The 72089-nt window shown below is 44.7% G+C and overlaps 3 protein-coding genes across 4 annotated transcripts in view; all 3 read right to left on the reverse strand.

Annotated features, from left to right (window-relative positions):
• Positions 1-1789: 1789 nt before the first annotated feature.
• Positions 1790-34380, reverse strand: LOC306764126 (extracellular matrix organizing protein FRAS1-like; the record flags this gene model as incomplete). The annotated part of the gene is made up of 19 exons (XM_079251167.1): positions 1790-3547; positions 4017-4163; positions 4845-5050; positions 5134-5300; positions 5391-5507; positions 9697-9856; positions 10021-10128; positions 16410-16560; positions 16969-17183; positions 21654-21814; positions 21910-22142; positions 22412-22687; positions 25879-26066; positions 26444-26644; positions 26834-26990; positions 27887-28092; positions 28193-28340; positions 29691-29851; positions 34179-34380. 19 exons carry the CDS (start codon positions 34378-34380, stop codon positions 2972-2974), a joined length of 3780 nt encoding a protein of 1259 aa, XP_079107293.1. The 3' UTR covers positions 1790-2971.
• Positions 34381-53837: 19457 nt separating this feature from the next.
• LOC306764012 (uncharacterized protein) lies at positions 53838-54719 on the reverse strand. 2 transcript variants are annotated; one of them, XM_079251007.1, is made up of 3 exons: positions 54606-54719; positions 54349-54471; positions 53838-54273 (listed from the first exon to the last, which is right to left on the reverse strand). In XM_079251007.1, exons 2-3 carry the CDS (start codon positions 54438-54440, stop codon positions 53913-53915), a joined length of 453 nt encoding a protein of 150 aa, XP_079107133.1. In that variant the 5' UTR covers positions 54441-54471; positions 54606-54719; the 3' UTR covers positions 53838-53912. The 2 variants fall into 2 exon arrangements, with proteins under 2 accessions (XP_079107133.1, XP_079107134.1); XM_079251008.1 differs by lacking the exon at positions 54349-54471.
• A 4979-nt stretch (positions 54720-59698) lies between these two features.
• The window catches only part of LOC306764127 (extracellular matrix organizing protein FRAS1-like), a gene marked incomplete at its 5' end in the record, with an annotated part of 32591 nt that continues 20200 nt past the window's right edge, over positions 59699-72089 (reverse strand). Inside the window, 7 exons of the mRNA XM_079251168.1 lie at positions 59699-61456; positions 61926-62072; positions 62754-62959; positions 63043-63209; positions 63300-63416; positions 67606-67765; positions 67930-68037. Coding sequence (XP_079107294.1) covers positions 60881-61456; positions 61926-62072; positions 62754-62959; positions 63043-63209; positions 63300-63416; positions 67606-67765; positions 67930-68037 — 1481 coding nt within the window. The 3' untranslated portion in view covers positions 59699-60880. The remainder of the gene's footprint in view (positions 61457-61925; positions 62073-62753; positions 62960-63042; positions 63210-63299; positions 63417-67605; positions 67766-67929; positions 68038-72089) is intronic.

Genomic DNA, 72089 nt, shown 5'->3' on the forward strand with positions numbered 1-72089 from the left:
CTTAGAGCATTGCCAAAATCCATTGGACCCATCCCAAAACTCCTTTCCGGTCCTGTGATACAGCCCTTCAAATGGTCCATCGTTCGCACCTTTGGCGCCCCCTAGCACAGAGGCCGTGGGTCAGGGGACTGCAATTTTGCAGAGGCCCAATCAACTCACAGGCCTCTACCGGGATCTACAGGCCAAAGTCAAATTCGAAGAAAAAAACTGCGCGAAAATCACAACTCCCTTGCCAAAGCTGCCCTTGACTCCAGATTCTCATCTAAGCCGTCAAAAACACGGTCTCTGTCGCCCCCTGCTGGTACGTGAAAATTCCAATTCTGGAATTCATAACCCCGTCTAATAGATGAAAATGTGGGCCCCAAGTCAGATTCTTATATACACGGGCAGCTCCTAACCCTAACCCCCCGAATTGAGACAGCACTTGGCGCCACTATGACGCATGAGGCCGATGAATCCACATTTGGAAGCGTGCAGAACCTGAATTAAGAAACACCCCATGTCTACTGTCTGGGTTACCAAGCGGACGTGATGTCACAATCAGTGCCGTATTCTTTGACATCTTAAAAACAAATGATCAATTGGTTCTCCAAGATTTGAGCACATACAGAAATAAATATGGACAACATCAGACCATTATTGTCAGAGACCAGACAGAACGAGGACCACACAGGCGACACGTTTAAACAGTTTATTGAATGTTAGGTGGAAAAGGGTGAGGGTCCAGAGGACTGAGCAGTGTAGCGGATGAAGCTAAGTTGTACAGGAGTTCCCTGGTCCAGGAACCGAGGACAGTAGGACTGGAACGGAAAAGTACAGAGCAGCAGTACAGGCAAGGGTAAGGCAGTAGACAGTGTAGTTCAACAGAAGGCAGGTCGGGGGGTCTCATTACCAGGGCAGGCGATCAGAACAGGTCCGGGTTCACAGGCAGGAGTTGTAGGTGTAGGTAGACAGTCAGGATACAGGAGCTGGCTTGCAGACAAGCTGACAAAGTGGGGTCTGAAAGGCAGGGCTTAAATACAGAGGCAGGTAATCATGAAATGCTGTGCAGCTGGCAGGTAACGAAACACAGGTGGGGCTAATCAGAGAGCAGGGACGGGAGGGGCACAGAGAAGAGCTCATGTCAATTTTACTGCATTTTTTAATATTCAAAAGTTATATTATTTAGTAAGTCCATTCTACCTACTCACATACAAAAAAGTTAACCCACAATGTGAACGAAGTTTGAGCGACTTTTTTGTACAAACTCATTTGTAACAATTTTGCCTTTAAATAAATTGTTAAGATCCTGAGAAAAAGGCTTGACCAATACTCGTATCAACCAGAATGTGTTCACCAACACCTTCAGCTTCCTTAGAAACTATGAGAATATTTTACCTGAAGACAGCTGGTCACTCCCATTTTACGGTCAGGTGATGCATTCAGGAACAACTTAAACATTTTAGATATCACAAACAAAAATAACTTTGAAGCCATTGCAGCTGTGATACTGGTTACTAGATAGGCACATATTGTGAGCTCTAGGGTTAGGAAGAAAGACAGTCACAAATTGTGCCAGACACACTAATGACTTGATTACCCTATTTTCTGCTTAATCTGACACAATATCATTAGACACCATGAAAAACTTACAAAACTAGCTGAACAAGCTAGCTGGCACCAAGCAGCAATCTCCAGTGGTAAAAAGTGAAGCCTAAATGGAAGAATAAAAACGCAACAAAGATGATGTATTTCCTTTTTCACATTTGTTTTTATTACTTAAAACAGAGGCACCAAATACAGGCATTACACTAATAGCATTGTTTCTAGTTAAGTTTTTTTTTTTTTGCCTCGTTATAGCACCAAAAATATAATTATATATCCCACAATACATCATTGTCTTGTTTAATAGGCACACAGTGGAGAAGAATAGAAGGTGGGATTAGAAAAGATACACATCAACATCTCATATGAGTACAAAGTTTTTACTTTTGCACTACTCTCCAGCCAGTGTTGGACATAAAAATACAGTGACTGTGTTATCATCAGTAGCTGTCTTGTAATATAATACGTTATAAGAAGGCAACATTATGCATAGATGAACCCAAAACAATGTAAGATGTGAAATGAGGAGACTGCATTTGTTTGGACAGAACAAAGGCAGGCAGACGTAAAATACATAATTTCTGTTTTCATTAGAAATATAATAAGGTCAAAAATGAGCCAAGGGGATGGGACCTTTTGTGTCTCATGTTTTTCAACTGCATGGAGATTTACACTATGAACCCTTCCACACTATAACAGTTACTTTGGATGAATTGCTTTGAATTGCATGAAAAATAAAAACACTGCATGGCACTCAATATTGGCAACTTTCAGAATAGAGCAAAAAAAAAACTGACCTCTGTTCAACATGAGTAAAAATGTCTTAAATACATAAAAAAAAAACCAATGGAGCTCCAGATCATAGTGGAGGGACTACTGATTTGTGGCATAATTGCACTTGATGTATCGTTCATTTTTGTTATTTACACTCAGCACACTGTTAGTGCTTAATACTTTCAACAAGAGTTAGAAGCAGCAGTAGCTGATGCAGAAGTGGCTAGAAGTTCTTCCTGCTTTAATTCTGAAGTGGTATTGCAGAAAACACCTCAACATGAGCTACCACTCCACACAGTATTAACATTTAAAGCAGTGAAATGACCTGATACAGCAGAGAAAAGTATGTTTTGTTCCAACAATCACCACTGTCTGAGCTAACTTTAATCATTTTTGGTGCTAAAAGTTCCAAGAATGTCAAGTAAAACTGAAATTGGTGTTGGGACGGTTAAATGCAGATGATTTGGTTGTTAAACCCAGTTGTTCCTGAGGTTGTCCACTTCCCTTTTTATCTTGTTAATGTGTTATAAGAATACATTTTCTAACATTAAGAACAAACTTTGTTTTAGAAAAATACCTGTTTATCTTATTAAACTTCCTCATTTTCAGGGTTTCAGACCTCGGTGCCATCGTTGAGGTTGTTCTGGAGTTTCACCTCCAGGTTGACTTGCTTTACTTTGGTCTTGTTGGTGGGCTCATGGTTGCGGTTGATGTTGATGTTTCTTACTGTGCAGTGCCCAGTGCCGAAATTCTTCTCCACACACTTGTCCATGCACACCTCCACCTTGGTGTTGAGCGGATACTCATAGCTTTTCACAGAGCTCTTGCTCTTTGTCGTGAAGGCACGCTGGCAGCGACGGAACAGGAAACAAGAGACCAGCAGGACCAAGACCAACAGCATGATGGCACCCACTCCGCCGCCGACAGAACTGCCCACGTGGGCATTAAATGTGGCAGAGGGGCTGACTTCAAGGCGAAGCGGTTTCATGTTGGTGCCATTCTTCACCTGATCATCCTCATTGTCGTAGATGAGCGACTCATCAAGTGTCAGCTGACCACTGTGATCCACAAGGTCGCGTTTGGAGCGGCTCAGCTGATAGACCACTGAGCGCTGGACCCTGGGGTTGGAGCGCGATTCTGGGCTGATCACATAGATTACCTGCAGGTACCACTGATGCCCTGCCTCCACCTGTCAATACCAGAAAGAAAAATTAGAAAGAAAATATTAGTTGTAGCTAAATGAGCTACTAAAAACTAATTATTATGGCCCAATTAAACATTTTATGTGATTAACCCTTAAAATTCCAAACCTATATATATATATATATATATATATATATATATATATACCGTATATCGTAGTGATGGTAATGAAGATGTGATAGATAATGGCATTATCATGGATCATTGTGGATTTACCATCTAGAGTCTGAATAAACACTACATGTTGTGTCTGAATTGTAAACCTCCTGAATGAGATATAAATGTCCAGAAAAGGTCTATTGAACATCTAAAAGGTCATATGTCTAGAGTTATACACGACTGTTTCCCGAAAAAGTGATGACATCAGCGATAGTGTTCTGGGCGCTGGAGATTTATTGGCGTCTTAAATGTTAAAGTCCAAAACAGTAACTGAGGTATTTTGTGATTCCACAGACCTTGTAGAGCGCATCGACCTTCATTGTGAAGCCATCCACACCTGGCATGGTCGTCATGGACTGCAGCTCTGGGATGTCTGAGGCAAAATCAGCTTCAAAGGGAACATCATGGAAAAACCTGTCACAAATATCTGGCTGTTTACGATCCTGCAGATGAAACACAGGTAGACAATAATCAGAACCATAGCAAATGGAAATCAGAAAAATGAGGATTTCTCCCAGCTGCATTGAAGACAGAGGCTACGAAAATGAGTTTAACAGCATCATCTACTTTATCACTCAACTGTAGCTGCAAGACAGATGCAATGACAAGTAAACCATTTTGAAATCAGTGATTCTGTGTAAAAGACCTGACTAGCTGAGCTGGTATGGACAGTACATACACAAGAGTTATAAAAAAAAAAATGTCTCAAGTACGCCTAATTACATTAAAATAATAACTTTAAACATTAGCTTGTGTTTTCCTGCTGTGAGGACTGGATATCTAACTGGCTGCAGCACTGTTGTCTTAATGCAGAAAACTAAATAACTTTTACAACTGGAATATAGTGTAGTATTAAGTTTTGTAAAATATTTTTCACCTTTTTCCTGATTGTTCTCTGATTTCTATCATGAAATAACACTTGCCCAAACAACATAGCATCTAACCATTTTGTGCGACTGACAACTATTAGTGTGAAAACACTGAGGAAAAAAAGGATAATCTGCCTCATTTTCTCATTGAGCTATGTGAATAACTGTTTCAGCCCTGGGTGTGCTATGTGTTTGGGTTTTGCAAACATTAAAGCAGATCCAAGTTAGATACATTACATATATCTATAAACATACCAGCAGCAGGAAGCGATGTTGGAGGTGTTTGTTGGGTTGAATGCAGCCATACTGTGGCCCCTCATTGTACAAAGTCCCTGTGGGATCAAAGAAGGGCACGTAGCCATCTCTTCCAGTGCACAGGTAAACCTTCTCCAGTTGCAGTCTGTAGGCTGCGTTCAGGTTTTGCTCCGGGTTCCACAACACTTTGCCATATAAAGTCTGACCTGCAGGGGTGTCAAAGGGACGGACTGACAAATATTTTCTAGTTCTACACCATTGTCCTCATTTTTTCAATGCATTTTCCTACCCATGGAGAATGCTCCTTTGTAGTCCATCTCAGCCATGGAGATGTCAGCGGCAGATGGGTCCATCAGAAACACCATCTCATTGTTGCACAGCTGGAACTCTGTGTTGAGAGAGTAAACCACCGGAACAGGCCTGTTGGTCTGCTGAAAGGCGATTGGCACCAGAAACCTGTTGAAAGGCGACAACATGGTTCTGAACTGAAATGTCTGCTACTACAATCCACTCAAGTTATGTCTAAACTATGAATGCAAGTCATACTTCTCTGGAGCGTGAGCCGTACAGGACAGAGGTTTGTCACTGGGGTCGACCCAGGGTTGAGTGGGCTGCACGGTACAGGGGATCAAGAAGACGGTGTATTCTCCAGAATAGTCCTTTCTTTTCAAGAAAATACAAAACCCAAATGTACACACAATGACACAATGTACACTGCTAAAAGAAATAAAGGGAACATTAAAGTACCACGTTGTAGATCTGAATGAATGAAATATTTTATTAAATACTTTGTTCTTTCCATAGCTGAATGTTCTGACAACAAAATAAAAAAATTATCAATGAAAATCAAACATATCAACCCATGGAGGTCTGGATTTGGAGTTCTACTCCAAATGAAAGTGGAAAAACAGACTACAGGCTGATCCAACTTTGATGTAATGTCCTTTAAACAAGTCAGAATGAGGCTCAGTAGTGTGTGTGGCCTCCGCGTGCCTGTATGACCTCCCTACAATGCCTGGGCATGCTCCTGATGAGGCGGTGGATGTTCTCCTGAGGGATCTCCTCCCAGACCTGGACTAAAGCATCCGCCAACTCCTGGACAGTCTGTGGTGCAACTTGGCGTTGGTGGATGGAGCGAGACATGATGTCCCAGATGTGCTCAGCTGGATTCAGGTCTGGGGAACGGGCAGGCCAGTCCATAACATCAATGCCTTGGTGTTGCAGGAACTGCTGACACACTCCAGACACATGAGGTCTGGCATTGTCTTGCATTAGGAGGAACCCAGGGCCAACCGCACCAGCATACACCAGCATATAGATTCCACTGTCTGTTGGCAGCAAATTGGAGTAGCTCTGACTTGCTATTTGGATTTTTTTAAAAGTAGAAACTCTCACATAGAACCTCAAATTAGGTATTTTTTTCTGAGGATTTCATGCTGGTTTGGAGGGTGTGCTTCAAGGAAGATTTTTCTGCATACTTTTGTCTCTTTCAAGACTTGTTATGAGTCTCCATGGCAACGAAAGACTTGTTTACAATCAGGATCAACTGATTAAACTCTCATAAATCAGGATTATCAGCGAAACAACACATCAAATCCCGATGGAGTTGAAAAGAAAGAGAAGAGGATGCAGAGCGGGAGTCAGACAGAGGAAAAAGCGATGGAGATTTAAATCATTTCTCCCGACTGTCGTCATGGGTAATGTGAGATTGCTAGCTAACAAAACGGATGAACTCGAGATGCTAACAAGGTGTCAGAAAGAATACAGAGAGTGCAGTATTATGTACTTCACCGAGACATGGCTGCATGAACACATCCCTGACTGTAATGTGTCTGTACCGGGCTTTAAAACGGTCCGTGCAGACCGCAGTAGACAACACAGCGGAAAGCTAAAGGGTGGTGGAATTGCAGTGCTGGTTAACCAGCGTTGGTGTCATCCTGGACATGTTACTGTCAAGGAGAAGATATGCACAAGGGACATGGAACTGTTAGCTGTGAGCTTCCGTCCATATTATTTACCCAGAGAGTTTACCTGTGTTATTCTGGTAGTGGTTTATATAATACCTGGTACCGCACCAGACACAGCCTGTGATGTCATCAGCTCCGTCGTTGCTCGGCTACAAACACAGCATCCAAACTCATTCATGGCGTTCTCCGGAGACTTCAACAACGTCTCCCTCTCTGCAACTCTCCCAACATTCCAGCAGTTTGTCAGCTGCTCCACCAGAGAAAATAAGATCTTGGACTTATTTTATGCAAATATGAATAATGGATCCAGTTGTTCTGCCCTGCCTCCTTTAGGAAGATCTGACCATAATCTGGTTCTTCTCACCTCCACCTACAAGCCCATCGTTCAGCAGCAACCAGTCATCACAAAGACTATCAAAATCTGGTCTGCTGAAGCTGAAGATGCTCTTAGAGGAGGCTTTGAGGCTACAGACTGGAACGTCCTCTGTGAACCTCATGGAGACGACATCAACGCCATGACTGAGTGTGTGACAGATTACATCAACTTCTGTGTGGACAGCATCGTCCCAACAAGAACAGTGAGGTGCTTCCCCAATAACAAACCCTGGATCACCAGTGACCTGAAAAAGCTGCTGAACATCAAAAAGAAAGCCTTCAGGGATGGAGACAGGGAGTTATTGAGGGCAACACAAAAACAACTTAAAACACAAACTAAGAAGTGCAAGGAGGACTACAGGAAGAAGTTAGAAAGTCAGCTCCAGCAGAATAACCTGAGGGATGTGTGGTCTGGAATGAAGAAGATCACCGGCTTCAAGTTAAAGGGGGACCAGCCTGATGGAGGTCTGGACAGAGCTAATGAGCTGAACATATTCTTCAACAGGTTCAGTTCACCCCCTACCTCCAGCCAACAGACCACACACCCTCCATAAGCCCACTGCTTTCCTGTCACGCCTCCAATCTGTCACCCTGCAGCTCAGTCATGGACCAGAACACAGCTTCATCTCCCTCCACATCAGGACATCCTGAGATCTCCACCTTGTTTGTCTCCTGCAATCAGGTTATGAAGCAACTTGAGAAACTGAACCAGAACAAGGCTGCAGGTCCAGATGGTGTCAGTCCCAGAGTTCTCAAGACCTGCTCAAAACAACTATGTCCGATTCTGCAGCACCTTTTCAACACCAGTCTGAGACAAAATAGAGTCCCAGTGCTGTGGAAAACCTCCTGCCTTGTTCCAGTGCCTAAAAAAACACAACCAGCTGAACCAAGTGACTACAGACCAGTTGCCCTGACATCTCACATCATGAAAGTCCTGGAGAGACTCTTACTGGCTCACCTCAACAAGCAAGTAAACACCTTTCAGGACCCATTCCAGTTTGCATATCGCAATGGACTTGGGGTTGAAGATGCCATCATATATCTATATACCTATCTTCTATAAGTCTGTTGTGGAGAGTGCAGTCAGCTTTGCAGCATCTGCTGGGGTAGTAGCATCAGAACCAGAGACTTGAAGAGAATCAACAAACTGATCCAGAAAGCTGCTTCTGTGCTTGGAGTAACTCTGGAGCCGCTGGAGCTGATTGTCCAAAGAAGAATGCTGCACAAGCTGATGAAGATGATGGAGGATTCTTCACACCCTCTCCACAACACAGTGATGAAACAACAAAGTGTGTTCAGTGAGAGGCTTCTTCAGGTCCGATGTAAGACTGAAAGATACAGAAGATCATTCCTGCCAGCAGCCATCAGCCTCCGGAACAAGACCTCCTCTAGTTATTATTATTATATACTACAATATTTCCCTTTGGGGATTAATAAAGTATTTTTCATTTTCATTTTCCTTTCATATTGTCCCACAAGGGGTCTGAGGATCTCATCTCGGTACCTAATGGCAGTCAGGCTACCTCTGGCGAGCACATGGAGGGCTGTTCTGCCCTCCAAAGAAATGCCCCCCCACACCATTACTGACCCACTGCCAAACCGGTCCTGCTGGAGGATGTTGCAGGCAGCAGAACGTTCTCCACGGCGTCTCCAGACTCTGTCACGTCTGTCACATGTGCTCAGTGTGAACCTGCTTCCATCTGTGAAGAGCTCAGGGCGCCAGTGGAGAATTTGCCAATCTTGGTGTTCTCTGGCAAACGCCAAACGTCCTGCACGGTGTTGGGCTGGAAGCACAACCCCCACCTGTGGACGTCGGGCCCTCATACCACCCTCATGGAGTCTGTTTCTGACTGTTGGAGCAGACACATCCACATATGTGTCCTGCTGGAGCTCATTCTGCAGGGCTCTGGCAGTGCTCCTCCTGTTCCTCCTTGCACAAAGAAGGAGGTAGCGGTCCTGCTGCTGGGTTGTTGCCCTCCCACGGCCTCCTCCACGTCTCCTGATGTACTGGCCTGTCTCCTGGTAGCGCCTCCATGCTCTGGACACCACGCTGACAGACACAGCAAACCTTCTTGCCACAGCTGGCATTGATGTGCCATCCTGGATGAGCTGCACTATCTGAGCCACTTGTGTGGGTTGTAGACTCCGTCTCATGCTACCACTAGAGTGAAAGCACCGCCAGCATTCAGACCAAAACATCAGGCAGAAAGCATCGGAACTGAGAAGTGGTCTGTGGTCTCCACCTGCAGAACCACTCCTTTATTGGGTGTGTCTTGCCAGTTGCCTGTAATTTCCACCTGTTGTCTGTTCCATCTGCACAACAGCAGGTGGAACTGATTGTCAATCAGTGTTGCTTCCTAAGTGGACAGTTCCATTTCACAGAAGTCTGGTTGACTTGGAGTTACATCGTGTTGTTTAGGTGTTCGCTTTATTTTTTGAGCTGTGTGGAATTACAGGGCTGAAAGCTACAACCACAAATGTTTTAGGTTTCTTGTTTTTGATTCTCTTACCTGCTGTAGGAGCTTGTAGCCCTCCACAGCTGGTATGGGGAGTCAAAGGTCTGAGCACTCCACAGAAGCAGCATATCAAACTCAATGCCACCCAGGTGGTCAGGAGCCATCAGGCGTGACATGTGGCCAGGTAGAGTGTGATGCTCCAGGACAAACTGTCCTGGAAGGATAAACATGCAGAGAAATGTATTTTGTTTGATGGAAAAGACAAATGTTGGAGAGTGGTGCTTCTTATATTTACTACTCTTTATCTAAAAGTCCATCAGCTGGGATTTATAAAGAGTTCTTCTCACACAACACTGATTGTATCGGAGTAAAACTAACCTCTGAACTTTGCATGAGTTTTAAACTCAATCACCAACCGTCCATCCTCTCTAATGAAGATCCTGATGATCTGGAGCCTGGCAGAGAGGACGCTGTCAGTCTGAATGCCTGCAGACACCAAACACCTCAAGACATAAATTGAGGAAAAGTGCAATTCTGTTTAGAATTACGACTCTGTAGATATTCGAGAAGACCAGGGGTTCTTAAATGTTTATGTTACATACCACATCCTACATATCAACTCAACTTTATTTATAATGCACTTTCACAAAACACCAGGTGCAACAAAGTGCTGAACATTAAAGACATGCAGTGAGACTATAACAATAGAAGTTAAAGTGGAACTATTATGTGCATTTCAGGCTAATCTATTTTTATTTCTTGTTAACGAGTAGAAGGTAACCAATCACCGAACCTTGTGCCCCAGGACATCACAAGGATTTCCAAGTAGAAAAAACTCTCTAAAACGACGCGTTTTTCATCGCCATGGAAACCGAATGGTGAGCATGCTGGAACTCAAACTCAAACATGCGTTTAGGTGATAAAAAAACAGTGTTGTTCACATGTCTGATGAGGATTCAACACTGTAACACTGTAGAAAGCTCAGAACACTCAAAATACCATAATAGCACCCCTTTAAAGGAATAAAAGATAAAACAATAAACACAATCAAAAGTAAAAGACATTATAACATTAAAACAAAAAACAATGAAGCAGTACAGAGAGAATAAAAAGCAGAATCTCAAACTGGATAAAATGCAAGATCAAAAAATAGGTCTTTAGACGTGTTTTAAAAGTTGGCAGCAATGTGACTTCTCTAATTTGTAGCAGCAGAGAATTCCACAGTTTTGGAGCAGAAACTGCAAATGCTCTGTCCACTCGGACCTCGGGACTTCTAGAAGGAGCTGATCAGCAGATCTGAGGCACCGGGCTGGTAAGTATGGGGTAAGCAGCTCACAGAGGTACAGAAGGGCCAGGCCATGTATGGACTTAAAAACAAGTAAAAGAACTTTAAAATGAACTCTAAAATATACAGGGAGCCAGTGAAGTGATGCTAAAGTTGGTGTAATCAGTTCCCTTTTACGTGCTCCAACCAAGAGACGAGCGGCGGCATTTTGGACCAGTTGGAGACAAGAGAGACGACTGGTGAACCCTCAGATAAACTTCCAGCTTTGAAGTGATAAAGGCATGAACTACTGTCTCAAATTGTGGGGTGGTTATGAATGACTTTTTTTTGTGAGTTGATGAAGGTTAAAAAAGCTTGACTTTAACACTAATTTAAATTGCCCATGCAGTTTAAAATTACTGTCCAATTTAAAACCAAGGTTTGTTACAGCACGTTTTAAGAAGCTGGACAAGGGAACCATATCAACTGGGGAGGGGCCACAGAAGCCATTTGGCCCAAACACTACAACCTATGTCTTTTTCTCATTAAAATTTAAGGCCATCTACTCCTTGATGTCATGGAGGCATGTAAATAGCAGTGTGAGAAAGTAGGCATCTTTCTTTTTTGGGGGTAGATATATCTGGCTGTCATCAGCATATAGGTGGAAAGAGATGCCATGTCATTGCATGGCATCTCTTTACCTACCATTAGATGGACCCTAATGGCAGCAAATACAGTGAAAACAGGAGAGGCCCTAAAACTGATCCTTGTGGAACCCCGTAAGACACCGGAGCAGTTACAAATTCAAAGCCACCGATGCTCACACACATGATTCTATCCACCAAGTATGACCTGAACCAGTCTAATGCCGTACTCTGAATCCCTACCGGGTTCAAGCTCTCCAAGTGCCTGTTTTATAACTGACATTAAATCATTAAATAGAATAAAAGTGAAAAATACAGTCAAGGTTAAATATAAAATTAAACAAAAATTAAAAAACAAATATCACATAAATAAAAAGAAATTTCTTCAAATCATGTTGCCTGACTTGAACTTGTGCGTTCTGAGAACTTCCTTGTTCAGACTTTCCCTTTGGTAAAAGAACTCTTCAGTATTCTATTCAATCTACAATTAGGTCCTCCTTCCATGCAGTTATGACCAAAACTGGTCAAGTAAAGATGAAAAAACTGTTCTGATGAGTCTCCATTTCAGCTTTTCATTTTTTACATGGTAAGTTTACAATCTGCTGGAAACATCATGAGAGGATGAGGAGGAGAGGTGTGTGTGTGTGTGTGTGTGTGTGTGTGGGTGGTGGGAGGGTGGGGGTTCTGATCTCATATCGGACCCCTTGGCGCCAACATGGATTTGTTTAACCACCAGAGCCTATCTGAGTATATCTGCTGACCATGGTCATCCCTTTAAGAGCACAGTGAATCATCTTCTGATAGAAGATTCTCATGATGATGAGGTGGAACGGGAGATTCTCATGGTGATGAGGTGGAACGGGAGATTCTCATGGTGAAGTGGTGGAACGGGAGATTCTCATGGTGATGAGGTGGAAAGGGAGATTCTCATGGTGAAGTGGTGGAAGGGGAGATTCTCATGGTGAAGTGGTGGAACGGGAAATTCTCATGGTGATGAAGTGGAACGGGAGATTCTCATGGTGATGAAGTGGAACGGGAGATTCTCATGGTGATGAGGTGGAAGGGGACATTCTCATGGTTATGAGGTGGAACGGGAGATTCTCATGGTGATGAGGTGGAACGGGAGATTCTCATGGTGATGAGGTGGAACGGGAGATTCTCATGGTGATGAGGTGGAACGGGAGATTCTCATCATGATGAGGTGGAACGGGAGATTCTCATGGTGATGAGGTGGAACGGGAGATTCTCATCATGATGAGGTGGAACGGGAGATTCTCATGGTGATGAGGTGGAACGGGAGATTCTCATCATGATGTGGTGGAAAGGGAGATTCTCATGGTGATGCGGTGGAACGGGAGATTCTCATCATGATGAGGTGGAACGGGAGATTCTCATGATGATGAGGTGGAACGGGAGATTCTCATGGTGATGAGGTGGAACGGGAGATTCTCATCATGATGTGGTGGAATGGGAGATTCTCATAATGATGTGGTGGAACGGGAGATTCTCATGGTGAAGTGGTGGAACGGGAGATTCTCATGGTGATGAGGTGGAACGGGAGATTCTCATCATGATGAGGTGGAACGGGAGATTCTCATGGTGATGAGGTGAAACGGGAGATTCTCTTGGTGATGAGGTGGAACGGGAGATTCTCATGGTGATGAGGTGGAACGGGAGATTCTCATGGTGATGAGGTGGAACAGGAGATTCTCATGGTGATGAGGTGGAACGGGAGATTCTCATCATGATGAGGTGAAACAGGAGATTCTCATGGTGATGAGGTGTAACGGGAGATTCTTATCATGATGAGGTGGAACGGGAGATTCTCATCATGATGTGGTGGAACAGGAGATTCTCATAATGATGAGGTGGAACGGGAGATTCTCATGGTGATGAGGTGGAACGGGAGATTCTCATGATGTGGTGGAACGGGAGATTCTCATGGTGATGCGGTGGAACGGGAGATTCTCATCATGATGTGGTGGAACAGGAGATTCTCATGGTGATGAGGTGGAACGGGAGATTCTCATCATGATGTGGTGGAACAGGAGATTCTCATAATGATGTGGTGGAACGGGAGATTCTCATGGTGAAGTGGTGGAACGGGAGATTCTCATCATGATGAGGTGGAACGGGAGATTCTCATGGTGATGAGGTGGAACGGGAGATTCTCATGGTGATGAGGTGGAACGAGAGATTCTCATCTTGATGAGGTGGAACGGGAGATTCTCATCATGATGAGGTGGAACGGGAGATTCTCATGGTGATAAGGTGGAACGGGAGATTCTCATCATGATGAGGTGGAACGGGAGATTCTCATGGTGATGTGGTGGAACAGGAGATTCTCATCATGATGAGGTGGAACGGGAGATTCTCATGGTGATGTGGTGGAACGGGAGATTCTCATCATGATGAGGTGGAACGGGAGATTCTCATGGTGATGAGGTGGAACGGGAGATTCTCATGGTGATGAGGTGGAACGAGAGATTCTCATCTTGATGAGGTGGAACGGGAGATTCTCATCATGATGAGGTGGAACGGGAGATTCTCATGGTGATGAGGTGGAACTGGAGATTCTCATCATGATGAGGTGGAACGGGAGATTCTCATGGTGATGTGGTGGAACAGGAGATTCTCATGATGATGAGGTGGAACGGGAGATTCTCATCATGATGAGGTTTAACGGGAGATTCTCATGGTGATGAGGTGGAACGGGAGATTCTCATCATGATGAGGTGGAACAGCAGATTCTCATGGTGATGAGGTGGAACGGGAGATTCTCATGGTGATGAGGTGGAACGAGAGATTCTCATCTTGATGAGGTGGAACGGGAGATTCTCATCATGATGAGGTGGAACGGGAGATTCTCATGGTGATGAGGTGGAACGGGAGATTCTCATCATGATGAGGTGGAACGGGAGATTCTCATGGTGATGAGGTGGAACGGGAGATTCTCATCATGATGAGGTGGAACGGGAGATTCTCATGGTGATGAGGTGGAACGGGAGATTCTCATCATGATGTGGTGGAAAGGGAGATTCTCATGGTGATGCGGTGGAACGGGAGATTCTCATGGTGATGAGGTGGAACGGGAGATTCTCATGATGATGAGGTGGAACGGGAGATTCTCATGGTGGTGAGGTGGAACGGGAGATTCTCATCATGATGTGGTGGAATGGGAGATTCTCATAATGATGTGGTGGAACGGGAGATTCTCATGGTGAAGTGGTGGAACGGGAGATTCTCATGGTGATGAGGTGGAACGGGAGATTCTCATGGTGATGAGGTGGAACGGGAGATTCTCATCATGATGAGGTGGAACGGGAGATTCTCATGGTGATGTGGTGGAACAGGAGATTCTCATCATGATGAGGTGGAACGGGAGATTCTCATGGTGATGAGGTGGAACGGGAGATTCTCATCATGATGAGGTGGAACGGGAGATTCTCATGGTGATGTGGTGGAACAGGAGATTCTCATGATGATGAGGTGGAACGGGAGATTCTCATCATGATGAGGTTTAACGGGAGATTCTCATGGTGATCAGGTGGAACGGGAGATTCTCATCATGATGAGGTGGAACAGCAGATTCTCATGGTGATGAGGTGGAACGGGAGATTCTCATGGTGATGAGGTGGAACGAGAGATTCTCATCTTGATGAGGTGGAACGGGAGATTCTCATCATGATGAGGTGGAACGGGAGATTCTCATGGTGATGAGGTGGAACGGGAGATTCTCATCATGATGAGGTGGAACAGGAGATTCTCATCATGATGAGGTGGAACGGGAGATTCTCATCATGATGAGGTGGAACTGGAGATTCCCATGGTGATGAGGTGGAACGGGAGATTCTCATCATGATGAGGTGGAACGGGAGATTCTCATGGTGATGATGTGGAACAGGAGATTCTCATGGTGATGAGGTGGAATGGGAGATTCTCATCTTTATGAGGTGGAACGGGAGATTCTCATGGTGATGAGGTGGAACGGGAGATTCTCATCATGATGAGGTGGAACGGGAGATTCTCATGGTGATGAGGTGAAACGGGAGATTCTCATGGTGATGAGGTGGAACGGGAGATTCTCATGGTGATGAGGTGGAACGGGAGATTCTCATCATGATGAGGTGGAACGGGAGATTCTCATGGTGATGAGGTGAAACGGGAGATTCTCATGGTGATGAGGTGGAACGGGAGATTCTCATGGTGATGAGGTGGAACAAGAGATTCTCATGGTGATGAGGTGGAACGGGAGATTCTCATGGTGATGAGGTGGAACGGGAGATTCACATGATGATGAGGTGGAACAAGAGATTCTCATGGTGATGAGGTGGAACAAGAGATTCTCATGGTGATGAGGTGGAACAAGAGATTCTCATGGTGATGAGGTGGAACAGGAGATTCTCATGGTGATGAGGTGGAACGGGAGATTCTCATGGTGATGAGGTGGAACGGGAGATTCTCATCATGATGAGGTGAAACGGGAGATTCTCATGATGATGAGGTGAAACGGGAGATTCTCATCATGATGAGATGGAACGGGAGATTGAAATAATGGATCTGCTGTAACTGTGACACTTTATGTCAGTACAGAAGAAGATCTTCTAAGAATGTTTCCAACACTTGGAAATATTCTTAAATTGAATCTAACATGCTAAGACTTAATGAAGTTTTGAAAGAGGGACAAACCTCTTCTGCATTCACTTATTTTGGTAGAAAATCCTAGTTCATACAGGGTGACAGGGTGACTAAACAGAGTACCCCACATGATTGAGTCATTCCATGAAGAAAGAATCATACATGTATTCCTGTAAGCCAATGTAAGATAATCCTGTCATTTATGTTAATGAGCATCTGACCTGTCCTCCACAGCATTGTGTCATAGAAGAAGGAAAATTCCATCTCAGTGTGATGCTCCAGAGAGGCCCAGCCTCTCGGGGCCGTCACGTAGATGTAGGACACGTACAGAGGAACCTGTACAGTCAGGAAGGACTGAGCCGAGTCTCGAACCTAGAAACACCAGAGCAAGATTCAATGTTTTGACCAATTAGAGGTTTTCTTGGGAATATTAGCAAACACTGAGACCTGTAGCCATCGTGATCATTGGACATGGATAAAAAATACATTCAACATTTTCAGCTACTGATGCCTCTATCAGTCACATTACATCCAGATTTTGTTATTCTTCTGTCAGCACTACCTAGGAAACTGCTGAAAGTTGGGACTTTAAATAACAGATCAAACTTGACATGTGATTCTAAACCCAATGTAAAGCTGCTGATGAAACCATGTCAGTCAGCTTATTCAATAACTGTAGCTTTAAGCTCTTTTTATCTGCTAAACCAATAGGAATGTCTTGAAATAATGTAAAGTTTTATTAAATATGTGAAAGAAGGGGCTTTCAATGGTAATAAACACCTGAAAGTCGGCTGTGACAGTGCCTCCGCAGACGTCAATTAGCTCCGTCATGTCGTAGTAGGCGTCAAAGGTCCAGATGCAGCTTTTGAGATTCAGATGCTTGTAGAACTGTATGGTTTTGGCTTCACGAACATTGGGGTTAAACTGGTATGGGCGGTCATAACCCGGTCCCAGAGAGATGCTGTCATAAGATACATCATCGAGGAATCCGGACTCTGTGGAACAATATTGTATTTACTAGAAAAAGATAAACTCACTTGAATTATTACAGCAAAACTTCAGAAGGAGGAGCCTGGAAATTGCGCACAAATACAACCTGAATGACCCACCCTTTTCCTCTCTGTGGTGCTATAGCTCTGCCTTCACAATTTATGGTATCTTCACTCTCAGACTGCAGGTTTACTGGTGGTTCCCAGAGTCTCAAAGAGTACTATGGGAGGAAGGGCCTTTAGCTATCAGGCTCCTCTCTTATGGAACCAGCTCCCACCATGGGTTCGGGAGGCAGACTCCCTCCACACTTTTAAGATGGAGCTGAAAACCTTCCTTTTCCATGATTCTTATAGTTAGGATATGAGCATCTCCTGAGTTGGAGTCTGCATGTACGGGACCCAACTGTCCAGGCTCTGCTCATTGCTCTTATAGTTATGGGTAGTCTAGCCATCCATTACTTATGTAGCAATGGGGATGTTACCTGATGCACTGAGAAGTACCTCGCTCTATTTCTCTAATATATTAATGTATAAATATATGCCAATATGGCCGTCTCTAACTTATTTCTCCTTTTTTCTGCAGGTCTTCCTGAATAAGTGCAGTTGTACATGTTGATCTGTCTTTCCTGTCCTCTCCCCCCCAACCAGTCGAGGCAGATGGCTGCCCTCCCTGAGCCGGGTTCTGCCGGAGGTTTTCTTCCTGTTAAAGGGGAGTTTTTTCCTTCCCACTGTTGCCTCGTGCAGCTCAGGATGGGGGATTGGATCCAAGTCATGACTCGATGCAATCAGCTGGTTTCTATTATAGGAAATGTATGAATTGGCTTGAAATTATGTGTATGTTGATTCGTGTATGTAAAGTGCCCTGTGACAATTCAATGAAATTTAATTCAACTTTATTTAAATTGTGTCAAATCACGGCAATGCCATCTCAAGACGCTTTACAGACAGAGGGGAAAACATAATGAAGGCCAATTCATAACAGCCTATATAAGGAAACCAACAGATTGAGTTGAGTCCAACTCAATCTCCCATCCTGAGCAAGCACACTGGCGACAGTGGGAAGGGAAAAAACTCCCTTTTAACAGGAAGGAAACCTCCGGCAGAACCCGGCTCAGGACAGGCAGCCATCTGCCTCTGCTGTGTGGGAGGAAGAGGACAGAAAGACAACAGACAACAGGAACTGCTACTCCCGGCCAGGGAGACCTGCTGAGACAGGAGACATACATGTTAATGATGCAACACTGTTGTGGGGGGAGGGGGGGGTACTCTGCTTGGTATATAAGGAACTATGAGGTCTTTGATATATAGTGGTGCCTGGTTGTGGAGGGCTTTATATGTAAGGAGAAGGATTTTAAATTCTATTCTAGATTCAACAGGCAGCCAATGAAGAGAGGCTAAAACTGGAGAAATATGATCTCTCATGCTGGTTCTGGTCAGGACTCTGGCTGCAGAATTCTGGATCAGCTGAAGGCTTTTCAGGGCATATTTAGGACAGTCCAGTAGTAGAGAGTTACAGTAATCTAGTCTCGAAGTAACAAAAGCGTGAACCAGTTTTTCTGCATCACTCTGAGACAGAATGTCCCTAATTTTGGCTATATTACGTAAATGAAAGAAGGCTGTTTTAGTAACCTGCTTAATATGTGGACCAAAGGACAGGTCAGGGTCAAATATTACTCCAAGGTTTCTCACTGTAGCACTGGAAGCTAAAGTAATGCCATCCAGGTTCATTACAAAACCGGAAAATTTAGCTCTGAGTTTTTCAGATCCAAAGAGAATTACTTCAGTCTTATCTGAGTTTAAGAGGAGAAAATTTCTAGACATCCAAGTCTTTATGTCTATGAGACAATTTTGTAGCCTATTGGGCTGATTTGTTTCATCTGGTTTAAAGGATAAGTATATCTGAGTATCATCTGCATAACAATGAAAGTTTATTCCATGCTGTCTAATAATTTTGCCTAAAGGGAGCATATATAGCGTGAAGAGTATTGGTCCAAGTACAGAACCTTGAGGAACTCCATGACTTACTGTAGTTTGGGAGGAGGACCTGTCATTTGCATGAACAAACTGAAGTCTATCAGATAAGTATGATTTAAACCAGCTTAACGCTGTACCTGTAATTCCAATCACCTGTTCTAGTCTGTAACAGAATGTTATGATCGACTGTATCAAATGCAGCACTAAGATCAAGCAAGATAAGTACGGACACAAGTCCTTTGTCTGAGGCCATAAGAAGGTCATTAGTAACTTTCACCAATGCTGTCGCAGTGCTATGATGAGCTCTAAATCCTGACTGAAACTCCTCGCATAAATTATTTCTGCTCAGGTGGGCATGTAGCTGAGCTGAAACTATTTTCTCCAGAATTTTGGACATAAACGGGAGGTTAGATATAGGTCTATAATTTGCTATCACCTCTGGATCCAGAGTAAAGGCTTGATTCCAGCAGTTTTAAATGATTGTGGTACATATCCTGTCACTAAAGACATATTGATAAGATTTAGTAGTGATGTATTAATTAAAGGGAAAATGTCCTTAAAGAGGCTCGTTGGGAGAGGGTCTAAGATACAGGTGGATGGTTTAGATGAAGCTATTATTTTAGTTAATTCAGAGGGTTGGACAGGACAGAAACTATTTAGACACAAGTCAGATCCTGGTTCTAAGGATGCTTCGGAGACCACAACAGGCTCAACATTATAGGTAGAAGGAAGAATATTGTGGATTTGATCTCTAATAGTATCAATTTTATTCCTGAAAAAATACATGAAATCATCACAGCTAAGTGAGAAAGGAATACATGGCTCCACAGCGCTCCGGCTCCTAGTAAGCCTGGCTACAGTGCTGAAAAGAAACCGAGGGTTGTTTTTGTTTTCCTCTATCAATGATGAATTATAAGCTGTTCTTGCCGTACGTAAGGCTTTTTTGTATACGATTAAACTTTCTTTCCAGGTTAAGTGAGACTCCTCTAGTCCTGATGAACGCCATCTGTTTTCCAAACGCCTTGACAACATTGTTGTGAAATGGCATGATAGAAAAAAAGTTGAATTGAACAAATAAAGTTGAACATAACATTTTTTTATGATCTGGGATGTATAAATGTACAAATAATTGGGCCTGGCAAAAATAGTCCTAAAAGTTTTTTCCAAATTAATGACATTTTGTCATTTCACATAGGAAAAATTGGACTATAATAGGAGAAAAAGTCAAGAACCACTGTTTGTGCAGTGGCTACTAGACTAAGAGCACATTCGCATCAGCTTTTCTGATCCCAATCTGAGTCCATTTGCTTGGAAAGTCCGCTTTTGTTGGGGAAATGTGAATGCACCAAACAAATTCTGATTCAGACTAAAAAAGCGAACTCTGTCTGCCTACAAATGCAGGCCTCAGTCCATTTCAAGTGGACCAAATAATGGAAGTGGACTATAAAACAGTCACTGCATTTGGTGTAGCATTGCATTGTGGGTAAATTCATAGTGACGGCGTTAAGGGTCCTCTGCCTCTTCTGTTGTTCACACTGTGTCTATTTTTACCTCTGCCAAGGAGGTTATGTTTTACTCGGCGTTTATCTGTTTGTGTGTTAGTGTTTAAGATAACTCAAAAAGTTATGGATGGATTTTTATGAAATTTTCAGTTTTTGGGAATGTGAAAAGAAAGAAAGAAGTGATTTTATTTTGGTGGTGATCCGGATCACCGTTTGGATCCAGGAACTTTTTAAAGTCCTTGGTGGAGGTTTGTGCTCTTTGAGTGTTTTCCTAGTTGCAGTGTATTTCTGCAGTGTTCTTGGATAAGACACAATTAAAACCCAAAACAGCCATAGTTTTGTCTCCATGTTTAACTTGCAGGTGGAGGTGGAGTTTTCTTTTTCAAGTGAGTCTTGTCCTCTCTTTTGCTAAGTACTAGTGCAGCACCATCTCTGGTGGTAATGGCGATATATTATTCTAATGGTTTGGCTGGTTTGACCAAAGGGCAACGTGAACACGATCTTGGCCCGCATGCATACACCCCCCTACAACTGGATCCAGTCCCCAATCGGACCGAGTCTCGCAAACTTTCCTGATGGGAATGCACCCTAATTTTCCCATAACTGTTGATGTTAAGTGTGTAAAACATTTTTTTAATCATAAGTTAATTCAATGGACAAAGATTCAGTGTATGCTTTTATTCCAGATTCTGTCATAATATGATTAGGTTCCGTGGCCACTGATTGATATTAGATGATTCTACATGCTAATTTGCCTTGTTTTGCTGAGATGTGTGATACTACCTGAGGAAGGGGAATTATGATCTATCTCTTAGAGGAAAGTAGATATGATCTAACTCATTTCCAGGTGGTTGCCATGGAGCTGCAAGCTGAGAAATTCAGTTTTATTTGGTTGTGATGATAAGGTATCTTACCAATCAATAATGTATTGATGGCTACTTAGTGAATTGTTGTATTAGTATTTTGTTACAGCCCTAGTTGATATGTGGTGATGTCCCACCAGAGACTCCTTTCAGTTCTTTGAGGGTGACCAAGTTGGAGCAAACATGCTGTTGCCTGTAGATGGACTCTGACAGCAAGAAGTGCAGGTTGTGCAGCGGCATGGTGGACACCAGGGGGAGCATACCATCCTGATGGGGGATCTGCACCGATATGTGGATCCTAGTGGGGCAGGCAAAGCAAGAGAGGATATTTGGTTTAAAAAATCCTCAAAAGTTTTGTTGATATCTTGCTACCATTCATCTGGAACCACTGACCGGTTGGGGTGCTCTTTGTGCTTGACGTCCAGGTATTTTAGAGTGGCGATGAAAGACTGGGCCTGAAAGCCTCTGGCGGTTCCCGTAGTAACAGGTGTATGGCAGATGGAGCCATCGGTGCCAATGGTGATAATGTTACTCCTAAGTGGAGTTCCAAGATGGCCTGCTTTATCACGGGCTTGAGCAACGCAGCGGACATGGAAGCGTCGGCTGAAATAAATACTATCCAGAACCTGAGGAAGAAAAAAATGACAAATTCCTTTCTTCAATAACTTATGTGTTGATTTTTGTTGCTCCTGGTCAACGGCTTTTACATTGATAAAAGGATGGTGGGGTCTGTGTTTGTAAACTGATAATTTGTCATTTTTAAGACGATAAGCAGCAAAATCCACAACTTAAAGAATGAAGAAATTTGACAGAAAATCAGCCACCATATTTAATCTTACTGACATTTGACTGCTATGTATGACAATTAGACTTAAATTTCCTTTGGAGAACTCACCATACGAGTGACACTGGTATATGGGGTGGTGTCAGTCACTGTCTCAAATGGAGACCTGGCACCGCTGGGGTCCGTCGGGGCTGCCACCTCCCATGAGAAGTGGATTTGGGTCTGGTTGATTCCCGCCTCCTCACATCGCTCCTTCATCACAGAGTACTTGGGGTAATGAGGGTCACAGGGAGTGACGCATACCAAAGGGTAACCCGGAGATGGGGTTTTCTTACTGCCCTCTTTGGTCACCTCCTGGACATGATCATAATCCACCAGAGAGACCACCTGAAAAGATGGGAAGTAATAGTAAGAATATACAAATTTAACTCTAAGCCATTTTTTGTTAATTTAGATCTGCCTGATTTTTTTTTTTTTTTTTTTTTTTTTTACTGGACAACTTCAGTTGTCAAATTATGAGGCAAAAAAAAAAGTAATATAAGTGGATCAATATACACTGCTCATAAAAATAAAGGTTCTAGTCTCATAACATTCTGTTACAGAGACTAGAACAGGTGGTTGGAATTACAGGTACAGCGTTAAGCTGGTTTAAATCATATTTATCTGATCGACTTCAGTTTGTTCATGCAAATGACAAGTCCTCCTCACAAACTACAGTAAGTCATGGAGTTCCTCAAGGTTCTGTACTTGGACCAATACTCTTCACGCTATATATGCTCCCTTTAGGCAAAATTATTAGACAGCATGGAATAAACTTTCATTGTTATGCAGATGATACTCAAATATACTTATCCTTTAAACCAGATGAAACAAATCAGCCTGATAGGCTACAAAATTGTCTCATAGACATAAAGACTTGGATGTCTAGAAATTTTCTCCTCTTAAACTCAGATAAGACTGAAGTAATTCTCTTTGGATCTGAAAAACTCAGAGCTAAATTTTCCGGTTTTGTAATGAACCTGGATGGCATTACTTTAGCTTCCAGTGCTACAGTGAGAAGCCTTGGAGTAATATTTGACCCTGACCTGTCCTTTGGCCCACATATTAAGCAGGTTACTAAAACAGCCTTCTTTCATTTACGTAATATAGCCAAAATTAGGGACATTCTGTCTCAGAGTGAGACAGAAAAACTGCTTCACACTTTTGTTACTTCGAGACTAGATTACTGTAACTCTCTACTACTGGGCTGTCCTAAATATGTCCTCAAAGAGCCGAGCAGGAGGCAGAGCCTTTGGTTGTCAGACCCCTCTCTTATGGAATAAGCTCCCAGTTAGTGTTAGGGAAGCAGATACCCTCCCCACCTTTAAGACTAGGCAGAAGACTTATCTTTTTGATAAGTCCTATAGCTAGGGATGGTTAGCATCCCTTAGTTATGCTGCTATAGGTTTAGACTGCTGAGGGACATTTCCTGATACACTGAGCTTCTTTCCTTTTCTCTTTATCGCTCTCTTTTATCCCCCCCATTCATTCATTTTCTAAACCGCTTAATCCAATTCAGGGTCGCGGGGAAGCCGGAGTCTATCCCAGCTGGCTTTGGGTGACAGGCAGGGTACACCCTGGACAGCTCGCCAGTCCATTGCAGGGCCACACAGAGAGACGAACAACCACTCATGCTCACACTCACTCCCAGGGGCAATTTAGAGTAACCAATTAACCTATCATGCATGTCTTTGGATGGTTGGAGGAAGCCGGAGTACCCGGAGAGAACCCACGCATACACGAGGAGAACATGCAAACTCCACACAGAAAGGCCACTGTGCTAACCACTGTGCCACCATGCAGCCATTGATTTACATCTTTTTAGTTAATTTGATTTATTTATTTTATATATTGATTTACATATTAGTATAGATTTTATTATTTTATTATTTTTTGTTTCGTTATCACTCTAGCTCTCTCCTCATTAGGGTCCTCTTCATCAAGGGCTGCCCCTGCTCTGACTGCATGGGTGTTGCAGTGGGGGCTGTCCCTTACAGTTGTGGCGTGGGTCCTGTCTGCCCGGACCCGGGTGGCCCCCATGGTGATGGCCTGGGTGCTCTTGGTTGGGGGCAGCCCTTTGTGTATAGAATCCCTGAGAATATTGTTTCCTTATCTGGTGCACATCTGGTACAAATGCACCTGGACATTCATCTTCTTTTAACTGTTATAGGGCTGATAGGGCATAGGTGGGGGTGGTTGTGGGTGGGTGAAAGGGGATGTGTATGTGTGTTGGTGTTTTATCTATTTTGATGTAAATTGTTTTATAATGTAAAGTACTTTGTATTGTTTTTAAGCACAAAAAGTGCTATGAACCTAAAGTTTGATTTGATTTGTTGGAGCAGACACATGCACATTTGTGTCCTGCTGGAGCTCATTCTGCAGGGCTCTGGCAGTGCTCCTCCTGTTCCTCCTTGCACAAAGAAGGAGGTAGCGGTCCTGCTGCTGGGTTGTTGTCCTCCCACGGCCTCCTCCACGTCTCCTGATGTACTGGCCTGTCTCCTGGTAGCGCCTCCATGCTCTGGACACTACGCTGACAGACACAGCAAACCTTCTTGCCACAGCTGGCATTGATGTGCCATCCTGGATGAGCTGCACTACCTGAGCCACTTGTGTGGGTTGTAGACTCCGTCTCATGCTACCACTAGAGTGAAAGCACCACCAGCATTCAGACCAAAACATCAGCCAGAAAGCATCGGAACTGAGAAGTGGTCTGTGGTCTCCACCTGCAGAACCACTCCTTTATTGTCTTGCCAGTTGCCTATAATTTCCACCAAATCAACAAATTGATTGTCAACCAGTGTTGCTTTCTAGGTGGACAATTTGATTTCACAGAAGTCTGGTTGACTTGCAGTTACATTGTGTTGTTTAAGTGTTCCCTTTATTTTTTGAGCAGTGTATATTTGGCTGCTCCTGAACGGACATTACCATCCATTTCAGCTATATGAATATCTGACTTATGGCTTCTCTAGAATTTCAAGCGGACATAGAGGTCTCTGTAGTCCATATTCTATTCTATAGTCATTTAGCAGATGCTTTTATCCAAAGCAACTTACATACATACTCGACAGGCACATCGGATGGCAAATTAGGTTTCAGTGTCTTGCCCAAGGACACTTCGGCACATAGCCAGGAGAAGCCTGGAATTGAACTCCCAACATTCCACTTGCAAGCCAACTGCTCTTCTTCCTGAGCTACAGCCACCCGTAGTGATGGTGATGAAGATGTGCTAAATAATGGTGTTATCATGGATCATTGTGGATCTACCTCATAGTCTCTGAATAAACACTACATGTGGCTGAATTGCAACCCTCCTGGATGAGATATAAAATCTGGAAAACTTCCATAGATCACAAAAAGGATAAGATCTGTATCACAATTTACCCTACACAGTACTATTCCTGAGAAATTGACCATCTTAACAAAAGTGTTAGGGGGTGCCAGAGATCTACTGGAGTTTTATAGGATAAGGGAGTCTGCAGTGAAAAATGCAGGAGAAAAGAATCTTGTTTCTAAGATTAATTTAGGTTAAATTTTCTTACAATAGGTGGAGCAGGGAGGATGAGACTGCCTGCAGCCTCTTGGTCCAGAATAGTTACTGTTGCCATGGTAATGTCGCCTAGCACCGCCTCCACAGGGTCATCGGGGCCAAGAACCAATGAAAAGGATTCATGCCACTCCCTGTCCTCATTGGACAAAATCTCCACTTTGAACAAGATGTGATCCATTCCTTTGAAATAAAGAAAAAAAGAAGAAATATTTACTCTCGGTGAAGTTGCCCCAGATCTACAATGCTCCATGGAGAAGTTTAACTACACTGCAAAAACTGAAATCTCAGTCAGATTAAAAATCCTAAATTGAGGACAGATATGCTTATTTTTTTTAAAGGTAAGATAATTCTTAGTTTTTATGCCAGAGAATTCCTCTTATTTTAAGAGTATTTTTACTTGTTTTGGGAAGTCTTGACAAGCAAAATTGTCTTGTTCTGTTGGCAGATCATTTATCTTCATTTCATCATCATTTATCTTATTTTAAGCAACATTTACCTCATTTTTGTATATTTTTTTTCTAATTTTTTTTAAGGCTGAGTTTTTGCAGTGTACCGACCTGGTGTGAACTTGAGCACTCGACTCTTGGGGTTGTAATCAACTCCGGACTGGGCTGATCCATCCTGGGTGCTGCAACGGATCTTGGATGTTCGATCCAGATCACCCTGGCGGATGACCTTGATGTTGAGCACCTCCACGCTGTCTGGACCAGGAGGTTCTCTGACCTGGTAGGAAACCTGCTCAAACTCGATGGTGGGAGCTGGAGAAAGAGGATATAAAGCAAGTCAGCCTAGTTAATGTCATCTGGGGTTAAAACCAGATTTACCAAACATCTCAAATAAATGCCAATGAAGACATGCGATTTAAAACAAGCAATGACTCTGAAACTCCATGGCCCATAAACAACTATCCCTGTCCTGAATCATAAGGGTAATGAGCGCCAACACACCATCTTCATCATTGGTGATGGTGATGGTAACAATGTCTCTTGTGCCCACCATGGCACCACTCCAGTGGTCCCCGAGGGGCACCCCAAGATGCACCTGAAATTCCTCCTCAGGTTCAAAAACAGAATCGTCGATGATGTGGACAGTGCAGTTCTTCACCTGGAAAACAATGTCAGTTAACCTGGTAAGCTGGTTCAAAGCAAGACTTCCATCACAAATCCACACCCACAGCCCTTTACACCTCTGATCTGATGATTGCATTTGCCTGTTTGCTCTTCCTCCTTATTCACTCTCACTTATTCTTTTATTCTTCCTCATCCATTGTTTGTCCATTTATCCCTCACCACCCTACCTCATCCCTTGGTTCATCTCCCTAATCCCTTAGCGCCCCTTCATTAAAACTTTCCTACTTTATCCATCTGTCCTTACTCCTCCTCCCTTCCTTCCTTAAGCCAGTCCATCATCCCGTCTTAACCCTTTTCCCTCCTTCTCTGTCATCATTCATTGTCCTCATTTTCTCCTCCATCCTTCCATCATTTTCTTAATCTCTCATCCTTTATGCCATCTTGACTCATCCTTCTTTTTTTTTTCTTTTTTTTCCCCCCGGAACCATTTAAAGAGCCTTCAGTCAGTTTGGATGAATGACACATCTACACTGAATCCACAGACTGAGTCTCCTGCTCCCAGCGTTGAGTCACGTGTTACTCCAGGTCATCGTCAACCAGAAACTTTCAACTCATAACAGTTCAAGAGTCAAAGCATTCATTGTCATATGCACAGTAAGGAAACAGGCTGTCCTGTACAATGAAATTCTTGCTTTGCCGTCCATAGTGAATGCCATAAATATTTTAAGTATGGAGAAAATAGTAATTTAGGAGGAAGAGCATGGAAAAAGGGTAAACAAACTATAAGTAATCGATGTACATAAACGTGCAATGTGCTACATAAACTCCCTCCATACTTTGATTGAACTTACACAATCAGTCAACACATACACAAAAACACTCAGAGGTGTGGATTCAAAATTTTAAGCACACTTTAGATGAACATTTTACCTTCTCTCCTTTCAGGAAAGTGATGCGTGACTCATCTGTGTTTCTTCTCTCCTCAAAGTCATCCATGACCATAGCGGACATGGTTCGCGTGAAACACCGCACAGATGACTTGAAGGACAAGTCACCAGTCCGGATAACGGGGATGTGGAGTACACTGTCTTTCTCCTTCACAGCATAAGTACTCTTCTCAAACTGCATGCTGGGAACTAAAAGAGGGAAAATGACATCAGAGGCTGGTTTTAGAATGTTTACTTCTGTTTATTTAAAGTAAAATAATATGTCCTAATATTTTTTTTGTGTACGCACTGTCCTGGAAGGTGTCAGTTATGACTACATTGGCTTCATGAGGTTCCTGAAGGACGGCACCCTGAGGAGAACTAAGGAACACCACAAAAGACTCTGATCCCTCGATGGATGGATTCTGGATGTCGTCCAAAATGGTCAAACTACAAGTCTGAAATATGGAGGTTTGAGCATTAACAAGGTTTGTCAAGATTTTAATCGTGAAGAATTGTTCAAGTTTACAATTTTCAGCAATGTTATGCGTTTTGGTTTTTTTTTTCTTTGTTTGTTTGGGGTTTTTTTTGTATTTTTAAATCTCACAGCAGGACAACAAGATTCAGATTGCTTGAAGAACTATGTTAGCATAAATTATGACAATGAAGTGGTTTAGGTCTTCTTTCTATCAAGAGCTTTCCTATCAGCTAGGGTAATATCATTTCTAATTCAGCTGCTCTTTCTTGTGGAGTGCCCCAGGCTTTAAACTTGAGCCACTGTTATTTCCCTCCCAATATACTCAATTGTCTTTACTTTCTTAGGAAATATAGCGCCTAAAGCCTGTTCCATCCTCCACGAGACGCAAGAACTGAGTTCTTGTTCTTGAGGCTGCAAGAACAAGAAAAAACGTCTTGTTCATCAGGTCCATCCATCCTCCAGGAGAAGCAGGTCTGCAGCGGGGAGGGATCACTGCGGGGGGCAGATGTCTGCTTTATGTGCAATGAACCCGGTTGTTACCTCCGCCGAGGCGTCTTTTTGCTTAAGATAACTTAAAAGGTTACGGAGGGCTTTTATAAATATTTCAAGAGTTGTTGCAAATGTAAAAATGAAGAAGTGATTAAATTCTGGTGGTGATCCGGATCACCGTTTGGATCCAGGAATGTTTAAAAGGATTCTTTAACATTGTGCTTGGTGGAGGTTTCCGCTCTCCGAGTTTCTAGTTTCATATTTAACGAGCAGCTTCGTCCGCGGCTGGGCGGGTCGTGCACGCGGCTGGGTCCGAGTGTTTTATTGCCACATGTAAAAATGTTCGTACTTTCTCACCACCTCGATCAGCTGTTTTATCAAAACAATCCGTTTTGCCGGCAACAGCAAACACACAGAAGCAGCAATTCCGCTTCCTGCTTTCTCTGTGTTAACCACGCCCACCTCACATGTCCGACCAATCACACGATACTTCTCGCAGCCCCGCAAGAAAAAAGTTCTGCCAGCCTGGTGTGTCAAGAACTGTCCTCAAACACGTCCGCGAGAACAAAATGACGTCATTTTCTTCTCAGAGCCTCGAGAACAAGAAGAAAGTTCTGGCTTCTCGTGGAGGATGTGACAGGCTTTAATCCACAGTTGTGCAGAAAACACTCACCATCATCACTTTATCTACCAATGAAACATAATAGTTTTTTTTTTCATTATGATGCTGTCATTGCTTCTAAAGGTGCAATTCTTTGGTGAACAAGCACTTTCAAATCTGCTTTTTAAATAATTATGACTTTGTTTAGTTTAAATAAATAAACTAAAGTGGAAAAAGTACCTCCTCAGTTTTTCCAGGTTTGAACTCCACTTTCTTAGAGCTGGGGATATAATCAATTCCTGGGCTGGCTGAGGGAGGATCTGAAGGTCTGGTGGCACACCAAACTGATGTCAGAGAGGACAGGTCGCTGCCATGACGCAGCACTAGTATTTCAATTGTACCTGAATGGGAGAGATAAAAAAAAAGTATTTAAAAATGTTAGTTAAAGAAATATGGAAAGGAAGGTTTGTCTGATTTTAAAACACTTTTGTATCTCAAGGTGTTTTACACACTCAAAAAAATAAAATAAAATAAAAATAATAATAATAATAATAATAACCTCTATCACAAAATTAAATCAATTGTAAGAAATAAAGAGTTTTTGGGACCATCCTCTACAAATACCACCATCTTATTTTACTCCATGTTGAGAATTTGACAAGCTGTTCACAAACTACCTGGAGAAAACATTAAAAGAATGCACTACCACTATTAGACTTAGGTACAAAGTGTGTGTTGCTGGAAGTATTTATGCTAATGGAGCACAAATATGTGAAGCATATAGAGTCAATTATTGTCAACAAAAAGCTTTGTATGAGACCAATTTAAAACCTTTAGCAGGTAACACAAGCATATCATATAGCTATAGCATAAGTCCATCCACTTAACACAAGCCATGCAGACATGGACACAAGTGTTCAACTAAAAACCTTATCAGAATAAAAACCTTCAGTTAACAAAACTGAACTATGTTCAGCTTTTAAAAACCATAGAGGATGATCTCACACGCTGGAGCTCTCTACCCGTTTCTCTCATGGGCAGAGTTGCCACGATTAAAATGACGGTATTACCAAAAATCAATTACCTCTTCTCTATGATAACCTTTAAACTATCCCCTAAGTGGTTTAAGTCACTGGACTCTCACATTTCTAAATTTCTCTGGAAGAACAAACCACCACGTATTAGCTTAAAAACGCTAAACAAAATGAGAAGATCTGGGGGTTTGGACCGGCCCAGTTTCCATTACTACTACTTAGTCAACAGGTTACAGTACATCTCACAGTGGTACAAGTCTCTCCCATTAGATGAGCCATGGTTAGATCTTGAAGAAGCATTCTGTGGAAATCTACAAATCAAACTAATATAAAAAATGTACACATTGGTGTGCGAAGTGGATGAGACACTCTCTCTGCCAACCTTAAAATGGGAATTTATCCATTAACCTTAGTCAGACCTTCTGGTCACAGATATGTTTAAACACCTTTACAATGATTAAACATCCAAACTTACAACTTATACAATATAAAATTCTTCACAGAACACATTACAGAGGAGAGAGAATGTTCCAGATGGGTCTTGCATCATCTAACCTGTGTTCACAGTGCACAGATAACAGACCAGATGACTACATGCTGTATGGTCCTGTTCACCAGGACTTCTGCAGATAACAGACCAGATGACTACATGCTGTATGGTCCTGTTCACCAGGACTTCTGCAGATAACAGACCAGATGACTACATGCTGTATGGTCCTGTTCACCAGGACTTCTGCAGATAACAGACCAGATGACTACATGCTGTATGGTCCTGTTCACCAGGACTTCTGCAGATAACAGACCAGATGACTACATGCTGTATGGTCCTGTTCACCAGGACTTCTGCAGATAACAGACCAGATGACTACATGCTGTATGGTCCTGTTCACCAGGACTTCTGCAGATAACAGACCAGATGACCACATGCTGTATGATCCTGTTCACCAGGACTTCTGCAGATAACAGACCAGATGACCACATGCTGTATGGTCCTGTTCACCAGGACTTCTGCAGATAACAGACCAGATGACTACATGCTGTATGGTCCTGTTCACCAGGACTTCTGCAGATAACAGACCAGATGACCACATGCTGTATGATCCTGTTCACCAGGACTTCTGCAGATAACAGACCAGATGACTACATGCTGTATGGTCCTGTTCACCAGGACTTCTGCAGATAACAGACCAGATGACTACATGCTGTATGGTCCTGTTCACCAGGACTTCTGCAGATAACAGACCAGATGACCACATGCTGTATGGTCCTGTTCACCAGGACTTCTGCAGATAACAGACCAGATGACCACATGCTGTATGGTCCTGTTCACCAGGACTTCTGCAGATAACAGACCAGATGACCACATGCTGTATGATCCTGTTCACCAGGACTTCTGCAGATAACAGACCAGATGACCACATGCTGTATGGTCCTGTTCACCAGGACTTCTGCAGATAACAGACCAGATGACCACATGCTGTATGGTCCTGTTCACCAGGACTTCTGCAGATAACAGACCAGATGACTACATGCTGTATGGTCCTGTTCACCAGGACTTCTGCAGATAACAGACCAGATGACCACATGCTGTATGATCCTGTTCACCAGGACTTCTGCAGATAACAGACCAGATGACCACATGCTGTATGGTCCTGTTCACCAGGACTTCTGCAGATAACAGACCAGATGACTACATGCTGTATGGTCCTGTTCACCAGGACTTCTGCAGATAACAGACCAGATGACTACATGCTGTATGGTCCTGTTCACCAGGACTTCTGCAGATAACAGACCAGATGACTACATGCTGTATGGTCCTGTTCACCAGGACTTCTGCAGATAACAGACCAGATGACTACATGCTGTATGGTCCTGTTCACCAGGACTTCTGCAGATAACAGACCAGATGACTACATGCTGTATGATCCTGTTCACCAGGACTTCTGCAGATAACAGACCAGGTGACTATATGCTGTATGGTCCTGTTCACCAGGACTTCTGCAGATAACAGACCAGGTGACTATATGCTGTATGGTCCTGTTCACCAGGACTTCTGCAGATAACAGACCAGATGACTACATGCTGTATGGTCCTGTTCACCAGGACTTCTGCAGATAACAGACCAGATGACCACATGCTGTATGGTCCTGTTCACCAGGACTTCTGCAGATAACAGACCAGATGACTACATGCTGTATGGTCCTGTTCACCAGGACTTCTGCAGATAACAGACCAGATGACCACATGCTGTATGGTCCTGTTCACCAGGACTTCTGCAGATAACAGACCAGATGACCACATGCTGTATGGTCCTGTTCACCAGGACTTCTGCAGATAACAGACCAGATGACTACATGCTGTATGGTCCTGTTCACCAGGACTTCTGCAGATAACAGACCAGATGACCACATGCTGTATGATCCTGTTCACCAGGACTTCTGCAGATAACAGACCAGATGACCACATGCTGTATGGTCCTGTTCACCAGGACTTCTGCAGATAACAGACCAGATGACTACATGCTGTATGGTCCTGTTCACCAGGACTTCTGCAGATAACAGACCAGATGACTACATGCTGTATGGTCCTGTTCACCAGGACTTCTGCAGATAACAGACCAGATGACCACATGCTGTATGGTCCTGTTCACCAGGACTTCTGCAGATAACAGACCAGATGACTACATGCTGTATGGTCCTGTTCACCAGGACTTCTGCAGATAACAGACCAGATGACTACATGCTGTATGGTCCTGTTCACCAGGACTTCTGCAGATAACAGACCAGATGACTACATGCTGTATGGTCCTGTTCACCAGGACTTCTGCAGATAACAGACCAGATGACTACATGCTGTATGGTCCTGTTCACCAGGACTTCTGCAGATAACAGACCAGATGACTACATGCTGTATGGTCCTGTTCACCAGGACTTCTGCAGATAACAGACCAGATGACTACATGCTGTATGGTCCTGTTCACCAGTGCAGAACTTCTGGCTTGAGGTGTGCAGAGATTTATCAACATGGCTCAGATGTACAACCCCAGCTTCTGCCTCTCTCTGCATGCTTGCTCACTTTGGTGATATTAACATGGAAATTATCACTGCAGGTATCGTCCTGACTGCCTTGTGTATCGCAAAGAAAACTATTCTCATGAATTGGAAGAAAAAAAGGATTTAAGCATTATTCAGTTTAGAAACCTCCTTTCAGACCACATCAGTAATGAGACGATGTCTGCCTCCTCTAAACATCAGTTGGATGAATTTTGTTTTCTCTGGTCCCCTGTAATCAGCTTCATCACTTAGTGTGTGGGGGGGCGGGGGGGTGTGACCTCGTTGCACTCCGAGGTTGGGAGATGGGGGGGGGGGGGGGGGGGGGGGGGGGGGATCTCTGATGCCTGTGGGTCTGTGGTAGCCTCCTGGGTGGGGATCTTGGCTGCCTTGCTGCCGGGGTGGCTATGTCTCCTGTCCTGGGGGGGCTTGGGTGGGTCAGCGGTTGGAGTTGCCTCGCGGCGGCGGGGTGAGGTCGCTGGGAGGAGGGCACGTTGTGCTGGGTGGTGAGAAAGGCCATCAAGGTGGTCTTGATCACTGCACCCAGTATCTGCTCACCTCTCAGTTTTAATCACATTTAGTCACCACAACACAAAACACTGACAACTCATGGTCAAGTTTTGGGGGGGGGACATGCAGTGTACGGCGGTGTATCATGCAGTGTATCATGCCCCCATTTCCAGGGCCTTGCCGGAGGGGTTCAGGTGGGGGAAGGGGGTGCTGTCTGATAGACCTGGGCTCCCGGCTGGCTTGGCTGGGAGAGGGCGCTGCTGGCCCTGAGGGGGTGCTGGTCGGTTGCATCTGTAAGGGATTTGGGGGGCACTGGGGGTGGTGGGCTGTGGTCATGGGGGCCTTTGTGGAGGTCTGCCTGCCCTCTGTCCCCATGGGGCGTCGCACTCGGGGCATGTTGGGAGGGAGAGAGGAGAGTGACTGTGAGTGAACGGGTGAAGTTGTAAATGGAAGGTGAGAGGTATGTGTGTGTGTGTGTGTGTTTGGGGGTGGGGTGGTAGGGTAAGGGGAGAAATAATGGAGAAATAATTCAGGTAAGTGGGTGGGCAATGGGATGCAGATGAGGATGGATGGGGTATGGGAAGGGGCGTGTTAGGGGGCACACAATGAGATGGATGCATGTGTGATGTAGTGTGTATAAGGAATATGAGGCCGAATGGAAGGGGGGTTAGGGAATGTGTATGTGTGTAGAGTGGAGTATGTGATGGGGTGTGTGTGGGTGTATAGAGGGGGGGCAGAAGAGCAGGGGAGTGTGAGATGGAGTGTCTGTTAGCGACAGGATAGATAGTGTGTGTGTGGGAAGGGAGTGTGTGTGCACGTTTGTGAGTGTGTGTGTGTGTGTGTGGGAGGGGTGAAAGGGCCTTGGTGCCTGGGGGGCACGGCCTGGCTGCCATTCAGTGGCGGTCTGGGTGTCCTGGCTCTCTATTGGCGTGGGCTGTACCTTCTGCCTGCGGGGGGGGGGGTTGCCTTCGGGCTCCTGGGGCCCTGGGGCCCTGGGGCCCGCACTCGGTCTGCCCTTGGTGGCCGGTTCCCAGCGGAGCCGGGCTTTGCCAGTCCAGGCCTGCTGGGGCCTGTTCCTCATGACCATGGGGGGCTCTGCTGGGGCCCCCCCTCTGCCACCTCCTGGGTGGATGCATGGCTGGCTCCGGAGCGGGGTGGTTGGGATCTGTGCTTGGGAACGGCCGCCAGCTGCTCGAGCCTCGGGGTTCTCCGGGCCTTCCTCTTGGGGTCACATTGTGTGGGTTAGGGGCCACATTGTGTGGGTTAGGGGCCACATTGGCATGATCTCTCTTCTCTGAACACGTTCCACTCTGTATGTTCTGCATGTGACACAGTCACTGAGTCGCCTGCAGGTTTATTTACTAACAACGGCTGGTTTTCTTCCTGTGTGTCTGATCTAGCTTGTGAGTTCTGGGTTTTCCTGATAGTTGATGGCTTCGTCCTCCCGCAGGGGGAACATGACTCCAGTGTGTATAGGTGTATGGATGTGTGTATATATAAGTGGGTGTGTATGTGTGCTTATATACACGCAAATGTATGTAGGTTGTTCTCTTTCTCAATCTTTTTTTTTTTTTTCTCCTTTCTCTTTTTCTCTGTACGAGGTGTTTTCTGTTTTCTCTTCTTTTTTATTCTCTTTCTGTCCCTCTTCTGTCCTCTCCAGTCCGGTCCAGCAGTACAAACTTTGTAATACAAACAAATATGCAAAATAAATAGAAAAATAAACTTAAAATCCAGAATATCAAGGGGAGCATTGTATCTATGATGCTTCCCTTGGCAAAGTAAATTTGCCCAGCAGAATACAGCATCCAGAAAATCCATTTTGCCTGCTTAAATGCTGGACAAGACAAAAAAGAATAAAAACCTTCATGTAAACCAGTTGGAAGATTGCAAACCAATCACACTGAATCAGATCAATATTTCAGTCTTTTTAAGAGAGGTGGGTTGTGACAACTGTTCTAATCAATATGTATTAAAATGCATATTCCAAACACTAATTAAAAAAATATCATGCCTGTCATGTTAGTTACACATCAACATAAAGTACTTTGTTATGTTGCACATATTGCACTGTTTGCTTTACTCAGTATAATCTATATAGAAGTTAAATTGAGTGGGAGACCAAAACAGAACTTAAATGTATGTGATACAAATATGTTGCCTGAGATAAGAAAAGAATTCAAAACTACAAATGGAGGAAATAACTACAAGCATTAAATACACACAGGCAGATATATAAGTAATTTATATCAGAAATCATTAGTGCATCTTCTACTCCATTTTCCTAAAAGTCAGACAATGGGCTGGTATGTGATGCATGCAAATAAACATTATTGCAATAACTTTCCAGCTAATTTAAACATAAGTCTTTTCTGAAAGGGCATGACCAGAGCTTTAAAACAAAGAAAGAGTGAAGAAAATGTGACCTTGTGTTGCAAAGTCAGAGGTTTGGGTCAATTTCAAAGTGGTCTTATTATGTGGATTTGGGGGAAAGTGCATCACATGTGATACTTTTGTCTGATTGACGCAAAGATCCAACCTGATCAGAATTTAATGCTGAAATATTTTAGGCATGGTTAGTTCTGGTCAGAAAGGTATTTTTCTAATCCTGATAAACTTGTTTTTTAACTTGGATGTACCTGGGTTTCACCTCCCCCGTCACAGACAAAGGCCTCCTAATGGGCCTATGATGGGGGAGGCGTAACCAAGGTGCATCACAATGCCAGAATTCTGTATAAAATGACCTGCTTCTTCATGCCTTGATCATTGTTTGCTGAGACACAGAGAGGACGCTGCTGGAAGACACTGCTGGACCCTGAACTTCTATCAACTTCTTGCAATGGCTGAGGAAAACAAGTAAGTCAGACCTCTGCTGCTATTTGCCATATTTTATTGTTAAAGATGTTTTCAGTCCTACCTCTGGAAAACAGTAGTTTTCTGTACCTGAACAATGCGCTTTATCTTTGTGTTACAGGCAAGATCGTACATATGATCGCCGTGTGGTCTACTGCCTCAGGTGCTCAAAACCCACTGAGATCATTGCAACCCACCTCTCCAGGGTTTGCATGAAAAACAGCACCCCAGAGGAACGCCAACAGGAGCTAGTCAAGGCAAAAGAGTCCACCAAAATCTGGACGCGTGATGGTAGGCTGTGGGACTACGCAGACATCTGCCGCCTGTTTCCCCACGGTCTCTGTAGGCGGTCATTGGTCAAGGAGCTGAAAAGAAGAGGCTTTTTCGTGCTCAACTGCCCCCTGGACTTTGACCTGGAAGAGGAGGACACAAGAGAAGCTGTTGCTGCCCGTCCTCCTGCCTCTGCTGAGGAGCCTCCTGCCTCTGCAGAGGAGCCTACTACCTCTGCTGCTCCACTTCCCACAGTTAAAGAGAGGGATTCTGGAAGCAGCCAGGCAGATGAAGAGGAGGACAGCCCCTCCAGTGACCCCACATGGCAACAGTGAGTCTTTTAACTTCCACACAGAAATGACTGAATCAGTGGTCTCCTTTTGTGAACTTGTATGAACTAAAGTTCTCTCTGCTTTCTCAGGTCAACTCCTCATTTCTCCACAACCGTAAGGATGAGGATGCAGGAGGAAAACCTGTACTCCAAGTTTCCACCTGAGACCACGGAGCTGGAGAAATTTAAAGCCCATTTGGAATCTGTGCTACAGATTCCAGACTGCAAACAGGAAGTAGGTGTTTGTTTTGGTTTTTCCTTTCTTGCAGCCCAGACTGGTTTCTGCTGCTCTCTCTGCATGTTCATTTCAATATGAATGGAGGCCTCACTGAGTCACTGAATGCAGCCTGATGATGTTTTTATCTGACTGTGGTTCACAGGTTGACAATGTGTCCAGGATGCTGCGCTTCATGCAGCCCACAGGGAACCAGGTGAAGCTGGATTTTCTAAAGAGCACAGCACTTCTGGCCGAGTATTTTAATGCTCTGAAGAGGGTGGGTCAGTCTGCAGCCACCCAGATAAATTACGTTAAGAGCATGATCAAGTTCGTCAAATACCTGCGGCTGGAATATGGAGCATCCGACCCTGCGATGGTGCACATGTGCACCCATTACCTCGATTTCTTGGCTGTCCTTAGAAAACCATTTTCTAAGACACACAGCAAGGACCTTTGCAGTAAAAGGTGAGCATTTATCATTCCTAGTCCTTCCTTCTCCGTCTGCTGTTTTTAAAAGTTGGATAACAACTCAGCTTCTCCTTCTCACTGCTGTTCTGGTGCATCTTGTCTTTCAGGCACGACTACTTTGTTGGGCCAAAGACGTCAGCCTACGACTGCCAAAAAGTCCTCCGAGAGGCCAAGAAGGACGCACTGGGAGTTTATGGATGCCTCCTGAACGGTGACCCAGTCACAGATGAGGAGAAGACCCGTTACCGCTACTACTGTGAGGCCATCCTTCTCCTCGGTCATTTCCAGAGGCCAGGAGCGGTGGAGGGACTGACAGTAAGTACTTTTCCAGGCCAGGTTTTTCTCAGCATGCAGTGGACACCTTAAAACATTCCGACCATTAATGTGTTCATGGTTGTTTCTCAGGTCACAGAATGGCTCCAGAAGCTGGAGTGCAATGGGCGGGTCGTTGTGGCTGTGAAGTCCCACAAGACAGCCAACAGGCAGGTGGCTCCATTTACCTTGACCCAGGAGGAAGCTGCTGTAAGTGACATCACTGTCCACAAATATGGACCAGAATTCATGTCCATTTCCTCCCTTTTCATTCATTTCTTCTACTCTTTGTCTCTGCAGATCATCGAGCAGTACTACCTCTCGGTCCGTTCGGATGCTCTCAGGAACTTGACCGACGACGATGGTGAGGGGCACAACCGACTTTTTTTCTGGCTAGCAATGGCAGACCAGTTAAAAGTGCCACCAATGACCTCCGGCGCCTGCACGAACAGTGAGTTGACACATCTAAATGCACTTCTTCCTGGCATGAGATGCATAAAGTTGGAGCAATTTGAGTAGATGAACTGAAGATATTTCAATTTCTCTTTCATTACAGCTACAAGCTGCCAAACGTCACCAGCCAGGAGATCCGCCGTGCCATTGAAACAGAGGCAAACGCTGTGCTGACGGACGAGCAGAAGACGGGCTTGGCATATTATCTGGCTCACACAGATAAGGTGGCTAAAGACCACTATAGGATGCGGGAGCCAGAGAGTATCTCTAACATCGCCAACTTGGTCAATCTCTTTACACACAGGTAAATAAGGTGAAACATCTAGTATCTCCCAGCTGCTTAATGTTCAGTTTTTCACTCAAGTCTCTTCGTTCTACAGTTCTGATGACTCGGGAGATGACCAGCTTCGTCTTGCCACCAAAAGAGGAAGAGAAAGGGAGGAACTGTCATTTGACAAGTTCCAGGAACAGTTCCCGGTGACGATGGATGGGAACCCACCAAACAAAGTGAGGAGAACTGCAGCTGGCTTCGCTCCTGACAGATTTCTATATGACAAGTGGAGAGCTGTTCAGTTCAAGATGAGGGAGAAACATCTTCTCAGTAAGTGTCGAGACACCTCTTGTCAGATATCGGTGATGAGTAACTACACTTTTTGAACAAGAATTAATCCCAATCAATCTGGTCTATGTTACAGCTAAATGGTCCCGGCGCCCTCTGACCATCCAGAGCATCACAGCCACAATAGACAAAGAGAAGTGGCATTCAAATTGCGCTTCTGCCCAGGCCATCTTCGACAAATGGAGCCCCCCAAAGCAAGAAGATGTGGAGAACAGCTGCTGCTCTCTGCCTCGGCCACTACCTGGTCAGTCATGTTGGAGTACACTCCTGACCGGTGGCCGTAGAGGCAGGTCCAGTATGAACACAGGTACCCATAGAACAGGTACCTGTCTTCATTGGTTAGCCCTGTCTCCATCTGTTCTGAGGAGGAGACAGGAGGGGGAGGGGTGGGAGAAGAAAAGTCAGCGTGGAGGTGCAGTGAGAGACGCGCCCCATCAACTGTGTGCGCGTTTGGACGAGAAACTCATTAAGGATGGGGATCCTGGCCCGAGCGACCTCAATGCAGGTCCGCAGGTCGTCCCGGCTCGGCAGCTTGGCAACTTTTTTTCTTTTAACCAACAGCTGGTGCACCACCACCTGCACCTTAAAGTTTTTAAGGCACGACTTCAGCTCCCACTGCAGGTCTGAAAGCTGAGTCTTGGTCAGCTGGCTGGTTCGGGGAGGGCTCTCCATCAAGTACCCAGCAAAACTGTGCACATTTTTCATATAAAATGCAGCAGTGGTGACTTCCATCTTGCTGCGGAGCAGCGATTTGGCCCAACTAGTAGATGAAAGGAAGGGGGAAAAAAAAAAAAAAAAAAATGACTGGCAGCCACAGAATGTGGCCATACAAGTGAAAACTCACCCTCTGACGCGACCAATGTCATCCAAGAACAGCCAGTCCCTGGCGTGCCCATGGATCATGTAGAGCAGGAACGTCCGGATCATGCTCACCTTGGACATGGCGTTCCCGATCATTTTGGTGGTGGGGTTTATGCCCGTGAGGAAATCTTGATAGTGATGGAGGTACTCCTCTGCAAGACAAGAACAAAGTGAAATCATGTCTTTCCTGGTACTCTTCTGCAATCCAAGTATTGATGGAAAAGCATCCTTACCCATGCAGGGCGTGAAAGAAATTCTCCTCATCCGGTTCCCCCTCCCGGTGCCCTCGCTCCAGGGGGAAAATTTGGAGGGGGAGATGGGACTTCTCCCCGCCTTCGACCTCCTCTTAGCCAGCTGCGTCTTCGGACGCGCTGACTCAGGCCCTGGTGTGGCTGAGGTGCTGGTGGAGGGCCCCGGGGTCTCATCCTCACTGATCTGGAAGGAACACAAGTCAGTAGATACGCATTGTCCCATCCAGAATATGCCCTCCCATCTGTACGCCTTCACAATCTGCAAAACACCAGCTTACCTGGGCCTGCACCGCAGCTGCTGCGGCCGGCGGCTTCCTGCAGGCTTGGTTAAGGGAGGCTCGCAGCGCCTTGATCTGGTCAATCAGATTATCCCTCTCCCTCCTCAGCCGCTCTATCTCCTGCCTGCTCTGCCTGCGGTGGTTGAGGCACTCAACATTGGCGCAGGACAGAGGCGGCGATGGTGGAGGAGGGAGGAAGGACATGTCCTCGGCCTGCTCCTCCTCATCCAGGTCGAGGGTGCATGTGACCGACGGGGTGGGGTTGCTGGCCCTCAGGGCTGCCAGACAGCTTTGGAGTAGCGGGCCTTGTTCAACATCTCAGTCCGCTTGGACACGTTGAGCTCTGGGTGATTTGCAGACAGGTGCCGGTCCAGGCGAGCCTGTTTGTAGCCACACCCAGGAACCGGGCATCTCGACTGGCGAATATTTATTCGTCCTGTTGCCAGGCTGCAAAAGATCTTCCTTTTGGTAACATTGGTCACCAAATGCGTTTGTTTTAGGTGCTTTGGCAGGTTGCTGTACGCCCGGTGGCACAAAGGACACGTGCTTGACTGAAAGGGAAAAAGCACACATTGAGCAACCTTTACATTCCCCATTTTGTTGGAAAACGTAAGCCTTGCTCTTTCAGAAACTGCTGGAATTATTCTTTTAGGTGAAGGAATCGCGGAGTTGCACGTGAGGAGCTGTCCAGTGCTGAGCGCCTCGTGCGCTCGAGCGGCGGGAAAAAAAACTAGCCCAATTTACTGAATTTCCACGGTCTGTCCTGGTCAAACCTTAATGCTCCCCATTCTTTTGGAAAAAAAGAAGCCTTGCACTTTCAGAAACTGTTGGAATTATTCTTTTAGGCCAAGGAATCGCAGAGTTAAGGTGAAATGAAGTTGCGTGTACAAAGCGCATTTAGAGACATTTAATCTTTAAAGCCCCTGTGCGTTCTCTCCCATTACAAAAGAAAAAAAAAAAAAACTTTTACACATGATAAACTTTAAAAAAAAAAAAAAAAAGGTCTGAAAATCAAAGAGACAACACTTACCATGACTGCTCGCTCCGTGGTCTCCTGCAGAATGCTCGTCTCCTCTTCGCGCGCTTCCAGAGTCTGCCCGCCTAATTGATACAGCAACAGATAAGACAGTCAGCCAATCATATTCGAGGGGTTCATGTGAACACTGCATGAGCACAGCATGAACACAGCAGAAATATGACATCATTTCAGCATGTCATCTGGAAGCAATTAAAGTTCTGGAAGGGAAAACACTGACCAGTGGCGTCCGTCATTTCTATAGATCCTCCTCCACTTTCTCCTCTTAACCCAGCCATGACGCTGGAAAGTGGTCTCAGTACACCATCCAAACATGAGGTACCAGGAATCCTGTTGTTTTTATTGTTAAATTGTATTTAGCTATTTACTTATTTGGTTTATTTTATTTAATTAATTAATTAATTGTTTGTTTGTTTGTTTATTTTTCTTTTAGTATAAGCCCTAGACGGCTCCTGCACAAGACTATGAAGAGGTAATGCAGAATTAAAAGTGAGGGGTATAAATGCACAGCATCCAACGACACACAGGTGACACATATTGACTTAATGAACCCAGCTGAACTAATCAGCACAGGTCAAAGACTGAAGGAAATTGCCAACGGACACTTTGTACAATGGCAATCCCTCTCCATTAAGTTTAAGCATGATTTCCACTATCAGAAGGGATTACAGGTGGACAAAGTGTCCATATCCAATCGCTTTCCATTACAATTCAATTCAATTCAACTTTATTTATATAGCGTCAAATCACGGCAATGCCATCTCAAGACGCTTTACAGACAGAGGGGAAAACATAATGAAGGCCAATTCATAACAGCCTATATAAGGAAACCAACAGATTGAGTTGAGTCCAACTCAATCTCCCATCCTGAGCAAGCACACTGGCAACAGTGGGAAGGAAAAAACTCCCTTTTAACAGGAAGGAAACCTCCGGCAGAACCCGGCTCAAGGACAGGCAGCCATCTGCCTCTGCTGTGTGGGGGGAAGAGGACAGAAAGACAACAGACAACAGGAACTGCTACTCCCGGCCAGGGAGACCTGCTGAGGCAGGAGACATACATGTTAATGATGCTACACTGTTATGGGGGGGGGGGGGGTAAAAGAAAGAGATAAAGAGAAAAAGAAAGAAGCTCAGTGTATCAGGAAATGTACCTCAGCAGTCTAAACCTATAGCAGCATAACTAAGGGATGCTAACCATCCCTAGCTATAGGACTTATCAAAAAGATAAGTCTTCAGCCTAGTCTTAAAGGTGGGGAGGGTGTCTGCTTCCCTAACACTAACTGGGAGCTTATTCCATAAGAGAGGGGCCTGACAACCAAAGGCTCTGCCTCCTGCTCGGCTCTTTGAGACTCTAGGAACCACAAGTAAGCCTGCAGTCTGCGAACGAAGTACTCTACTTGGTATATAAGGAACAATGAGGTCTTTGATATATAGTGGTGCCTGGTTGTGGAGGGCTTTATATGTAAGGAGAAGGATTTTAAATTCTATTCTAGATTCAACAGGCAGCCAATGAAGAGAGGCTAAAACTGGAGAAATATGATCTCTCATGCTGGTTCTGGTCAGGACTCTGGCTGCAGAATTCTGGATCAGCTGAAGGCTTTTCAGGGCATATTTAGGACAGCCCAGTAATAGAGAGTTACAGTAATCTAGTCTCGAAGTAACAAAAGCGTGAAGCAGTTTTTCTGCATCACTCCGAGACAGAATGTCCCTAATTTTGGCTATATTACGTAAATGAAAGAAGGCTGTTTTAGTAACCTGCTTAATATGTGGGCCAAAGGACAGGTCAGGGTCAAATATTACTCCAAGGTTTCTCACTGTAGCACTGGAAGCTAAAGTAATGCCATCCAGGTTCATTACAAAACCGGAAAATTTAGCTCTGAGTTTTTCAGATCCAACGAGAATTACTTCAGTCTTATCTGAGTTTAAGAGGAGAAAATTTCTAGACATCCAAGTCTTTATGTCTATGAGACAATTTTGTAGCCTATTGGGCTGATTTGTTTCATCTGGTTTAAAGGATAAGTATATTTGAGTATCATCTGCATAACAATGAAAGTTTATTCCATGCTGTCTAATAATTTTGCCTAAAGGGAGCATATATAGCGTGAAGAGTATTGGTCCAAGTACAGAACCTTGAGGAACTCCATGACTTACTGTAGTTTGGGAGGAGGACTTGTCATTTACATGAACAAACTGAAGTCTATCAGATAAATATGATTCAAACCAGCTTAACGCTGTACCTGTAATTCCAATCACCTGTTCTAGTCTTTGTAACAGAATGTTATGATCGACTGTATCAAATGCAGCACTAAGATCAAGCAAGATAAGTACGGACAGAAGTCCTTTGTCTGAGGCCATAAGAAGGTCATTAGTAACTTTCACCAATGCTGTCGCAGTGCTATGATGAGCTCTAAATCCTGACTGAAACTCCTCGCATAAATTATTTCTGCTCAGGTGGGCATGTAGCTGAGCTGAAACTATTTTCTCCAGAATTTTGGACATAAACGGGAGGTTAGATATAGGTCTATAATTTGCTATCACCTCTGGATCCAGAGATTGCTTTTTAAGTAAAGGCTTGATTCCAGCAGTTTTAAATGATTGTGGTACATATCCTGTCACTAAAGACATATTGATAAGATTTAGTAGTGATGTATTAATTAAAGGGAAAATGTCCTTAAAGAGGCTCGTTGGGAGAGGGTCTAAGATACAGGTGGATGGTTTAGATGAAGCTATTATTTTAGTTAATTCAGAGGGTTGGACAGGACAGAAACTATTTAGACACAAGTCAGATCCTGGTTCTAAGGATGCTTCGGAGACCACAACAGGCTCAACATTATAGGTAGAAGGAAGAGTATTGTGAATTTGATCTCTAATAGTGTCAATTTTAGTCCTGAAAAAATACATGAAATCATCACAGCTAAGTGAGAAAGGAATACATGGCTCCACAGCGCTCCGGCTCCTAGTAAGCCTGGCTACAGTGCTGAAAAGAAACCGAGGGTTGTTTTTGTTTTCCTCTATCAATGATGAATAATAAGCTGTTCTTGCCGTACGTAAGGCTTTTTTGTATACGATTAAACTTTCTTTCCAGGTTAAGTGAGACTCCTCTAGTCCTGATGAACGCCATCTGTTTTCCAAACGCCTTGATGCCTGTTTTAGAGCTCGAAGCTGGGAATTAAACCAGGGAGCCTTCATAATCTTACCTAATTTCTTCTTCTTTAGGGGAGCAACATTATCCAAGGTTGTACGCATTGAAGCTGTTATAGTATCAGCATGTTGATCAATCTGAGCAGGAGTAAAGCTTAAAGGGGGACTCTCAGTCATGCTAACACATGGTAGAGGGGAAAAATTGATTCAATTGATTGTTTAAATTTTGTAATATTATTGTCTGATAAACATCTACTATAGTAGAATTTATTTTTGGTCAGTGAGTAATCAAATAAAGTGAATTCAAAGGTTAATAAGAAGTGATCGGACAAGACAGGGTTTTGAGGCAAAACTTTGAGCTTATCAGTCTCAATACCAGATGTTAGAACCAGATCAAGAGTATGACCATGAGAGTGAGTGGCTCCATTGACATTTTGTGAAAACCCAATTGAGTTTAGAATAGAGCTAAAGGAAATGTTTAAACTATCATTTTCAACGTCAACATGAATATTAAAATCACCTAGTACAATGACCTTATCAGTAGTCAGCACTAACTCAGACAAGAGATCAGAGAATTGGGTCAGAAACTCAGAGTAAGGTCCAGGTGGGCGATACACTAATGCTAAAAGGAGCGGTTTCTCTCAATTCCATTTTGGATGAGATAAATTTAATGTCAGGAATTCAAAGGATTTATAGTTAGTTTTGTGCTTAGGATTAATTAAAAATTCTGACTGAAAAATAGCTGCAACACCTCCTCCTCTGCCTGTAGTTCTAGGAATGTGAAAGTTTAAATAGTTAGCTGGCGTAGCTTCATTAATACTAACATAATCCTCTTGCTGTAACCAGGTTTCCGTAAGACAGAATAAATCAATGTGGTGATCACCTATCAAGTCATTGACTAATAAAGACTTATTTGGGAGGGATCTAATATTCAGTAGGCCACACTTTATTGTCTTATTTTCAGATTTTATTAGATCCATTGTTTTTATTTTTATGAGGTTTTCACGATTAACCCCAGAAGTGTTTTTGTGTTGTTTAATTCTTACTGCTGGGAAGTTGTATAAGGTCGGAATGGGGTTTGGGGTCGGCGGCGGCAGGTGGGAAGCTGCAGAAAAGTGTGTAGGACTACAATTCTGCCAATTAAAAGGGATTGGAAGTGGACACTTTGTACAATGGCAATCCCTCTCCATTAAGTTTAAGCATGATTTCCACTATCAGAAGGGATTACAGGTGGACAAAGTGTCCATATCCAATCCCTCATCATTGGGGGCCAGGGTGGCCATGTGGACAGTGGCTGTTTCTCTGTCGTATATTGTCCTAGGAGGCTGAAACTCACAGGATAGGCTCATTTAAGCTGACTGAGCTTGCCCTGTGAATCCCAGCTTCCTAGGGCACTGTGTGGCTAAGAAAAAGCCTCTGTCCATTCTGCAACACTGGGCCCCAATACTAAGGGATTGGAAGTGGACAGATTTGGACAGTTACCCTTACCGATGTCCCATTCTGTCTCCTTTGGTTCTGGAGAGCTGAAATTTGGACAATTCACTCCATTTAGAGTGCAGATAGTGTGGTTACATTGAAATCAGAAAACTCTGAAAAATTGACCCAATTTTCACCAAGTGCTGAGGTCCTCACAAGGGTCAAATTTCTAAAGTTGTCCAAACTCTATGAAACTCATACAGCAGGACACAGGCACACAAGAGAGTCCCAGTGTCGATTTTGGGCCTTCGAAGACAACCAGGGACCAGATGGGTCCTCTTCCAATCCCTATACATTAGAGGCCAGGGCAGCCTTGTGGACAGTGGCTGTTTCTCAGTCATACGGTGTCCTAGGGTGCTGAAACTCACAGGGTGGACTCAGTAGAGCTCCATCAGGTTGCCTTGTGAAACCCAGCACCATGGGACCTACCGTGACTGAGAAAAAGCCTCTGTCCATTTGGCATCCCTGGGCTCCAATAATGAGGGATTGCAAGTGGACACTGTACAATTCCAATCCCTTTCTATTCATTTTCGGATGGATTTCCACCATCAGAAGGGATCGCAAGTGTATACTTTGTACAATGGCAATCCCTTTCTATTCATTCTGGGATGGATTTCCACCATTAAAAGGGATTATAAGTGGACACTTTGTCCACTTTCAATCCCTTTCCATTATAAGGGATTTCCAATGGACACTTTGTCCAATGGCAATCTCTTTCTATTCATAGTCTAATGGATTTCCACCATTAAAAGGGATTAGAAGTGGACACTTTCTGAAAGGACATCACCAGAGCGTTAAAAGAAAAAAGTATAAACAAAACATGACCTTGTATTGCAGAGTTATTCATTTTTTAATGTGGACAATTTTGGAAACTGCACACAGGTAGGTTTACATGACATTCCCAGGGGTCGCTCTGGCCAGGTAAGTCTGATTTTAATAAATGAGACATTTTCTGAAAGGGCATGACCAGAGCTTTAAAACAAAGAAAGAGTGAAGAAAATGTGACCATGTTTTGCAGAGTTATTTATTTTTTAACTGCACCCCAGTTTCCCCCAAATCCACATGGTAACAAGACCACTTTCAAATTCAACCAAAGCTCTAACTTTGCAACACCAGGCCATTTATTCATCATTCCTTATCCTTTTAAAGTTTTAAAGGTGTCCTATAGCATCTAATTCAAGTAGAAATATACAATGACCAAAAAAGATTTGCGATCAAATGTTACTTTTATTGTGTATTTACTGTATATACAGTATGTACATTCACAGCTTTTTCTTCAAAAGAATATCTAGCTGTCCAACCATGTGAGGTCAGCTCCTTCTCCAGAAAATGATTTTTTTCTCACTCCATAATCAAACAGCAGCTCTTCGTTTACACATAGGTCTCTCGTAGCCTTAAACAAAATGACATTTTGTGGTCCTTCTGAGAACTGCATAAGGCAGTGAACAGGCCTAACATTTGCATTTTTTTTCGGGAATGGTTTATGAGCCTGCCAAAAGTCTCTGCATTAGGGTGACATGAGCAAGGGGCATTGTGGGCATCAATACACATATCAATACCGCCAGCCTTAAAGAAAAACGAGTAGCCCATGACATTGTTCCTGTCACTCATCCTCTTCCTCCCCTCCGCACCAGAAATGAGCTCACCATGGTAATCACAGATGACTGCATTTTTGGGAAATGACTTGGTGGTCACCACTCCTGTAGGTCAGAATTGAGAAAATCTGTTATTTTTCTTTTTTTTTTTTAAAATTAAATATCATGACCACATATGGTTGGATTCCAAGATTGACTGAAGCATAAAAACTGCAGGGAAAATTTTAATATGGCCGGAATGAAATGTTACCTTTTCCCTCGCCAGCCTTTGGAGATGGTTCCACAATGGCCAGATGCTTCCACTTCTGATTTGCTACTAGCTTCATCAGCGGCGCACTGTTCTCCACATCTTCTTGCTCTGGGGGAGTCCATTTGCCCAAGATGGCCTGGGCAGAAGGGCAATTTGAATGCCACTTCTCTTTGTCTATTGTGGCTGTGATGCTGTTTTGCAGATTGTGAAGGCGTACAGATGGGAGGGCATATTCTGGATGGGACAATGCGTATCTACTGACTTGTGTTCCTTCCAGATCAGTGAGGATGAGACCCCGGGGCCCTCCACCAGCACCTCAGCCACACCAGGGCCTGAGTCAGCGCGTCCGAAGACGCAGCTGGCTAAGAGGAGGTCGAAGGCGGGGAGAAGTCCCATCTCCCCCTCCAAATTTTCCCCCTGGAGCGAGGGCACCGGGAGGGGGAACCGGATGAGGAGAATTTCTTTCACGCCCTGCATGGGTAAGGATGCTTTTCCATCAATACTTGGATTGCAGAAGAGTACCAGGAAAGACATGATTTCACTTTGTTCTTGTCTTGCAGAGGAGTACCTCCATCACTATCAAGATTTCCTCACGGGCATAAACCCCACCACCAAAATGATCGGGAACGCCATGTCCAAGGTGAGCATGATCCGGACGTTCCTGCTCTACATGATCCATGGGCACGCCAGGGACTGGCTGTTCCTGGATGACATTGGTCGCGTCAGAGGGTGAGTTTTCACTTGTATGGCCACATGGCTGCCAGTCATTTTTTTTTTTTTTTTTTTTTTTTTTTTTTAATGTATTTTTCCATGACAACTGAGTTTTCTGATTTTTTTTTTTTTTTCCCTTCCTTTCGTCTACTAGTTGGGCCAAATCACTGCTCCGCAGCAAGATGGAAGTCACCACTGCTGCATTTTATATGAAAAATGTGCACAGTTTTGCTGGGTACTTGATGGAGAGCCCTCCCCGAACCAGCCAGCTGACCAAGACTCAGCTTTCAGACCTGCAGTGGGAGCTGAAGTCGTGCCTTAAAAACTTTAAGGTGCAGGTGGTGGTGCACCAGCTGTTGGTTAAAAGAAAAAAAGTTGCCAAGCTGCCGAGCCGGGACGACCTGCGGACCTGCATTGAGGTCGCTCGGGCCAGGATCCCCATCCTTAATGAGTTTCTCGTCCAAACGCGCACACAGTTGATGGGGCGCGTCTCTCACTGCACCTCCACGCTGACTTTTCTTCTCCCACCCCTCCCCCTCCTGTCTCCTCCTCAGAACAGATGGAGACAGGGCTAACCAATGAAGACAGGTACCTGTTCTATGGGTACCTGTGTTCATACTGGACCTGCCTCTACGGCCACCGGTCAGGAGTGTACTCCAACATGACTGACCAGGTAGTGGCCGAGGCAGAGAGCAGCAGCTGTTCTCCACATCTTCTTGCTTTGGGGGGCTCCATTTGTCGAAGATGGCCTGGGCAGAAGCGCAATTTGAATGCCACTTCTCTTTGTCTATTGTGGCTGTGATGCTCTGGATGGTCAGAGGGCGCCGGGACCATTTAGCTGTAACATAGACCAGATTGATTGGGATTAATTCTTGTTCAAAAAGTGTAGTTACTCATCACCGATATCTGACAAGAGGTGTCTCGACACTTACTGAGAAGATGTTTCTCCCTCATCTTGAACTGAACAGCTCTCCACTTGTCATATAGAAATCTGTCAGGAGCGAAGCCAGCTGCAGTCCTCCTCACTTTGTTTGGTGGGTTCCCATCCATCGTCACCGGGAACTGTTCCTGGAACTTGTCAAATGACAGTTCCTCCCTTTCTCTTCCTCTTTTGGTGGCAAGACGAAGCTGGTCATCTCCCGAGTCATCAGAACTGTAGAACGAAGAGACTTGAGTGAAAAACTGAACATTAAGCAGCTGGGAGATACTAGATGTTTCACCTTATTTACCTGTGTGTAAAGAGATTGACCAAGTTGGCGATGTTAGAGATACTCTCTGGCTCCCGCATCCTATAGTGGTCTTTAGCCACCTTATCTGTGTGAGCCAGATAATACGCCAAGCCCGTCTTCTGCTCGTCCGTCAGCACAGTGTTTGCCTCTGTTTCGATGGCATGGCGGATCTCCTGGCTGGTGACGTTTGGCAGCTTGTAGCTGTAATGAAAGAGAAATTGAAATATCTTCAGTTCATCTACTCAAATTGCTCCAACTTTATGCATCTCATGCCAGGAAGAAGTGCATTTAGATGTGTCAACTCACTGTTCGTGCAGGCGCCGGAGGTCATTGGTGGCACTTTTAACTGGTCTGCCATTGCTAGCCAGAAAAAAAGTCGGTTGTGCCCCTCACCATCGTCGTCGGTCAAGTTCCTGAGAGCATCCGAACGGACCGAGAGGTAGTACTGCTCGATGATCTGCAGAGACAAAGAGTAGAAGAAATGAATGAAAAGGGAGGAAATGGACATGAATTCTGGTCCATATTTGTGGACAGTGATGTCACTTACAGCAGCTTCCTCCTGGGTCAAGGTAAATGGAGCCACCTGCCTGTTGGCTGTCTTGTGGGACTTCACAGCCACAACGACCCGCCCATTGCACTCCAGCTTCTGGAGCCATTCTGTGACCTGAGAAACAACCATGAACACATTAATGGTCGGAATGTTTTAAGGTGTCCACTGCATGCTGAGAAAAATCTGGCCTGGAAAAGTACTTACTGTCAGTCCCTCCACCGCTCGTGGCATCTGGAAATGACCGAGGAGAAGGATGGCCTCACAGTAGTAGCGGTAACGGGTCTTCTCCTCATCTGTGACTGGGTCACCGTTCAGGAGGCATCCATAAACTCCCAGTGCATCCTTCTTGGCTTCTCGGAGGACTTTTTGGCAGTCGTAGGCTGACGTCTTTGGCCCAACAAAGTAGTCGTGCCTGAAAGACAAGATGCACCAGAACAGCAGTGAGAAGGAGAAGCTGAGTTGTTATCCAACTTTTAAAAACAGCAGACGGAGAAGGAAGGACTAGGAATGATAAATGCTCACCTTTTACTGCAAAGGTCCTTGCTGTGTGTCTTAGAAAATGGTTTTCTAAGGACAGCCAAGAAATCGAGGTAATGGGTGCACATGTGCACCATCGCAGGGTCGGATGCTCCATATTCCAGCCGCAGGTATTTGACGAACTTGATCATGCTCTTAACGTAATTTATCTGGGTGGCTGCAGACTGACCCACCCTCTTCAGAGCATTAAAATACTCGGCCAGAAGTGCTGTGCTCTTTAGAAAATCCAGCTTCACCTGGTTCCCTGTGGGCTGCATGAAGCGCAGCATCCTGGACACATTGTCAACCTGTGAACCACAGTCAGATAAAAACATCATCAGGCTGCATTCAGTGACTCAGTGAGGCCTCCATTCATATTGAAATGAACATGCAGAGAGAGCAGCAGAAACCAGTCTGGGCTGCAAGAAAGGAAAAACCAAAACAAACACCTACTTCCTGTTTGCAGTCTGGAATCTGTAGCACAGATTCCAAATGGGCTTTAAATTTCTCCAGCTCCGTGGTCTCAGGTGGAAACTTGGAGTACAGGTTTTCCTCCTGCATCCTCATCCTTACGGTTGTGGAGAAATGAGGAGTTGACCTGAGAAAGCAGAGAGAACTTTAGTTCATACAAGTTCACAAAAGGAGACCACTGATTCAGTCATTTCTGTGTGGAAGTTAAAAGACTCACTGTTGCCATGTGGGGTCACTGGAGGGGCTGTCCTCCTCTTCATCTGCCTGGCTGCTTCCAGAATCCCTCTCTTTAACTGTGGGAAGTGGAGCAGCAGAGGTAGTAGGCTCCTCTGCAGAGGCAGGAGGCTCCTCAGCAGAGGCAGGAGGACGGGCAGCAACAGCTTCTCTTGTGTCCTCCTCTTCCAGGTCAAAGTCCAGGGGGCAGTTGAGCACGAAAAAGCCTCTTCTTTTCAGCTCCTTGACCAATGACCGCCTACAGAGACCGTGGGGAAACAGGCGGCAGATGTCTGCGTAGTCCCACAGCCTACCATCACGCGTCCAGATTTTGGTGGACTCTTTTGCCTTGACTAGCTCCTGTTGGCGTTCCTCTGGGGTGCTGTTTTTCATGCAAACCCTGGAGAGGTGGGTTGCAATGATCTCAGTGGGTTTTGAGCACCTGAGGCAGTAGACCACACGGCGATCATATGTACGATCTTGCCTGTAACACAAAGATAAAGTGCATTGTTCAGGTACAGAAAACTACTGTTTTCCAGAGGTAGGACTGAAAACATCTTTAACAATAAAATATGGCAAATAGCAGCAGAGGTCTGACTTACTTGTTTTCCTCAGCCATTGCAAGAAGTCTTGAAAGCTTTTCCAATGAAAAAGTTGAGAGAAGTTCGGGGTCCAGCAGTGACTTCCAGCAGCGTCCTCTCTGTGTCTCAGCAAACAATGATCAAGGCATGAAGAAGCAGGTCATTTTATACAGAATTCTGGCATTGTGATGCACCTTGGTTACGCCTCCCCCATCATAGGCCCATTAGGAGGCCTTTGTCTGTGACGGGGGAGGTGAAACCCAGGTACATCCAAGTTAAAAAAACAAGCTTAGTATGAGGATGAGAAAAATACCATTTAAAGCTTTTAGATTGTAAAATCTTAAGCAGATGTAATGATCATCTCTGCTGCTCATGACTAATTATATAAACTGCAGTTTAACACAAATAACTCTTCAGATGTTAACAGATGGTGGATTTCAGCAAAACTGCATCATATGTGATTCTGTTGTGTGACTGACTCAAAGATCCGACCTGGAATTAAGTCAGGTTGTAAGGCATCCTTACCTAACCCTAACCATTCCTCACCCCTGACCCCCTCCCCCAATTCTAACCCTGGAAGTAGGACAGATTTCCATCTATTTCAATACTAAGCTAGCTCACTAGCCAGCCAGCTAGCTACTAGCAAAAAAAAGTATGTAATGAAATATATGGAAATCTTGAAGCAGGACAGAGTTTCATCTATGAACATGGCCATTCAAATATAGCGAATTCTGGAAGGAGGACAGATTTACATCTATTTGCATTGCCATTCAAAAATAGCTAAATATGGAAGCAGGACAGATTCTCATCTATTAACGTGGCCATTCAAAAATAGCGAAATCTGGAAGCAGGGCAGATTTCCATCCATTTCAACATTAAGCTAGCTCACTAGCCAGCCAGCTAGCTGCTGGCAAACAAAGAATGTAATGAAATATATGGAAAACTTTCTTACATATATAAAAGAATAAGGACAACACAAATGAGCACTTTTTAGCACGGAGCTGACAATTTAACAAGGTGGCTCCCATCGATGCTGAAAGTGCGCTCATCATCCTCTTCCGGGTCATTGTCATGCAGGCCAGGCTCCTTCACCAATTTTTTCTTCCAGGGCAAGGGGGTCATCTCTCGTTGGGGGCAAGCAAGGCCTTCGCTGCCTCCTTCCATGTCCGCTGGGGATGAGCATTCCTCATCAGGCGGGATCACTGGGGTTGAGGATGAACTCGTCTCGGTTACCTTGCAAGGCAGCTGTATGGTCCCCCATCGCTTTAAAGTTGGGAGAGCTTGTCTCCCGCCGAAGGGGGGGCGGGCTGGGCTTTTCCTCACAGTCTTGAAAGTCACCCTCTGAGATGTCAGATTGTTGAGACGAGTAGGACGGCGGAGGCTCTGTGGTGACGCTGCCGGTCTCCAGCAGGAGTGTGTCCTCTTCTCTGCGTTTATCCTCTTCTGTTAAGCTGTCCAGGCTGGTTGTGGTGGTTGACAGGGATGAGCTGGAGGAGGAGTTTGAGGAGGGGTGGTAGGAAGAGGTGGGTGAGGTCTCAGTACTCATAGTGCTGGGGGAGCAGAAGGGCATCTTTAACACAACAGCCTTCATTTATAGATTGAAATCTGGAAGCAGACAAACTCACTGCTGTCCCCTGCAGGCTGGCAGGCCTGCAAACAAAACTCGACGCTGCTGCCCCCTGCAGAGCCGGAGGATGCAATGCTTCCAGATTCTCATCTACAAACTGCTTTCATTTATAGATGGATATCTGAAAGTAGGACAGATTCTCATCTATCATATTGATCAGCCTGATAGCTTTAGCATTTTAGCTTACATTTTAGCCCACCATCAACTCTTGCAAAAAGGATCAAACTATCACCTCGAAATATTTTAAAAACTTACCTCTATCGAATCAAATACAGCTGCTTCCCTTTCTCAACGTTGTCTGTAACTTTTTCAGCTCTATGGCACTCTCCTCTCTCCTGGCCACCTGCCTCCATCTAAACATGTGCTCACATGGCGAACAGGAAATGAAGTGCTTCGTCTTCCTCACTGGAATTTAAGGTAAAGGTCCACCCCCCCTGCTGGTGGGAGGCTGGTGGTGCGCACCTCTGTACAGGAAACCCATGGCACCCCCTGCTGGTGGGAAGTTGGAGGTGCAGATCTGGGTACAGGAAATAACCGGCACCCCTTGATGTCCAGGAGCCAAGAGTCACAGGGAGGGGCTTATTGGCCCGACCCCGACCGGTTAGCTATTTAGCTAAGGTTAGGGCTAGCTTCCATTTTCCCATCTTTCAATTGTAGATTGGAATCTGGAAGCAGGACAGATTCTCATCTATTAATATGGGCCATTCTTATAGAATGAGATATGGAATGAGGGGAAAACTCACTAGCTCCCCCTGCAGGCAGGGATGCCGGAAGTGTTCCAGATTCTCATCTACGGAAGGCCTTCATTTATAGATTGAAATGTGGAATGAGGACAGATTGTCGTCTATTAATATGGGCCATTCTTATAGATTGAAATCTGGAAACAGACAAACTCACCTGTGCTCCCTGCAGGCTGGGACGCTTGCACTTGCTCAGTGTCGCCAAAGTCAAACATCGCTGCTAGCAAATGTTTTTTTATTTAAAACTTTTTTCACACATGTGTTGCTGGTCACACAGGCACAGCTAAATATCCAAAACTTTCTTACATATATAAAAGAATAAGGACAACACAAATGAGCACTTTTTAGCACGGAGCTGACAATTTAACAAGGTGGCTCCCATCGATGCTGAAAGTGCGCTCATCATCCTCTTCCGGGTCATTGTCATGCAGGCCAGGCTCCTTCACCAATTTTTTCTTCCAGGGCAAGGGGGTCATCTCTCGTTGGGGGCAAGCAAGGCCTTCGCTGCCTCCTTCCATGTCCGCTGGGGATGAGCATTCCTCATCAGGCGGGATCACTGGGGTTGAGGATGAACTCGTCTCGGTTACCTTGCAAGGCAGCTGTATGGTCCCCCATCGCTTTAAAGTTGGGAGAGCTTGTCTCCCGCCGAAGGGGGGGCGGGCTGGGCTTTTCCTCACAGTCTTGAAAGTCACCCTCTGAGATGTCAGATTGTTGAGACGAGTAGGACGGCGGAGGCTCTGTGGTGACGCTGCCGGTCTCCAGCAGGAGTGTGTCCTCTTCTCTGCGTTTATCCTCTTCTGTTAAGCTGTCCAGGCTGGTTGTGGTGGTTGACAGGGATGAGCAGGAGGAGGAGTTTGAGGAGGGGTGGTAGGAAGAGGTGGGTGAGGTCTCAGTACTCATAGTGCTGGGGGAGCAGAAGGGCATCTTTAACACAACAGCCTTCATTTATAGATTGAAATCTGGAAGCAGGACAGATTTCCATCTATTTATATTGCTCCATTCTAATAGATTGAAATCTGGAAGCAGACAAACTCACTTATGCCCCCTGCAGGTGCGGAGGCCCAAAGGCTAAACTCGACGCTGCCCCCTGCAGGGTGTGAGGTGCACTGCACTTCCAGATTCTCATCTATCAAGCACCTTCATTTATAGATTGAAATCTGGAAGCAGGACATATTCTAATCTACATCATTACTTAGCTCATTAGCTCACAGGCTAACCCGCCAGCAATTCTTACAAAAAGCATCAAACCATCACATCAAAATTCTTAAAAAAAACTTGCCTCACTGTTCGCTGGCCTTGACTGTCTGACCGCTTTCCTGGTTGACCCGTCTAACTTTGATGAAAGTAGCTCTCACCTTGCTTGTGGTCACCTGCTGCCTTCTGACCATGTGCTCGTGTGGCAAAGAGGAAAAGGAACTGCTTGGTCTGCCTTGCTGGAATTGAAGTAAAGGTGCACACCTGCTGGTGGGAGGCTGGTGCTGCAGACCTCAGTACAAGAAACCCAAGGCGCCCCCTGCTGGTGGGGTGTTGGAGGTGCGGATCTGGGTACAGGAAATAACCAACACCCCCTAATGTTCAGGAGCCAAGAGCAAGCCACGGCAAGGGGCTTATTGGCCATGACCAGTTTGGTTAGCCAGCTAGCTAAGGTTTGGGCTAGCTTCCAGATTCTCATCTATTAAGCGCCTTCATTTATATATTGAAATATGGAAGGAGGGCAAAACTCATCAGTGCCCCCAGCAGGCAGGGAGGCCGGAAGTGTTCCAGATTTTCATCGATGGAAGGCCTTCATTCCTAGATTGAAATCTGGAAGCAGGACACATTTCCATCTATTTACATTGCCTGGCTCTGGACTCTTTAAAAAATTCCAGTGAGCAGCAATGCTGAGAAGCCAATGCTGACCCTGATCTAATGGTTAGGATCTGGGCCCCAGAGGCCCTGGGGCCACTGCTCACAGGTGGTTCTCAGAAAGGCCTCCGAGCCTTGGTGGGGCCCACAGGACCCATTGGAAAAACTCCTTTCCAATCCAGAGATGCGGCCCTTCAAAAGTCTGTTTTTTGCACTTTTGGCGCCCCCTAGCTCTGAGACTAAGGGCCCCACCAGAGGCCCAAAGCCCGGGTTCCCAGACACCCCTGTAAACCTGATTCTGAACCTGACATTAGGGTTAGGATCTGGGCCCTAGAGGCCCCGGGCCCCGGCTGGTGGTCGGGTCTTGGAGGGGACTTGCAAACTTGCAGGGGTCCATTGGAACCATCCAAAAACTCCTGATCCCGAGATATGGCCCTTCAAAAGTCCATTTTTTGCACTTTTGGTGCCCCCTAGCTCTGAGACCAACAGCCCCAGAGCCTTGATTTTTGGAGTGTGAGACCCTCTCACAAGGCACTACCAGGATCTCCAATCCCAGGGCTCTGGACACTTCCTGTGTGGTACCTCAAATTTGGTCCATGAAGAAAACAAAGGATGAAGGTCCCAAGGCCCTGAGACCATGTTGAGGGACAGGGCAGAAAAACAAATTTGTCCAACTTCTAATATGTTGTTGGGGGCCTCAAACCAGAGTCATTGACCCCAAGTCCAAACTCCTTCCAGGTCCCGAGATGTGCCCCTTCAAAGGTCCGATTTTGCCAACTATTTGGCGCCCCCTAGCTCCTAGACCGAGGGCCCCACAGCCTTCATTTTTGGGGAGCGAGACCCCCTCAAGGAGCACTACCCATGGCCCAAACCCTGAGTCTCCAGACCCCCCCAACCCCAACTCCAAAATTAGGGTCGCTTTCTTGGCCCTTGGGGCCTCTGGGCCCCAGCCGGTGATTGTGTCTTGGAGGGGCCTTAGAGCATTGCCAAAATCCATTGGACCCATCCCAAAACTCCTTTCCGGTCCTGTGATACAGCCCTTCAAATGGTCCATCGTTCGCACCTTTGGCGCCCCCTAGCACAGAGGCCGTGGGTCAGGGGACTGCAATTTTGCAGAGGCCCAATCAACTCACAGGCCTCTACCGGGATCTACAGGCCAAAGTCAAATTCGAAGAAAAAAACTGCGCGAAAATCACAACTCCCTTGCCAAAGCTGCCCTTGACTCCAGATTCTCATCTAAGCCGTCAAAAACACGGTCTCTGTCGCCCCCTGCTGGTACGTGAAAATTCCAATTCTGGAATTCATAACCCCGTCTAATAGATGAAAATGTGGGCCCCAAGTCAGATTCTTATATACACGGGCAGCTCCTAACCCTAACCCCCCGAATTGAGACAGCACTTGGCGCCACTATGACGCATGAGGCCGATGAATCCACATTTGGAAGCGTGCAGAACCTGAATTAAGAAACACCCCATGTCTACTGTCTGGGTTACCAAGCGGACGTGATGTCACAATCAGTGCCGTATTCTTTGACATCTTAAAAACAAATGATCAATTGGTTCTCCAAGATTTGAGCACATACAGAAATAAATATGGACAACATCAGACCATTATTGTCAGAGACCAGACAGAACGAGGACCACACAGGCGACACGTTTAAACAGTTTATTGAATGTTAGGTGGAAAAGGGTGAGGGTCCAGAGGACTGAGCAGTGTAGCGGATGAAGCTAAGTTGTACAGGAGTTCCCTGGTCCAGGAACCGAGGACAGTAGGACTGGAACGGAAAAGTACAGAGCAGCAGTACAGGCAAGGGTAAGGCAGTAGACAGTGTAGTTCAACAGAAGGCAGGTCGGGGGGTCTCATTACCAGGGCAGGCGATCAGAACAGGTCCGGGTTCACAGGCAGGAGTTGTAGGTGTAGGTAGACAGTCAGGATACAGGAGCTGGCTTGCAGACAAGCTGACAAAGTGGGGTCTGAAAGGCAGGGCTTAAATACAGAGGCAGGTAATCATGAAATGCTGTGCAGCTGGCAGGTAACGAAACACAGGTGGGGCTAATCAGAGAGCAGGGACGGGAGGGGCACAGAGAAGAGCTCATGTCAATTTTACTGCATTTTTTAATATTCAAAAGTTATATTATTTAGTAAGTCCATTCTACCTACTCACATACAAAAAAGTTAACCCACAATGTGAACGAAGTTTGAGCGACTTTTTTGTACAAACTCATTTGTAACAATTTTGCCTTTAAATAAATTGTTAAGATCCTGAGAAAAAGGCTTGACCAATACTCGTATCAACCAGAATGTGTTCACCAACACCTTCAGCTTCCTTAGAAACTATGAGAATATTTTACCTGAAGACAGCTGGTCACTCCCATTTTACGGTCAGGTGATGCATTCAGGAACAACTTAAACATTTTAGATATCACAAACAAAAATAACTTTGAAGCCATTGCAGCTGTGATACTGGTTACTAGATAGGCACATATTGTGAGCTCTAGGGTTAGGAAGAAAGACAGTCACAAATTGTGCCAGACACACTAATGACTTGATTACCCTATTTTCTGCTTAATCTGACACAATATCATTAGACACCATGAAAAACTTACAAAACTAGCTGAACAAGCTAGCTGGCACCAAGCAGCAATCTCCAGTGGTAAAAAGTGAAGCCTAAATGGAAGAATAAAAACGCAACAAAGATGATGTATTTCCTTTTTCACATTTGTTTTTATTACTTAAAACAGAGGCACCAAATACAGGCATTACACTAATAGCATTGTTTCTAGTTAAGTTTTTTTTTTTTTGCCTCGTTATAGCACCAAAAATATAATTATATATCCCACAATACATCATTGTCTTGTTTAATAGGCACACAGTGGAGAAGAATAGAAGGTGGGATTAGAAAAGATACACATCAACATCTCATATGAGTACAAAGTTTTTACTTTTGCACTACTCTCCAGCCAGTGTTGGACATAAAAATACAGTGACTGTGTTATCATCAGTAGCTGTCTTGTAATATAATACGTTATAAGAAGGCAACATTATGCATAGATGAACCCAAAACAATGTAAGATGTGAAATGAGGAGACTGCATTTGTTTGGACAGAACAAAGGCAGGCAGACGTAAAATACATAATTTCTGTTTTCATTAGAAATATAATAAGGTCAAAAATGAGCCAAGGGGATGGGACCTTTTGTGTCTCATGTTTTTCAACTGCATGGAGATTTACACTATGAACCCTTCCACACTATAACAGTTACTTTGGATGAATTGCTTTGAATTGCATGAAAAATAAAAACACTGCATGGCACTCAATATTGGCAACTTTCAGAATAGAGCAAAAAAAAAACTGACCTCTGTTCAACATGAGTAAAAATGTCTTAAATACATAAAAAAAAAACCAATGGAGCTCCAGATCATAGTGGAGGGACTACTGATTTGTGGCATAATTGCACTTGATGTATCGTTCATTTTTGTTATTTACACTCAGCACACTGTTAGTGCTTAATACTTTCAACAAGAGTTAGAAGCAGCAGTAGCTGATGCAGAAGTGGCTAGAAGTTCTTCCTGCTTTAATTCTGAAGTGGTATTGCAGAAAACACCTCAACATGAGCTACCACTCCACACAGTATTAACATTTAAAGCAGTGAAATGACCTGATACAGCAGAGAAAAGTATGTTTTGTTCCAACAATCACCACTGTCTGAGCTAACTTTAATCATTTTTGGTGCTAAAAGTTCCAAGAATGTCAAGTAAAACTGAAATTGGTGTTGGGACGGTTAAATGCAGATGATTTGGTTGTTAAACCCAGTTGTTCCTGAGGTTGTCCACTTCCCTTTTTATCTTGTTAATGTGTTATAAGAATACATTTTCTAACATTAAGAACAAACTTTGTTTTAGAAAAATACCTGTTTATCTTATTAAACTTCCTCATTTTCAGGGTTTCAGACCTCGGTGCCATCGTTGAGGTTGTTCTGGAGTTTCACCTCCAGGTTGACTTGCTTTACTTTGGTCTTGTTGGTGGGCTCATGGTTGCGGTTGATGTTGATGTTTCTTACTGTGCAGTGCCCAGTGCCGAAATTCTTCTCCACACACTTGTCCATGCACACCTCCACCTTGGTGTTGAGCGGATACTCATAGCTTTTCACAGAGCTCTTGCTCTTTGTCGTGAAGGCACGCTGGCAGCGACGGAACAGGAAACAAGAGACCAGCAGGACCAAGACCAACAGCATGATGGCACCCACTCCGCCGCCGACAGAACTGCCCACGTGGGCATTAAATGTGGCAGAGGGGCTGACTTCAAGGCGAAGCGGTTTCATGTTGGTGCCATTCTTCACCTGATCATCCTCATTGTCGTAGATGAGCGACTCATCAAGTGTCAGCTGACCACTGTGATCCACAAGGTCGCGTTTGGAGCGGCTCAGCTGATAGACCACTGAGCGCTGGACCCTGGGGTTGGAGCGCGATTCTGGGCTGATCACATAGATTACCTGCAGGTACCACTGATGCCCTGCCTCCACCTGTCAATACCAGAAAGAAAAATTAGAAAGAAAATATTAGTTGTAGCTAAATGAGCTACTAAAAACTAATTATTATGGCCCAATTAAACATTTTATGTGATTAACCCTTAAAATTCCAAACCTATATATATATATATATATATATATATATATATATATACCGTATATCGTAGTGATGGTAATGAAGATGTGATAGATAATGGCATTATCATGGATCATTGTGGATTTACCATCTAGAGTCTGAATAAACACTACATGTTGTGTCTGAATTGTAAACCTCCTGAATGAGATATAAATGTCCAGAAAAGGTCTATTGAACATCTAAAAGGTCATATGTCTAGAGTTATACACGACTGTTTCCCGAAAAAGTGATGACATCAGCGATAGTGTTCTGGGCGCTGGAGATTTATTGGCGTCTTAAATGTTAAAGTCCAAAACAGTAACTGAGGTATTTTGTGATTCCACAGACCTTGTAGAGCGCATCGACCTTCATTGTGAAGCCATCCACACCTGGCATGGTCGTCATGGACTGCAGCTCTGGGATGTCTGAGGCAAAATCAGCTTCAAAGGGAACATCATGGAAAAACCTGTCACAAATATCTGGCTGTTTACGATCCTGCAGATGAAACACAGGTAGACAATAATCAGAACCATAGCAAATGGAAATCAGAAAAATGAGGATTTCTCCCAGCTGCATTGAAGACAGAGGCTACGAAAATGAGTTTAACAGCATCATCTACTTTATCACTCAACTGTAGCTGCAAGACAGATGCAATGACAAGTAAACCATTTTGAAATCAGTGATTCTGTGTAAAAGACCTGACTAGCTGAGCTGGTATGGACAGTACATACACAAGAGTTATAAAAAAAAAAATGTCTCAAGTACGCCTAATTACATTAAAATAATAACTTTAAACATTAGCTTGTGTTTTCCTGCTGTGAGGACTGGATATCTAACTGGCTGCAGCACTGTTGTCTTAATGCAGAAAACTAAATAACTTTTACAACTGGAATATAGTGTAGTATTAAGTTTTGTAAAATATTTTTCACCTTTTTCCTGATTGTTCTCTGATTTCTATCATGAAATAACACTTGCCCAAACAACATAGCATCTAACCATTTTGTGCGACTGACAACTATTAGTGTGAAAACACTGAGGAAAAAAAGGATAATCTGCCTCATTTTCTCATTGAGCTATGTGAATAACTGTTTCAGCCCTGGGTGTGCTATGTGTTTGGGTTTTGCAAACATTAAAGCAGATCCAAGTTAGATACATTACATATATCTATAAACATACCAGCAGCAGGAAGCGATGTTGGAGGTGTTTGTTGGGTTGAATGCAGCCATACTGTGGCCCCTCATTGTACAAAGTCCCTGTGGGATCAAAGAAGGGCACGTAGCCATCTCTTCCAGTGCACAGGTAAACCTTCTCCAGTTGCAGTCTGTAGGCTGCGTTCAGGTTTTGCTCCGGGTTCCACAACACTTTGCCATATAAAGTCTGACCTGCAGGGGTGTCAAAGGGACGGACTGACAAATATTTTCTAGTTCTACACCATTGTCCTCATTTTTTCAATGCATTTTCCTACCCATGGAGAATGCTCCTTTGTAGTCCATCTCAGCCATGGAGATGTCAGCGGCAGATGGGTCCATCAGAAACACCATCTCATTGTTGCACAGCTGGAACTCTGTGTTGAGAGAGTAAACCACCGGAACAGGCCTGTTGGTCTGCTGAAAGGCGATTGGCACCAGAAACCTGTTGAAAGGCGACAACATGGTTCTGAACTGAAATGTCTGCTACTACAATCCACTCAAGTTATGTCTAAACTATGAATGCAAGTCATACTTCTCTGGAGCGTGAGCCGTACAGGACAGAGGTTTGTCACTGGGGTCGACCCAGGGTTGAGTGGGCTGCACGGTACAGGGGATCAAGAAGACGGTGTATTCTCCAGAATAGTCCTTTCTTTTCAAGAAAATACAAAACCCAAATGTACACACAATGACACAATGTACACTGCTAAAAGAAATAAAGGGAACATTAAAGTACCACGTTGTAGATCTGAATGAATGAAATATTTTATTAAATACTTTGTTCTTTCCATAGCTGAATGTTCTGACAACAAAATAAAAAAATTATCAATGAAAATCAAACATATCAACCCATGGAGGTCTGGATTTGGAGTTCTACTCCAAATGAAAGTGGAAAAACAGACTACAGGCTGATCCAACTTTGATGTAATGTCCTTTAAACAAGTCAGAATGAGGCTCAGTAGTGTGTGTGGCCTCCGCGTGCCTGTATGACCTCCCTACAATGCCTGGGCATGCTCCTGATGAGGCGGTGGATGTTCTCCTGAGGGATCTCCTCCCAGACCTGGACTAAAGCATCCGCCAACTCCTGGACAGTCTGTGGTGCAACTTGGCGTTGGTGGATGGAGCGAGACATGATGTCCCAGATGTGCTCAGCTGGATTCAGGTCTGGGGAACGGGCAGGCCAGTCCATAACATCAATGCCTTGGTGTTGCAGGAACTGCTGACACACTCCAGACACATGAGGTCTGGCATTGTCTTGCATTAGGAGGAACCCAGGGCCAACCGCACCAGCATACACCAGCATATAGATTCCACTGTCTGTTGGCAGCAAATTGGAGTAGCTCTGACTTGCTATTTGGATTTTTTTAAAAGTAGAAACTCTCACATAGAACCTCAAATTAGGTATTTTTTTCTGAGGATTTCATGCTGGTTTGGAGGGTGTGCTTCAAGGAAGATTTTTCTGCATACTTTTGTCTCTTTCAAGACTTGTTATGAGTCTCCATGGCAACGAAAGACTTGTTTACAATCAGGATCAACTGATTAAACTCTCATAAATCAGGATTATCAGCGAAACAACACATCAAATCCCGATGGAGTTGAAAAGAAAGAGAAGAGGATGCAGAGCGGGAGTCAGACAGAGGAAAAAGCGATGGAGATTTAAATCATTTCTCCCGACTGTCGTCATGGGTAATGTGAGATTGCTAGCTAACAAAACGGATGAACTCGAGATGCTAACAAGGTGTCAGAAAGAATACAGAGAGTGCAGTATTATGTACTTCACCGAGACATGGCTGCATGAACACATCCCTGACTGTAATGTGTCTGTACCGGGCTTTAAAACGGTCCGTGCAGACCGCAGTAGACAACACAGCGGAAAGCTAAAGGGTGGTGGAATTGCAGTGCTGGTTAACCAGCGTTGGTGTCATCCTGGACATGTTACTGTCAAGGAGAAGATATGCACAAGGGACATGGAACTGTTAGCTGTGAGCTTCCGTCCATATTATTTACCCAGAGAGTTTACCTGTGTTATTCTGGTAGTGGTTTATATAATACCTGGTACCGCACCAGACACAGCCTGTGATGTCATCAGCTCCGTCGTTGCTCGGCTACAAACACAGCATCCAAACTCATTCATGGCGTTCTCCGGAGACTTCAACAACGTCTCCCTCTCTGCAACTCTCCCAACATTCCAGCAGTTTGTCAGCTGCTCCACCAGAGAAAATAAGATCTTGGACTTATTTTATGCAAATATGAATAATGGATCCAGTTGTTCTGCCCTGCCTCCTTTAGGAAGATCTGACCATAATCTGGTTCTTCTCACCTCCACCTACAAGCCCATCGTTCAGCAGCAACCAGTCATCACAAAGACTATCAAAATCTGGTCTGCTGAAGCTGAAGATGCTCTTAGAGGAGGCTTTGAGGCTACAGACTGGAACGTCCTCTGTGAACCTCATGGAGACGACATCAACGCCATGACTGAGTGTGTGACAGATTACATCAACTTCTGTGTGGACAGCATCGTCCCAACAAGAACAGTGAGGTGCTTCCCCAATAACAAACCCTGGATCACCAGTGACCTGAAAAAGCTGCTGAACATCAAAAAGAAAGCCTTCAGGGATGGAGACAGGGAGTTATTGAGGGCAACACAAAAACAACTTAAAACACAAACTAAGAAGTGCAAGGAGGACTACAGGAAGAAGTTAGAAAGTCAGCTCCAGCAGAATAACCTGAGGGATGTGTGGTCTGGAATGAAGAAGATCACCGGCTTCAAGTTAAAGGGGGACCAGCCTGATGGAGGTCTGGACAGAGCTAATGAGCTGAACATATTCTTCAACAGGTTCAGTTCACCCCCTACCTCCAGCCAACAGACCACACACCCTCCATAAGCCCACTGCTTTCCTGTCACGCCTCCAATCTGTCACCCTGCAGCTCAGTCATGGACCAGAACACAGCTTCATCTCCCTCCACATCAGGACATCCTGAGATCTCCACCTTGTTTGTCTCCTGCAATCAGGTTATGAAGCAACTTGAGAAACTGAACCAGAACAAGGCTGCAGGTCCAGATGGTGTCAGTCCCAGAGTTCTCAAGACCTGCTCAAAACAACTATGTCCGATTCTGCAGCACCTTTTCAACACCAGTCTGAGACAAAATAGAGTCCCAGTGCTGTGGAAAACCTCCTGCCTTGTTCCAGTGCCTAAAAAAACACAACCAGCTGAACCAAGTGACTACAGACCAGTTGCCCTGACATCTCACATCATGAAAGTCCTGGAGAGACTCTTACTGGCTCACCTCAACAAGCAAGTAAACACCTTTCAGGACCCATTCCAGTTTGCATATCGCAATGGACTTGGGGTTGAAGATGCCATCATATATCTATATACCTATCTTCTATAAGTCTGTTGTGGAGAGTGCAGTCAGCTTTGCAGCATCTGCTGGGGTAGTAGCATCAGAACCAGAGACTTGAAGAGAATCAACAAACTGATCCAGAAAGCTGCTTCTGTGCTTGGAGTAACTCTGGAGCCGCTGGAGCTGATTGTCCAAAGAAGAATGCTGCACAAGCTGATGAAGATGATGGAGGATTCTTCACACCCTCTCCACAACACAGTGATGAAACAACAAAGTGTGTTCAGTGAGAGGCTTCTTCAGGTCCGATGTAAGACTGAAAGATACAGAAGATCATTCCTGCCAGCAGCCATCAGCCTCCGGAACAAGACCTCCTCTAGTTATTATTATTATATACTACAATATTTCCCTTTGGGGATTAATAAAGTATTTTTCATTTTCATTTTCCTTTCATATTGTCCCACAAGGGGTCTGAGGATCTCATCTCGGTACCTAATGGCAGTCAGGCTACCTCTGGCGAGCACATGGAGGGCTGTTCTGCCCTCCAAAGAAATGCCCCCCCACACCATTACTGACCCACTGCCAAACCGGTCCTGCTGGAGGATGTTGCAGGCAGCAGAACGTTCTCCACGGCGTCTCCAGACTCTGTCACGTCTGTCACATGTGCTCAGTGTGAACCTGCTTCCATCTGTGAAGAGCTCAGGGCGCCAGTGGAGAATTTGCCAATCTTGGTGTTCTCTGGCAAACGCCAAACGTCCTGCACGGTGTTGGGCTGGAAGCACAACCCCCACCTGTGGACGTCGGGCCCTCATACCACCCTCATGGAGTCTGTTTCTGACTGTTGGAGCAGACACATCCACATATGTGTCCTGCTGGAGCTCATTCTGCAGGGCTCTGGCAGTGCTCCTCCTGTTCCTCCTTGCACAAAGAAGGAGGTAGCGGTCCTGCTGCTGGGTTGTTGCCCTCCCACGGCCTCCTCCACGTCTCCTGATGTACTGGCCTGTCTCCTGGTAGCGCCTCCATGCTCTGGACACCACGCTGACAGACACAGCAAACCTTCTTGCCACAGCTGGCATTGATGTGCCATCCTGGATGAGCTGCACTATCTGAGCCACTTGTGTGGGTTGTAGACTCCGTCTCATGCTACCACTAGAGTGAAAGCACCGCCAGCATTCAGACCAAAACATCAGGCAGAAAGCATCGGAACTGAGAAGTGGTCTGTGGTCTCCACCTGCAGAACCACTCCTTTATTGGGTGTGTCTTGCCAGTTGCCTGTAATTTCCACCTGTTGTCTGTTCCATCTGCACAACAGCAGGTGGAACTGATTGTCAATCAGTGTTGCTTCCTAAGTGGACAGTTCCATTTCACAGAAGTCTGGTTGACTTGGAGTTACATCGTGTTGTTTAGGTGTTCGCTTTATTTTTTGAGCTGTGTGGAATTACAGGGCTGAAAGCTACAACCACAAATGTTTTAGGTTTCTTGTTTTTGATTCTCTTACCTGCTGTAGGAGCTTGTAGCCCTCCACAGCTGGTATGGGGAGTCAAAGGTCTGAGCACTCCACAGAAGCAGCATATCAAACTCAATGCCACCCAGGTGGTCAGGAGCCATCAGGCGTGACATGTGGCCAGGTAGAGTGTGATGCTCCAGGACAAACTGTCCTGGAAGGATAAACATGCAGAGAAATGTATTTTGTTTGATGGAAAAGACAAATGTTGGAGAGTGGTGCTTCTTATATTTACTACTCTTTATCTAAAAGTCCATCAGCTGGGATTTATAAAGAGTTCTTCTCACACAACACTGATTGTATCGGAGTAAAACTAACCTCTGAACTTTGCATGAGTTTTAAACTCAATCACCAACCGTCCATCCTCTCTAATGAAGATCCTGATGATCTGGAGCCTGGCAGAGAGGACGCTGTCAGTCTGAATGCCTGCAGACACCAAACACCTCAAGACATAAATTGAGGAAAAGTGCAATTCTGTTTAGAATTACGACTCTGTAGATATTCGAGAAGACCAGGGGTTCTTAAATGTTTATGTTACATACCACATCCTACATATCAACTCAACTTTATTTATAATGCACTTTCACAAAACACCAGGTGCAACAAAGTGCTGAACATTAAAGACATGCAGTGAGACTATAACAATAGAAGTTAAAGTGGAACTATTATGTGCATTTCAGGCTAATCTATTTTTATTTCTTGTTAACGAGTAGAAGGTAACCAATCACCGAACCTTGTGCCCCAGGACATCACAAGGATTTCCAAGTAGAAAAAACTCTCTAAAACGACGCGTTTTTCATCGCCATGGAAACCGAATGGTGAGCATGCTGGAACTCAAACTCAAACATGCGTTTAGGTGATAAAAAAACAGTGTTGTTCACATGTCTGATGAGGATTCAACACTGTAACACTGTAGAAAGCTCAGAACACTCAAAATACCATAATAGCACCCCTTTAAAGGAATAAAAGATAAAACAATAAACACAATCAAAAGTAAAAGACATTATAACATTAAAACAAAAAACAATGAAGCAGTACAGAGAGAATAAAAAGCAGAATCTCAAACTGGATAAAATGCAAGATCAAAAAATAGGTCTTTAGACGTGTTTTAAAAGTTGGCAGCAATGTGACTTCTCTAATTTGTAGCAGCAGAGAATTCCACAGTTTTGGAGCAGAAACTGCAAATGCTCTGTCCACTCGGACCTCGGGACTTCTAGAAGGAGCTGATCAGCAGATCTGAGGCACCGGGCTGGTAAGTATGGGGTAAGCAGCTCACAGAGGTACAGAAGGGCCAGGCCATGTATGGACTTAAAAACAAGTAAAAGAACTTTAAAATGAACTCTAAAATATACAGGGAGCCAGTGAAGTGATGCTAAAGTTGGTGTAATCAGTTCCCTTTTACGTGCTCCAACCAAGAGACGAGCGGCGGCATTTTGGACCAGTTGGAGACAAGAGAGACGACTGGTGAACCCTCAGATAAACTTCCAGCTTTGAAGTGATAAAGGCATGAACTACTGTCTCAAATTGTGGGGTGGTTATGAATGACTTTTTTTTGTGAGTTGATGAAGGTTAAAAAAGCTTGACTTTAACACTAATTTAAATTGCCCATGCAGTTTAAAATTACTGTCCAATTTAAAACCAAGGTTTGTTACAGCACGTTTTAAGAAGCTGGACAAGGGAACCATATCAACTGGGGAGGGGCCACAGAAGCCATTTGGCCCAAACACTACAACCTATGTCTTTTTCTCATTAAAATTTAAGGCCATCTACTCCTTGATGTCATGGAGGCATGTAAATAGCAGTGTGAGAAAGTAGGCATCTTTCTTTTTTGGGGGTAGATATATCTGGCTGTCATCAGCATATAGGTGGAAAGAGATGCCATGTCATTGCATGGCATCTCTTTACCTACCATTAGATGGACCCTAATGGCAGCAAATACAGTGAAAACAGGAGAGGCCCTAAAACTGATCCTTGTGGAACCCCGTAAGACACCGGAGCAGTTACAAATTCAAAGCCACCGATGCTCACACACATGATTCTATCCACCAAGTATGACCTGAACCAGTCTAATGCCGTACTCTGAATCCCTACCGGGTTCAAGCTCTCCAAGTGCCTGTTTTATAACTGACATTAAATCATTAAATAGAATAAAAGTGAAAAATACAGTCAAGGTTAAATATAAAATTAAACAAAAATTAAAAAACAAATATCACATAAATAAAAAGAAATTTCTTCAAATCATGTTGCCTGACTTGAACTTGTGCGTTCTGAGAACTTCCTTGTTCAGACTTTCCCTTTGGTAAAAGAACTCTTCAGTATTCTATTCAATCTACAATTAGGTCCTCCTTCCATGCAGTTATGACCAAAACTGGTCAAGTAAAGATGAAAAAACTGTTCTGATGAGTCTCCATTTCAGCTTTTCATTTTTTACATGGTAAGTTTACAATCTGCTGGAAACATCATGAGAGGATGAGGAGGAGAGGTGTGTGTGTGTGTGTGTGTGTGTGTGTGGGTGGTGGGAGGGTGGGGGTTCTGATCTCATATCGGACCCCTTGGCGCCAACATGGATTTGTTTAACCACCAGAGCCTATCTGAGTATATCTGCTGACCATGGTCATCCCTTTAAGAGCACAGTGAATCATCTTCTGATAGAAGATTCTCATGATGATGAGGTGGAACGGGAGATTCTCATGGTGATGAGGTGGAACGGGAGATTCTCATGGTGAAGTGGTGGAACGGGAGATTCTCATGGTGATGAGGTGGAAAGGGAGATTCTCATGGTGAAGTGGTGGAAGGGGAGATTCTCATGGTGAAGTGGTGGAACGGGAAATTCTCATGGTGATGAAGTGGAACGGGAGATTCTCATGGTGATGAAGTGGAACGGGAGATTCTCATGGTGATGAGGTGGAAGGGGACATTCTCATGGTTATGAGGTGGAACGGGAGATTCTCATGGTGATGAGGTGGAACGGGAGATTCTCATGGTGATGAGGTGGAACGGGAGATTCTCATGGTGATGAGGTGGAACGGGAGATTCTCATCATGATGAGGTGGAACGGGAGATTCTCATGGTGATGAGGTGGAACGGGAGATTCTCATCATGATGAGGTGGAACGGGAGATTCTCATGGTGATGAGGTGGAACGGGAGATTCTCATCATGATGTGGTGGAAAGGGAGATTCTCATGGTGATGCGGTGGAACGGGAGATTCTCATCATGATGAGGTGGAACGGGAGATTCTCATGATGATGAGGTGGAACGGGAGATTCTCATGGTGATGAGGTGGAACGGGAGATTCTCATCATGATGTGGTGGAATGGGAGATTCTCATAATGATGTGGTGGAACGGGAGATTCTCATGGTGAAGTGGTGGAACGGGAGATTCTCATGGTGATGAGGTGGAACGGGAGATTCTCATCATGATGAGGTGGAACGGGAGATTCTCATGGTGATGAGGTGAAACGGGAGATTCTCTTGGTGATGAGGTGGAACGGGAGATTCTCATGGTGATGAGGTGGAACGGGAGATTCTCATGGTGATGAGGTGGAACAGGAGATTCTCATGGTGATGAGGTGGAACGGGAGATTCTCATCATGATGAGGTGAAACAGGAGATTCTCATGGTGATGAGGTGTAACGGGAGATTCTTATCATGATGAGGTGGAACGGGAGATTCTCATCATGATGTGGTGGAACAGGAGATTCTCATAATGATGAGGTGGAACGGGAGATTCTCATGGTGATGAGGTGGAACGGGAGATTCTCATGATGTGGTGGAACGGGAGATTCTCATGGTGATGCGGTGGAACGGGAGATTCTCATCATGATGTGGTGGAACAGGAGATTCTCATGGTGATGAGGTGGAACGGGAGATTCTCATCATGATGTGGTGGAACAGGAGATTCTCATAATGATGTGGTGGAACGGGAGATTCTCATGGTGAAGTGGTGGAACGGGAGATTCTCATCATGATGAGGTGGAACGGGAGATTCTCATGGTGATGAGGTGGAACGGGAGATTCTCATGGTGATGAGGTGGAACGAGAGATTCTCATCTTGATGAGGTGGAACGGGAGATTCTCATCATGATGAGGTGGAACGGGAGATTCTCATGGTGATAAGGTGGAACGGGAGATTCTCATCATGATGAGGTGGAACGGGAGATTCTCATGGTGATGTGGTGGAACAGGAGATTCTCATCATGATGAGGTGGAACGGGAGATTCTCATGGTGATGTGGTGGAACGGGAGATTCTCATCATGATGAGGTGGAACGGGAGATTCTCATGGTGATGAGGTGGAACGGGAGATTCTCATGGTGATGAGGTGGAACGAGAGATTCTCATCTTGATGAGGTGGAACGGGAGATTCTCATCATGATGAGGTGGAACGGGAGATTCTCATGGTGATGAGGTGGAACTGGAGATTCTCATCATGATGAGGTGGAACGGGAGATTCTCATGGTGATGTGGTGGAACAGGA

Source organism: Telmatherina bonti, assembly GCF_933228915.1.
Source record: "Telmatherina bonti genome assembly, chromosome: 13".
NCBI lineage: Eukaryota > Metazoa > Chordata > Actinopteri > Atheriniformes > Telmatherinidae > Telmatherina > Telmatherina bonti.

Coding starts and splice junctions, on each gene's coding strand:
- LOC306764012 (XM_079251007.1), bottom strand. CDS start 54,440: ATGAGAATCTGGAAGCATTGCATCCTCCGGCTCTGCAGGGGGCAGCAG. Junction 54,274..54,348: donor CCAGCCTGCAGGGGACAGCA/GTGAGTTTGTCT, acceptor CTGCTCCCCCAG/CACTATGAGTACTGAGACCT.